At 56.5% G+C, this 69,254-nt stretch overlaps 1 protein-coding gene across 1 annotated transcript; it reads left to right on the top strand.

Annotated features, from left to right (window-relative positions):
• Positions 1–1,634: 1,634 nt before the first annotated feature.
• STARD8 (StAR related lipid transfer domain containing 8) lies at positions 1,635–42,602 on the top strand. The gene is made up of 15 exons (XM_066559383.1): positions 1,635–1,729; positions 3,935–3,968; positions 33,643–33,714; positions 34,943–35,024; positions 36,041–36,104; positions 36,369–37,735; positions 38,359–38,532; positions 39,002–39,161; positions 39,407–39,605; positions 39,715–39,925; positions 40,076–40,190; positions 40,487–40,702; positions 40,917–41,134; positions 41,724–41,900; positions 42,165–42,602. Exons 1-15 carry the CDS (start codon positions 1,685–1,687, stop codon positions 42,280–42,282), a joined length of 3,252 nt encoding a protein of 1,083 aa, XP_066415480.1. The 5' UTR covers positions 1,635–1,684; the 3' UTR covers positions 42,283–42,602.
• Positions 42,603–69,254: the final 26,652 nt, after the last annotated feature.

Genomic DNA, 69,254 nt, shown 5'->3' on the forward strand with positions numbered 1-69,254 from the left:
ATTTGCAAGTCCTTTGCAGCTCTTGAGGCAGTGGTGGGTGAGTTACTGAGGGTGGGCAGCAGCACTGGGCTTTAAATCCCGTGGGGAAAATCCCTGCTAGGAGAGGTGACCCTGGTGGGCAGCGTGCCACAGAGGTGATACTGTCTGCCCAGCCCTGGGATTTTGAGGGAGGAGAAAAGAGATTGGTGTAAAAAGCTTGTGCTGCCTTGGTGTCCCCAGCCCTGCTGGGGACATTAGTGGCCCAGTTACACCAGCAATGCAGGGGACAGGGTGAGGAGCTGCAGCTGGTGCCAAGGCTGGGAGCGGTGCCAGAGCCCGCTGAGGAATGAGTGAGGGGGAGATGGAAGGAGGCAGCTGGAGCTGGCGCCGGGACTGCTGCTGCTTGTGAGCTCCATGGCTGCTGGGGCCATGGCAGGGCTGTGCCAGTGCCACCAGGGCACTGCTGCCAGTCCAGGGCCCTGGTGCTGCTCGGGCCTGCTGGATGCTGGATGCTGGCAGTGCCTCACGCCGTCCTCTCCAGGCAGGTACACCTGACATGGTTATGCCGTGGCCTTCCTGCTTTTTGTGCTTGCCTTGTCTCCCTTATCCTCATGCTTTGGGGCCCCACACCCCGTCCTGGCCTGCCCTGACACGTGGCACTGGACACAGCTGCCACAGGCACCAGCTGCTGGGGGTTGGGTACAGACGTGTCACATCCTGAGCAGAACCATTGTGCTCTGGCTCGTGTTCCTCCTGCAGGTCCTGTCAGAGTGGAGCTGACACCAACCCGAGATGGGCAGCAGGCAGGAACAATCCCACTGGAGAGCCTGATGCCAGTCCAGGGTGGGTGACAGCCACCAAGGGTCCTTGGGAGCAGGGCCAAGCCCAGGCATCACTGTGGACCTGCTTGCTCTTGCTCCCTCTGAACTGCTGACACAAATCACCAGTTTGTGGGGTGTTCTTGTGTGCCTGCAGGAAGAATCCTGGCCCGGAGGGCTGCGAGTAGGGGGCTGGCACAAATGTTTGTGACTTGATCTGTTATTGTGGCACTTGTGATGATGTTTGCAGAAGGCAGATAAGGAGCTGTGAATAGCTGCAGTGAAGGGCTCAGATATATTTGATGGCTGGGAGGGTTCCCCTGTGTTGTTTGCCCCCAGCAGGATGGCCCTGGGTGATGCTGCTCTGCTGTGCCCGTGGCTCAGCAGCACCTGAGCACCCAGGGATGGCACCACGGCTGGGTACACCTTGTGCCTGCAGAGGAGAGCGCCAGGAGCTGCCAGCCAGCTCGGGCAGGACCGGAGAGACAATCTGAACCGTCCAGAGTTTGGGTTTCTAACGTCCTACATGTGCCTTTGACAACCCAAACCCCTCTTCTCCCGCTCTGGAGTGCCGGTCACCCCTCGCCCCTTCCCACTGCCTGGGAATGGGCGCAGCTCGGGTGCGTTCCAGGCAGGAAGGAAAGCCTGGAGCTGTTTAAAACTCGCAATCTTCAGGGAATTTCAATGGCGTCCAAGCCCGTTCCCAACCAACTGAATAACGGTGCAGGGTTTGAATGCTGGCCCGCCTCCGCCGCCGCCGGCCGCTCCTCCCTCGGCGCCGCCCGCACCGGGCTCTGCCGGCTCCGCCGCCGCCGCGCTGCCATGGGGGTGCCGCGGGGGGCTCTCCCCGCGCTCTAGGGGGGGTCTGCCGGGCCCCCCGGCACATCATGCCATTGCTGGACTTCTTCTGGGCTTGCTTCAAAAGAGCCAAGGTAGGGGAGCGCTCTGTCCGTCGCTGACACGCTCCGCTTTGCGAAGCCTCGGCAAGGGGCGCTGGGGACGCTCCCCGGCGGTGTCGGCGTCTGCTCCGGGGGTGTCGTGCCCGCGAGAGGGTTTAATTTTGGCTGGGCCGTGTGTAGGTGCGCTGGTCCCTTTGCCCTGAGCTCTCCCGCTGCCCTTTCCTGGGTCACCGTGTCCCGGCAGCGACAGCCCTGGGCGGGCAGGGGGCTGTGCCCGGCGAGCTGGGCTCTCACTGTGTCTGTCTGTCTGTCTGTGTTTTTGTGTGCGTGTGCCCACCCTCAGCCCCCCGAGGTGGTCAGCCCATGCCAGGAGGGTCCTGCCATGCCTGCCTGTATGGTGTGGCCGGGCTGGGACATCCTTCCCAGCCCAGAGGCTCAGGTCACCCGTGCCGTGGCTGTGGGACCGTGGCCAACCTGGAGGATCAGGGCAGCTCTGAGCAGGATGACAAAGGAGCAACAAGGCCAAGGGCTCCCAGCTTTTCATTTCCTGCAGCAGCAATTCTCATGGGGTGACATCTGAGATTTTTTCTTTAGCGTTTAATTCATCTGTCACCTTAATAACAAACAACTCTCCCTGCCTCTTCCTGATCACTGTTGGTTTATTGTGTCCCAGCCTATGCAGTGTGGTGGGAGGTGAGCTGGAGAGATTGTGGAGTTATAGTTAGTGTGAATTTCAGGAGCTTCAGAATTGGGAAAAGTGTTAAAATCCCTTTTCAGACAGTGCTGTAACACCGGGCTGTGCTGGGTGAGTGGATCTGCTGTGGTGAAATGAATGTGGAATGCATGCTGTCCCCCCGGGCTTTCAGTGTGCAATGCTTAAAATAGTTGAGTCTAAAAATGACATTTGTGAAATTCATTGGTAATATTAGTGGCTGTCTTGTCCCTGCTGTCTCATCCCCGCTGTCTCTAGAGAGCTTAGCTGTCCTCATTAACCCTGTTTGTCCCTGTGTGCTGCCTGTTGGCATTGCCATCCTACTGGTGGTGGCAGGGACAGTGACACCGGGTCCTGCATGGCCACTGGCACAGCTGCAGCTTGGGATGGCTCCAGCCTGGCCTGTACAGATTCTAGTGCCCATGGGTTTCAGTCCCAAGCACCCAGCAGTCCCCTGCCTTCAGCCCGTGTCTTTGGCCCAGCGTGGGGTCTGGTGGCCCAGCTGGCCAGGGCACCACCCTCCTGGTTGCCTTCAGTGGCCTCCTGTAGGGCTGAGCCTTCTGCTTCAGCCTGGACCCGCTCTCCTCCCCATGCCAGCGCTGCTCAGCTGCTCACCACCAACAGGCGAGGAATTCTCACCTTCCTTGCTGAGGAATTTCTTAAACAGAAAGAAACGTGCTGGGCTCTGTCTGTGGGATTAAAGTTTTCCAGGCTAAATTAGGTGGATCTGTGGCTGGTGGAAGATTTCATGGGAAAAGGAAGGTGTGGGAACAGATTGGGCAATGCCAAAGGATCCAGAGGAGCTGGGTGACCCCCGCTGTGGACAGGGGCATGCTGTGAGATCCAGCGATGACTCCAGCTCTGGTGATGGCACCCCTCGGGCAGGCAGGGCTGGGGAAGCACAGCAGCAGGGACGTGGTTAAGCCTGGCTTTCCTGGGCCAGCTCAGCCCTGCTGTCCCGACAGGAAGAGGGGTCCTGGGGTCCGTGGGAAAGCCGGGCTCGTCCCTTGGCGCATTCCTGCGGTGATCCCGCGGGGCAGCAGTACTGGAGGGGCTCAGTCTGCACCCAAACAGGGACTGGGGGCCCTCCCGGGCTCTGGGCTCACCTTGGGACCAGGAATGGGGACCTTCTGCTGCTCCTCCACTCTGCAAAGTGCTGCTGTGTCCCAAGTGCTGCCCTGCTGCTCTGAATCCCGTTTCTTGTGGCTTCCCTCGGGAGCTGGGCTGGTGGGTGCCAGCTGGGCACTCCATCTTTCCCTGGTGCTCAGGGCCCTTGGGAGTGCCAGTGGTGTTTTACAACCAGTGGGGTGATGCCGTTGGGAGAAGCCTTTGCCAGGGCCCCAAGCATCATTGCTTGTTCCAGCTCTGGGCCAGCACTGCTGGTCTCAGGTCACTTCTGGGCACAGGGAGGCTGGAGCAGGGAGCAGGGACCAAGCCCAGATATGAGGGGCAGCATTCCACAAATGTGAGAATTAAAATGATTTAAAAAATTATTTTTGGTTTTTTTTCTTTCTTTCTTTTCACAGAAATTCACGTTGTTAGAAGATAAAAAAGATGCAGGTAAGCTGCAGCAATAATCTTTGGGGCAGGAGTGCCCTTGCTGTTAAACAAGGGCAGGTGAGCAGGGATCATGGGAAGAACAATGTCCACTTGCTGGGTTCTTCTGCCAGCAGTGTGATTTCTCCCCAAAACTGTTATTTTCAAGAGAATATATTTGCAAAGAGACCTTGGTTACTTTTCAGGTCCTCTTGTCTTTGTGGTGAGCAGCTTTGTGCTCAGCAGATAATGCCATGGGGAGCTCCAGAGCCTTGGCACTGCAGTGCCATGGGCAGGAAGGGCACCCCTGGCTCGGACACCCCAGCTTTGTGTGCCTGGGTGTCTCAGCCATGACTGTGGGGCAGTAGGGACTGGCAGTGCAGCTGCAGGCTGATCCTGGGGGTTGTGCACGGCTGCTGCTGCCCTGATCAGACCTCTGCCAAGGTGGGGGCACAGGCTGAGGATGGGGCTGCCCTGCCATGAGGGGTTTGTGGGGGCTGGAGAGGCTGGTGGGGGTCTCTGGGAGCAAGAGGAGGAGGAGGAGGAGGATGTGTGTGCCAGCAGGACGAGGAAGCAGGGATGGGGATGGGGCTGTGGCAGGGGGGCAGAAGAGCCTTTCCTCATCCCACTGTTGGTGCCTTGGGGGTCTTTGTGCAGTGACACCCCCAGAGTCAAACCTGTCCCATCCTATACAGGGTGTCCCATGGCTCTGGTGGCCCTGGAAGTGGAGGTACCTGGAGCTGGGGTGGCTCTGCTGCTTTGGGCACAGGGCTCAGGACATGCCCTGTGGATGGTGGCTCTGGTGTTGGAGGTGGGTGCAGTGGGGCTGCCCACACTGCTGGCTGGAGCCCTGGCACCATGGAAAGGGAACCCACCGTGCAGGGAGCCCATGGGATGTGCCTGGGGATCTCCAGGCTGTTCCCTGCCCGAAGGGTGGTGCACTGAGGGCCTCTTGTTTTCATGCACATAGGGGTGAAGTGAGCTCTGAGTCTGGCTGGTGAGAGCCCAGAGCACAGGAGAGCTCTGGGTAACAAAAGGTGCTTTGTGAGAGAGCCCCAGAGGTATCTTGGGTGGTCTCTGGCCCTTGCACGGGAGAGATTAAGAACATAAAAGTCAAGAGTTAAAGAGCCCTGTGGAAGGGAAGGGGCAGGGAAGGCTCCTATGGATCACACTGTGACTGGGATTTTGGGGCAAAAAATGTTTTTAGGGTTTTTTTCCCCTTGGTTAAGAGTGCCTGTAGAATCCAGGTCTCTCCTGATGAAGGCTCAGTGACACTCACATGACCCCAGCTGACACCTGCCTGTCACATGTCCCTGTCCCAGCTCTGGCTGCTGGAGGGATGCTGGGTGGCCATGGGCTCTGGGGGCAGGAGGAGCGGGAGCCTCATGTCCTGAGCAGGAGCCTCACGTCCTGAGCAGCTGCAGAGTTTCTCACTGTGGGATTTGTCACCTGTGACTTGATGTGATGATGGAGCCATAGCAGCTCCTGGTGTCACTGTGACCTGCAGCAGCACAATGCCTGGGGCAGGCTGGGGTTCTCCCTTTCCCATGGATTACACTGGACCAGCCTGCAGGGGGGTTGTGCCCCTCCACTGGGAAGGGGCCAGGACAGATCCTTCTGTCCTCTTCACTCATTGTCCCCAGAAGATGCTCAAACAAAGGGGTCATTCAGGCTGTGGGCTTGGGGACACCATTCCCTTCCCTTATGATGATTTTCAGTCACTTTGGATGGGTGACACGAGGACTCCCAACACAGTAGCATGAGGCAGGGTGGAGATGGTTCTGCTTTATCCCAGCAGCTCTTGGTGAAATGTCTCTTCCATCAATTCCCAGAGCTTGCCTCTGACTTTCCCCCTGCAGCACTGCTGCTCTCCCAGCACACCTGGCTGACTCCCTGGGCTGTTTTCCAGGCATGGACAGACCCACTCCCAGCCCCCTCTTTGAAGCTGTGGTTGTGCTGCCACAGCCCCTTCCCTGAACATTGGCTGGATGAGGTCATTAGAACACCTGGGTATGCCATGGCAGCTCCTACAGTGATGGTGGAAAACAACTTGGATTTCATCTGCCTTCTTGGAGGTGATGTTTCAGCCGTGGAGCACGTGGGGACTCCTGTGTCCCTGCTCTCCCTCCTGCTGCCCTGCTTTGCATCAAAGCCCTCCCTGGCCCACCCTGCTGTCCCCTCGGATGCATGGGACTCAGAGCTCCTGCACAGCCCCAGACTAAACCACTGGAACAATCCCAGCTGGGTCAGGTTTCCATGGATTTCCTAACCCTCTGTTTCCTCTCCAGCATTCACTTCCCATGTATTGTTCTGGACTGAGCAGAAAGGAAAAGCTTGAAGAAAGGAAAGGCTCACAGCCTGGCCATGCACCTGAAAACTGCATCCTCAGAATAAATTCCTACCAACAGCAGCAGCAGGCCCCTCCAAAAGGGATTGGGAGGTGCTCTGCCCATGTCACAGAGCAGTGGCTCCTCTTGCTGCTCAAGGACAGGGACAGAGCTGGTGGCTCCTGCCAGCACAGCCAGACAGTGGTGTCACAGTGGTGACATTGCAGCATTTCAGGGTGGGCTCCTGTGGCTGGATGTGGTGAACTAATAGGGAAAAGCAGCGCAAGGGACTCGGCTGAACTTTTGCCCCTGCATGAAATAATAAGGTTGTATTTACTCAGCATCTGGATCACCGAAAATAACCTGCTAAATTTAGCTGTTGTTGATGTGTTGTCACAGCTGAGCTGTTCTTCTCTCCTTGCACAAAAATCTCCTGCACTGGCTTGGTGGGTTTGTGGCTGAGCACAAGGCCCCGTCCCTCACCTGACCTGAGCCCATGACTGTGGTTCCCTTGGTTTGGGGACAGAGGCAGAGACTGGGATCTGATTTTGTCATTGTCTGAACGTGTTGGAAGGGGAGGGGCTGGGGCTGGCAGGCCCTGGGGTCTGTGGGTGTGCAGGGGCTGCTGCTCTTGGCACTGGGGCCGTGCTCTGGCTGTGGCACGAGGGGACCCATGGAGTGAGTGGGATGCTGGATGGGGCAGCAGGGACCCATTCTGGGCACTTCTGGGACTCTTTGAGAAACTGCTGCTCTTACATGGTGGAAAAGGCAGTCATGGGGCTGGGTGTGGGTCAGAGCTCTGGGAAGTAGAAAAGCTGAACCGAATGTGATTATTTGTGGTTTTGGTGGGACATGTGATGAGGGGATTCTGTGCTGCTCCTTCCTCTTCCTCTTCCCTGCCCTCCTGGGTTCAGGCTTGGCTGGTGAATCACCAGTTCTCATTCTTGTGTCCCTCTGCCTATAAAATTTGTGTAGCTCTGACCCCCTGATGACTGCTGCAGTGACAGAGACCCCTCCCCCCAGCTCAGCTCCTTCCTTCTGGGCTTTAATTCCAGGGCTGGAAGTTTTCCCATTTCCTGTAGCTAACAAAATACAGATTCCCCCCTCTGGACAGCAGGATCCGCTCACAGGTTGGGGGATTTTCTTTGAAGGCCAGAAAGGAAGAGCCTGGGTTAGAGAGGACGTTTTTCTGTGTTGGTGAGCTTCAAAGCACGTGGGAAGTGCAGGGAATGAGCTGGGAAAAGGCTCCTTTAGCCACCTCATGCCCGGAGTGTCGCCAAGTTTTTCCCATGGCAGCAAGGAGTGACTGAGACTGACTGGAAAGTAACTGCAGGCAGGAAAGTACATTTCTATCTGCATCCTCGGGTGGTTTGCATGAGACTGAAAGGAGTGAGAGGGAAGTTCTGAGTGTGGTCATTTCCCTGAAATTACCATGAGAAAATACACTGAAAACTGGTGGAAAGGTTTGGCTGGGCAATGGTTTTTCTTTGGTCAGAACTTGGACATGCAAACTGCCTTAACATGCACAGGAAGGTAATCCTTGTGCCTAAAGTAGCCCCTCAGTCCTTCTGGGGAAAGCTGGTGCAAAGGGGGCAGGCATGGGGCTGCGGGAGCCTCCTGGGGCTGTGTGATGCTCACGGGAGTTTGTTTTCAAAGCCCGAGAGGTCAGATGGGGAAAAAGCAGTGTGAGGTGTTGGCAGGCCAGTCTGATCACGTTAATTCCTTCCATTCTTAATGAAGAACCCCTGAGCCCTGCCCGGCGCGTCCGCAGGGCTTTGAAACATCCGCCCGCCCCCGGGAGCGGAGGCGGCAGTGGAGCGGGGGTGACTCAGTTTTGGGGGGGTGCAGGTGGAACACGTGGCTCAGCATCAGCTTCACCTCGGCCCCTGGTGATGCCCGAGCCTGGGGGACGGGGCTGAGCGGAATCCCAGGTCCCGGGGATGCTGCGGGACCAACCGGGGCGAGCTCTTTCCTCGGCCGGAGGCGCGGCCGGGGGGGCTCCGCCGGGGCTGCGGGGAACGGGCGGAAGGGGAGCGGGCGTTCCCCGGGAGCGGCCCTGGTGCCGTGCCCGCATCCCTGCGGGTGAGGAGCCGCAGCTCGCCCGTCCCGCCGGAGCAGCGATGGGTCGCCGGGACGGGGCTGGGGTCGCGGCTCCGCGCCGGGGCTCCGGGCGCTCCCTGGGGCTGCGGCTCCGCCGCGCCGCGGCCGCGGCTCCGTGCGGGGGGAGACGGCGCGGGCGGGCAGGTGAGTGCGGGGCCGGGGCTGCGGGGCCGAGACTGGGGCTGCAGGGGCTGCAGGGGCCAGCCCGGTGCGGGGCTGCGATCAGCCCGGGGCTGCAGGGGCCAGCCCGGTGCGGGGGCTGCGATCAGCCCGGGGCTCTAGGGGCCAGCCCGGTGCGGGGCAGCGATCAGCCCGGGGCTGCAGGGGCCAGCCCGTTGCGGGGCAGCGGCGGCAGCGGGGCCGGCCCGTTCGCTGCGCGGCGGGCGAGGGACGGGGCTGGCGCAGGGTGGGCTCCGTGCGGGTCAGTGCGGTGGGCGCAAAGGGCAGATCACAGACAGGGGATGCAGCTCACTGAGGGGCGCGGGCTCTGCTTTCCGTCCAAACCCGAGCGGTTTTGGAGGTGTTCTGGGCTCTGCCCGACTGTCTGTCCTGAGTGATGCCGGTCACAAAGCCGAGGCGGGGACTGTTCTGAGCCGACTGGTAAAGCAAATGATCCTCTCGACGGTCGGTCAGGTGAAAAGAACTTCCACTTTTCATCAAAGAAAGAGCATTATTTTGTATTTGATAACGTTTTAATGATGCTTGTATCAGTCATTTTGTCGAGGCTGTGAAAATGCTTAAGGAGTTCTTGTTCATTTAGAACTCGGGTGCTAAAACTGGTTTGATGTGGCTTGTAAAGATGCCTGTGATAACAGGGTGTGGGTAATGATCTTGAAAGCCATTTATTTTGGGTTCTGTGAAGGAGGAACTGCTGCTGCCTGGTTTCTCCATCGGCTGTGATGCTTAGTGAACAATTCCACCTCACACCTGGAGACTCATTCTTTCTGCTGATAAATGATCCCTTCAGGAATGGCCCAAATCACGCTGGGTGGACAGGGGCTATTCCTCAGGGATGAGAAGATAAACTTAATTTGTTGTAGGCGAGGGGGAAGTGGAGTTCTCTAAAGATCTCCCACTTCCAGACCCCGTGCCAGTGACATTGCCTGGCTCAGAGCTGGCACTTGTGGCAAGTTGTAGCCAGGGGCTGTTTGCCCCATGGATCAGGGGGGACAGGATCTCCTGTAGGGGACAGGAGATCATTTTGGGATCATCCACATGAGAGCAGGGAGCACAGATCCTCTCTGGGGTCTCCTGGAGGGTCTGTGGTTGCTCCCAGGAGCCAGCCCTGCCAGGAAGATTTTCACAAGATTGCTTGGCATCCTGTCTCTTTCCACACATGCTGGTAACCCCGTGCATGCTTCCAAGGATGGACCAGAATGGAAAACCACATTCTTTGACTTGCAAAGCACTACCTTTATCTTTGGGACCACAGCCTACTTGCCTTGCCGTGTGTCCCCCTGCAGCCCCTTGTGCCCCTTGGTGGGCCTGTCTGGAGGCAGGAGCAGCAGCAGTAATCCCCCCACCCCTGCTGTGATGAGAGGAAGCTCTGACTCGGGTGGGTGAAGCAGGAACAGTTGGATAATGGAGCTGGTTGCTCATCACTTGCCAGCATTTTGCCTTCCAGGAGCTGGGGGCTTTCTGCTCTGCTCCAGCAGTGGCCACATAATCCAGATTCCTCGGATAAATTCCTGCTGTTTCTCCCAGATCTGTGGCTGCTGTTTTAATTGCCTGGAGCTCCAAGGCAGACACAGGACCCTTGTTGCACAAACCCAGCTCCATGAATGATGCTGTTGTGTGTGTCTCTGAGCTTCTCTTTTCCTCCCTCTCGCCCTCCTCCTTTGGAAGCCGGGGAATTCAGCACTGCTGAGATCCTGCCTGCTGTGTTCATGCAGCTGGCAGCACAGCTCCAGCTGCCATTTCGGGTGTGCCAGTCGACCTCTTTCCCCTGATTTCCCTCTCATGAAGGACATTGAAGCCATCTTCCTCTTGGCTGGAGCTGGTTTGCTCCCTTCCTGCTGGTGTGAGGCCAGCACTGGAACATCCCTGTGGTCCTGGAAGCTCCAGGTGGATGGGCAAAGGTGGTTTCTGGGCTCTCTGTGCTGCAGATTCATTGTTTTCAGAGGTGTTAGGGATGCCCTGTGGGCCTGGGGCTCCCTGTGGGATTTGCTGGGTACCCTGTGGTTGGAAGGGCTGAAGTGGCAGGACCTGGGTGATGCTTTTAGGGCTGGGGATTGGGAAAAGCCAAAAGATGTTCTGCACTAGGGTGGCTGGACAGAGATAAATGGGGCATCCGAAGGTGGGCAGGGATGCCAGTACAGGCTGGGCCAGCTCTGCCAGGGGGTGGCACCCTTCATGAGAAAATAACACGAGTTTCTCCCGTTCTCCTCTACAGCAGTGGAAAAACAGGAGCCATGGATAATGCATTAGCAGGGCAGGAGTCCCCTGGCAGCTGGGTGTGACACACATGGCCCAGACCCCATCGCCTATGGGTGCCTTTTGGGGCTCTGTTTGTATTTATATGCCTGAAAGAAAACTGTAAGCTTTCTTCCCCCCCCAGTTTTATTTGAGTTGTTGGAAAGAGCAGCAGTGAAAAGGCCGTGATGTGCTGGAGCAGGCTGTGTCCAGGGGGTGCCTGCGTTCCCCTTCTGCAGGGGGTTCTGCAGCTGGAGCAAATGTGCTCTTCCCGTGGATTCTGAGTAGTTTTTTGTCCCTTTCCGCCGTTTCCTTGCTGTGACTCTTCCGGGGCTTTCATGAACCGGGGGCAGCAGAGGGATCCGTGTCCCTCAGGGTGTGAGGGGGTCGCGCTTTGGCACCCCCGGGCCCCGCCTGGCAGCGGCCGCTCCCGCTGCCCCCGCCGCCGCTTTCCAGCTCAGCGTCTCCGCGAGATTTCCTGCTCTTGCCTCCACACCCTCCCTTGTTCCTGCTTCACGCAAGGAACGAGCGGAAAAATGCCTGAAACCTCCGAGCCCGGCGCTTTTCCAGCGGCCGTCACCGTGTGGGGACCACCCGGGTGAAACAACCATCCCGGCTGTGCCGGGGTGCTGGCTTTGGGGGTCAGCCAGCACTCCAAGGCTCTGTGTTTCCAGAACCTCTGCTCGCCCTCGGTCCCTTTTTGTCCCCTCCCCATGAGCCAAGGAGCCGGACTGTGGTGAGGCTGGGACTTGCGGGGGGTCAAGGCTCGCCTGGGTCCTGACACCCGGATCCCCCTGACCCCTCCTCTGCCCGGGGTGCTCACAGCCTAAATGACCTCCCAGCGATCCCCCCCGATCAAGAGCTTGTCCCTGCGCTGGGGCTGACCCCGGGGGGCACCGGCTGCCTGCTGTCACCCCCTGCCACCCCCTGGCCGCCCCTCGGGTCCAGCTGGCGAGGGGCTCTCACGCACAAAGCTGCGGGAGGAGTTTGCAGCCAACAAGGGGCGCATTGAGCAGCCTGTGCTGAGTCCCTTTCCTCCGCGGGGAGAGCAAGGGCAGGGGGGGCTGTGGAGGGACAGAGGTTGGTGGGAGGAGAGTCAGGAGCTTGGGAAGGAAGGAAGGAGATGTGCCTCTCAGACTATGAAAACAATGGGGAAAAATCCTGTTTTTTAACTTGATTCTCCCGTGTTGGGAGCTTGGGCGTCCCTCCAAGCAGTGATTTCCAGAGGAAAGGTGGTTTCTGGCATCCTTGCAATGTACCTGGTCTCCTGCTTTTCTGGTCATCCAACCCCAGATCACTGCCTGTCTGCATCTCACCCTCTGCCTCCTCTGCCTCTCCCTCCATGCTTGGGCTGGTGCTTCCTGGCCCCCAGCCCTTTCACCTCTCATTACTCACAAAAAATTTCATCCTTCAAGTCCATTTTAAGCACTGTTTTTCCCTCTTGCAAATCACCTGTGGCTGTGCCCCTGTGGTGTGACAGGAGTGTGTGGTCCAGAGCCAGGTTGTGAGGGGTGTGTGCCATGAAGAAGGTCCTCCTCACTCTGTGCTGTTGGAATAGTAACTACAGAGCAGTGCAAGGGGTTTTTTGGGGACAGTAATAACTACAGAGCAGTGCAAGGGGATTTTTGGGGACATGAGTCCCTGCGAGCAGCCCCACTGCTCCTCTCAATGCCTCCCTGTGGCTTCCACTCCAGCTGTTCCATCTGCTGGCTCTGACCACAGGGAGAGCTGGGGACAGCCAGGTGTGTCCAGAAATTGTCCTGGGGCTCCTGTTTGTGGGGGGAACAGCCTCAGGGATCCCTGTGTGTCCTCAGCCCTGTGGGGAGGTGGCAGCTGTTGGTGTCCCCATCCTGCAGCCCTACGGGCCAGGCCAGGCCCTGCAGTTGCTGCTGCCAGTCTGGGAGTGGAGGGGGAGGGATGGATGAGCTGGGGGGACACAGGGGCCTGGGGCACTGCGGGACATGGACAGGGCTTGGGGTTCCACTGGGTTCCACGTGTGGCACAGAATCACAGAATGGTTTGGGTGGGAAGGGACCTTAAAGTTTATCTCATTCCCTCTGCCATGGGCAGGGACACCTTCCATTATCCCATTGCTCCAAGTCTCATCCAACCTGGCCTTGGACACTTCCAGGGATGGAGCAGCCACAGCTTCTCTGGGCAACCTGTGCCAGGGCCTCCTCGCCCTCACAGGGAAGAATTTCACCCCAACTAACCCTTCTCTTTTTCAATGAGAAGCCATTCCCCCTTGTTCTGTCCCTCTATCCCTTGTCCCAAGCTCTCCTGGAGCCTCTTTAGGCACTGGAAGGGTCTCTGAGGTCTCCCTGCCTGGCTCCATGGCAGAGGGGTTCCAGGAGGTTTCAGGTTCCATCTCCATGTCCCCCTTCTCCGGCAGCGGCCGATGAGGCACCGGGGAGCCCCCGCCGCTCCGGCCCAGGGCCGGGGCCGAGGCCGCGGGCGCGGGGCGGTCCCGGGGGCGGCGGGCGGATCCCGGGGCGGGCGGTGCAGGGCATGGGGAGGCGGATCCCAGGGATGGGGGCCGGATCCCGGGGATGGGGAGGCGGATCCCGGGCGGTCCCGCGGCACAGCCCCGCACCTGCCGCTCACACCGACAACAGCCGGAGCGCCGGCTGGCACTGCCGGGCCCGGCCACCGGGCCCCCCCTGCGCCCCCCATCTCCTCCAGAGCCCTCTGTCCTCCCCATCCCTCGACAGGTCCCCCGAGAGCGCGGCCGGACGGGGCACAGCCACAAGGTAAATGGGGAACCTGGGGATGGGTGCGGGGGGTCAGTGCAGAGGAGGAGGAGGAGGAGGTGGGTTTTGGGGGAAAGCACCCAGCAATCTGCTGTCTTTGGCTGGGCTGTGCTCCGATTGTTGCACAAGCATGGCAGAATCCCTTCCTGAAATCACTTCCAGCTCTGTGTGTAGTGGAGTGAGTCGACAGAGAGTGACGGAGAGATACAGTGGCCTCAAGTTGTGCCGGGGAGGTTTAGTTGGCTATTAGGGACAATTTTTTTCTCTGAAAGGACTGTCCAGCCGTGACACAGGCTGCCCGAGGCAGTGGTGGTGTCACTGTCCCTGGAGGGGTTTAACAGCTGTGTAGCTGTGGCACTTGAGGATGTGGATTAGTGGTGGCCTTGGCAGTGCTGGGCTCGGTGGTCACAGTGGGTTTTCTAACCCGAATGAGATTCTGTGATTCACCTGTGGCTCCAGCAGCACCGGGATGCCCCAGGTGGGATGGGCGCGCTCTGGCACCGGTGTCCCTGTCTGGACGGACTCGGTGCCTGGAGGAGGTGGCTGTGCTGCAGGCAGGGAGGATGAGGGGTTTGGAGCTGGTGTGCAGCTCCTGACAGCCTCGTGCAGTAACTGGATCCCCCTCTGTCCTCCCGGGCTGAGTCACGGCCGTGTGTGGGGCGAGAATCCGCGGCTGCCTCTGGATCAGCCGGTTTGGGTTCGGCACGTTCGGCTCCAGCTCAGCAATGCTGACCCACACACGGCTGGCAGGGCTCAGGAGGGATGGGGGTTTGGGCCACCCGCCTTTCCCCAGGGCTCCTCCTCACCTCCTCTGCCTGGGATAAGTGCAGGTAGCCTGGTGGCTGGGAAGGCATGGATTTGCCATCTGTCAGGGGACTCCAGATCAGGCCCTCCCACTGCAGCGGGGGAGGCTGGGCTCTGAGTCCTGGTTTTCAGTGCCATGGGCACGTTTGCAGCAGGTTGGTTCCTTTGGAGGATGGGCTCTGAGTCCTGGCTTTCAGTGCCCTGGGCACGTTTGTGGCAGGTTGGCTCCTTTGGAGCCCTTTGTTGTTGTAGGGAGGGGTGGGTTTGCTGTGCCTGTGTCATTTGTCACACTGTGACCCAGCAGTGCTCTGGGGAAGCGTGCTGCCAAGGTGAGAGGCTGCTTCCTCAGGGGCTCTTTGATGTGCCGAGCTCAAACACCAGCTCTTTGTGTGTTTGGATTTGTGGTTTGTGTTCTGAAATGCTCTGTGTGCCGAGGGCAGCAGAGCCTCTTCTACTTAAAGACCTTTGTACAGTCCCTGGATGTTGGAGTGCATATCGTGAATTTTTGGCAGAAATCCACACTCTTTTCCTCTTGCATACGTGAACTGTTATCAATGGCTGTGCCTTTTTCTGTTTGCACTCTCACCAAAGCCCAGCTGAGGAGGTGGCTGTGCAGCCACCCCTTGCTGCTCTTGGCATGTGTGTCTCCCTCTATTCTTGCAGGGGGAAAAAATCAGCTCCCACCCTTATCCTGACAGCATTTTCTGTGTGTGGCAAAACACAAAGTTCCAGCACGGAGCAGGTATCAAAGCTCCTTCTGAGGAGCAGCTCACGTTCCTGCCATGTGCTCGCACTTCCTCCAAGAAACCTTTTTCTGATAAAAGACTGAGTGCATAAATCCAGCCATGCTTCTGTTGAGAATTCCTTGTCTGCATCGCCTCCAGTGCCCAAACCCCAGTGTGTGTTCACAGGACAGGCTGCCAGTGCTTCAGTTTCGTAAGAGAACAAAATGTAGTTGTGCCCAAGGGCACGTCAGTACTTCCCTTACTAATTTCAAAAAGATTTGAAGGTTCTCAAAGTCAATTGAAGTGAGTGGGAGAACGAAAGGTCACCCTTTCCCCGAGGGCATGCTGAGGCTGCTGCATGACTTTGGGCAGAAGGACCAAGTCTGGAAGTTGGCTGGCACTGAAGGGTGCAGGCAGTGCTGAGGGTAAATCACTGCCAGTAGAGAGAAGAATGAAATCTCCTTCCTTTAAGTGATCACCCCGTGTAAAGCCTGAGACAGTTTGCCTGTTGCAGGGGTTTGGGATTTGCCTTTGCCCTCAGTGTGGCTTTGGAAAGGCTTTTGCATTTGGTGTCTGTGGGATTTTAATCCCCAAATTCAGGCAGGGTCTGAAGGGAACGGAATGCCTCTGGAGTAGTTGCTGTGGCCTTGATGCATGGGGAGCTGGGGGGTCCTGTGGTGTGGTGGGACCAGGGGTCAGAGCATTCCCTAACACGGGGATCTCCTTTCCTCCCCCCAGCCCCATAGCAGAGATGTTGCTCCATCCCTTCTGCCCGCTGGATTTGGTGACAAGGATTACCAGAGCCCAGGGATGAAAGCTGAGCTAGTTTTGTGCATGTAAAAAGCTTTAGAAGTGGCATGGGGGCTGTAAAAGCTGAGATGCTGCTGCTCTGCCAGTCTTCCCATCCCACAGCGTGTCCATGCTGGTCCTGCTGCAGCAGCAATGGTACTCCAAGGCAAGAGGAGCCACGGGGAGTTACAGCTCCCCAAACCATGTCACACGTTTGCTGAGCATGGGAATGTCTCCCTGGAACTTGGGGTTTCTTATTTCTCAACTTCCCTTTTTGCACGTGGTGTTCCACCCCTGCAGGGACGTGTGACAGAGGTGTCTGGGAGGGTTTAGCCCTGGAGGAAAGCTGTGCTGGAAAGTGGCTGGAGCCTCCAGGGGCTGGTGGCCAGGGCAGAGGAGCTGCTGTGAACCTTGGAGCAGAGCTCTGGAGGGGACTGGCACATTCCAGCGAGGCCGGGGGTCTCGGCGGGTTAATGATTGAGCTGCTCTGGCCCTTTGGCTCCTGCCATTTGCAGAGGCACCTCAGCAACATGGGAACCTTTCCAGGCTGCTGGGGATTTAAAGAGACAGGGTCTGTCCCTACATTTCCAGTAAGAGGATGCTTTTTTGTGCTCTTCTGCTGATGGCCTCTGGATTTTTGTTACCTGTTTGCCTTGTGATTCACTGCGTGTGTTACCTGCATGTCCTGCAGGAGGAGCATTGTTGGTGTGGAGCTGTGCTGGCCTCACTCTGCCCATTCCAGGCTCATCACCCTCTCCCTGATAATGCAGGTGCGACCCTGATCCCACAGGATGTGGCTTTTCGTGGGTCCCCGTGTGTCCCCTACCTCTGGGTGCTGTGACACCCATGGGTGGCCGTGTCCCCAGCCTGCTGCTGTCCCCTGCAGCTGCTGGGTTAATCATTGACAGGTCCCCGTGCCACGTGGGCACTGGCCTGGCTGTTTGCAGAACCCTTATCAACACAGGGCACTTGTCACCCGTGCCAGTTACGGGCAGAGCAAACGTTAACGGCAGGGCTGGGAACAGCTTCAGCAGCTCAGAGACCTTCCCCAGGGCTCAGCCACTTCCTATCCCACGGCACATGGAATCCCAGCAGGGCTGCAGTGTCCAAGCCTGGGGGTCTACAGGGGAGATAGGCTGGTGGGGTGGTCAGGATGAGCCCTGGAACATTTGGCTTCTGGCGTGGTCCTGGGATGAACATCTGGATTTCTATGGGTGCTGCAGCCAAGGCTTGGTCCCGTTGCTTAAGTGAGAGCAGGAGCTGGTGGCTTCTCCCAGGGTGTCCTGGTGCTGAACCTGAGGGGTCCTGTGTGCCCCAGCCTGGGAGAGCTGGGGGATCTCCTGCCCTGCAGGTGCAGGGGGAAAGGACAAGAAAGCTGGCATTTAAAAGGAAAAGGAAGAAAAACGGAAAAGGAGTGAAGAGGACGAGGCTCTGCTGGCAGTGCTGAAGGCTGGGCTGGAGCAGGGGTGGTTCTGAGGCTGCAGGTGGGGTTTGCTCTGTGGGGTTTCAGAGGGCTGGCTGCTGGCCTCTGCTGCTCCTGCTGAAACTGGAACTGACCCTGGGCAGGAGTGTCACAAGGCTGCACGACAGTGCCCACAGCGGTGACGCACAGGGCACCTGACCTCGTGTCATCAGTGTCATTGGGCAAGAGCAGGATGTCTGGGCAGCCAGGGCTGGTGTTCCAGCTCTGTTTTTCCAGGCAGAGGGTTGCCCCACGGCCTCCAGACACCTTCCTGAGCAAATCCCAGGATGGCTGTTGCATGGAGAGAGCCACTGGCATGAGCCTTCTGGGGACAGACACACTGGGGGCACACATGGTTTGTGGCTGTGTGAATTCTCCTGGTATGAAGTCCTGGGAGCTGTGGTGCTGCTTTCTTGGGAGCAGCAAGGATGTAGGATGCAGTGGTTCTCTCCCATCTAAAGATAATGGACATACACAAAGCGCAAAATCAGGGAGAAGGCAGAGATTGCCTCTCTTCTTCAGGCAGGTGATCTCTCTGCTGCTGAACCCCGAGCCCTGGCTGCTCTCTGGACAGACATTTGCTTCCCAGCCAAGTGGCAGCTGACCCTATGCTTCCCCTTCCCTTTCCCACGCCTGGCCTCACACCTCCACAGCTTTTCCAGCTCTGCTGAGAAATTCCCAACCCCAGCAGGCATGGAGGCGTTCTGCAGCAGCAGCTGAGCTGGATCAAACCACTCTGGGGCTGAGAGCACCAAGTGCCTGCTTATTAAGGGACGTTCAGGGGGCTGGTGACACAGGGAGAGCTTTGGCTGTGCCCTTGGCCTTGCTTTGGTGTCCTCTGCTGTACAGAGGGAATGGAATCACCCTCTCTGTGGCTGTGACCTGTGAGTACACGGGAACACTGCCAGATCCTGGCACTGAGCTTATTTATTGTTTTATTTATTGTGCTGTCCCGTGCTGGAGGGCCCAGGAGAGCGAGCTCTCTGCTCTCCACTCGGGGCTGTTGGCTTTGCTCTGTCCTTGACTGACTGCTGGAGGCAGCTGCTTCTCCACCTCCTGGATTTCCTGTATTTCTTCTCTTTTTGCTTTCTTGTGCCTTGTGTCAGGAGGTTGGTGTGAAGGCAGCGTTTGTGCTTCCTAAGCCTCCACGTGCGTCCCTGCTGGGCTGGAGCAGCTGCAGTGCAGGGCTGGGGGGGCTGCAGGGGCCCGGGTGCCCCATCCCTGCCCTCCACAGCAGGCTCAGGAGCCACATTTCCATCTGCTGGAGATCCCAGCACAGCCCCTCAGGGACCCTCGGAGGGGAGTGACTGACACAGCCCACTCAGGGCCCTTGTGGAAAGGGTCTGGCTGGGGAGGGGGGCACAGGTGCAGCCCCCTGGTGCAGTGCAGGACCTCCAGCAATGCCAACAGCTGGGCAAGTTCTGCCCAGTGCCTCTGGGAATGGAGCCAGAGCTTTTGTGAAGTCAAGAGTGGGTCCCCAGCTATGAGCCCCTTTCATGAATCCCGTGCTTTCCTTGCCAGGCAGAGTTTGTGTTTGGATTCTGGGTTTTGTGGCATTTTTTCCAGGATCTGGCGATGCCACAGATAGGCTCTTCTCACATCACCAATGCAGACTCCAGACACCTTGAGATTCCCTGAGGCACACAGGGAACATTTGCAGCAGGGACTGAAGGGGTTAAAGCTGCTTTGCAATGTGATTTAAAAAAAAAAAAAAAGCCATTTCCTTCTTGTCCAGAGACAGTTTATTTTCTGGGCATTCTTCGGGACGCAGGGAGGTGCCTTTTCTTTAAGGCATTTCCTGTAAGCAAATTTATATTTGGCCTGGGGAGGGTGGGGAGAGGAGGTGGGTGCTGGGGAGGGTCTGCAGCCGAGCCGGGTGACCTCAGCTTTGGCTCCTTGTCCCCAATTGTGGAGGTGGCAGCTGCGGGAGGCGCTGGCTGGGCTGGCTGTCACAGCAGGGTGAGGAGCAGGGTCCTATGGGGTCCCTCGATTCACAGCAGGGTCCTGTGGGGTTTCTCCTGTCACAGCAGGGTGAGAGCAGGGTCCCTCCTGTCACAGCAGGGTCCTGTGGGGTTTCTCCTGTCACAGCAGGGTCCTGCAGGGTCCCTGTGCCCCGGCAGTGCTGCTGTGTGCCACTGTGCTGAGGCTGAGCTGGCACCCACGAGGCTGCTTTCAGGCCATCCCTTCCATGATCTTTAAGATGATGAAGATAAGAGCTGCTGAATCCCTGTTATCCTGTGCTTGGTGTGGCTGTCTTCCCTCCCCCAGGATGGTTTTGATTGCCACTGAAAAAGTCCAAGAAGCCAAGGTGGAAATGCAGCAGATCATCAGCATTCACTGTGCCCCTGGGGTGGGTAGTGCAGATTTAACTCTTTCCCCGAGGATATTTGATCAGATCCTGGGCCAGGGGCTGCAGCCAGACCCTGATGCCCCAGGCTGGGCTCCCCCAGGCTCCAGCTGCCCCCCGATGTTCCCCGTGCCAATTTTCTTCTCCCCCATTTTGTTTTCTTTTTATTACCGTGATTTCCTAACATCGGAAGAGGCGAGTTATGAAACTGGAGTTATCCAAACACGTCTTGTTTGAAGATAGCGTTTCATGCAGCAGATGCAGCTTCCTGCCCTGTAAATGGCTCCCATTGTTTTGCCTTGGCTCCTGGCCCCGCAGCGCTGGGGTGTCGCTCTGCTCCAGCAGCCACAGGAGTGGTGGTCCCAGGGCTGGACTGGGAGCACTGGTGCTCTGTAGGCAGCCTCTGAAAGCACCTGGGGCTGCCCCAGGTTAAGGGCAGGGAGCTGGCAGAGTGCTGGTTTGGTTGGCTGCAAACATCACCTGCAAACTGGGGTTGTTGTGTGCTGGGCCAGGCACAGAGGTGGCACTGATGGATGGTGTGTGCATGGCAGGAGGCAGGGAAGAGGGGGTAAACAAAATAGGTGGTGCTGGTTGGTGTGGTGAGGACACTTCCCAGCACAAAAGAAGCAGCACACATTTTTAATTTAATTTTTTTTTTTTTTAGTGTTTAAATGCAAAGAGAGGGTTCAGAGGTGACCCTCAGGTGCTGCTGAGGCACTGGGAAGAAATTCTTTCCTGTGAGGGTGCGGAGGCCCTGGCACAGGTTGCCCAGAGAAGCTGTGGCTGCCCCAACCATGGAAGTGTCCAAGGCCAGGTTGGATGAGGTTTGGAGTAACCTGGTCTGGTGGAAGGTGTCCCTGCCTATGGCAGGGGTTGGAACTGGATGAGCTGAAAACTCCCTTCCAAACTAAACCATCCTTTAGTCAATGATTCTGTGATCCCTGTGGTTCTCTGTGATTGAAGCATGGTAACAGTCAGATTTGCTGGTCAGCTGCAGTTTTGTGCCCCGTGTTCCCTCTGGGCACTGCCAGCCTGTCCTTGGGTGAGTGTCCTGCAGCTCCAGCCAGCTCTGGCCACTGCAGGATCCCAGGCACAGGGAGGTGCAGCAGGAGCAGGCTGGGACCTGGTGAGTTTTGGGTGGATGTCCTTCCCCACCGGCAGAGCCGCTTTGAGAGGAGCTGGGTGTGCCCAAAGCTCTTCCTCTGACTGAGGAAGCCTGGTGGGGATCACGCTGTCCCCGGAGCTCAGGCACGGCTGCTGTGCTGCAGCCACACTGTGAGGGTGCCTCTCTTCTCCTGCTCTCCACAGCCTTCCCACCTGCTCGAGCAGCAGGGATTGTTTTTGAATTATTTTTTTGTTTCTGTGAACACTGTTAGGGGCTGGGGAACTGCAGCTGTTGGCTCATTAATGAGGTTCTCTGCAGAACCGTGGCAGGAAGCAGTGCTGGACCCTTGGCTGAGCTCGTAGGTTGACGCTTTTCCTTCCTGCCCTTCTCAGCAAAGCAAAGTCACTTTGTGGCTGCCCCCACCTCAGCCCCTGCTCCCTCCCTGCTTTGGGTGTCAGTTTTTGCTTTGAGGGTTGAGCTGGGGTCCCCCAGGCAGGGTTCTGAGTCTTGTGTCTCTGTTTCTTTGGCCACAGCAGTTGGACAAGACAGAGATAGCAAGGTCAGGAGTCTTAATGATTGGTGTTTGATAAGGTTCACTGATATTTTATCAGTGGTCTCTGAGGACAGAAGGAAACTGTGAGTTAAGAACATATGTCTTGGCAGGGCCACATCCCCCTGAGTGCTCAGTGCTGGCTGGGAATGGAACTGAAATCCTCAGAGATCCCATTCTCTCCTTGCTGCCAGCACCCACAGAGATCTTGGCTGTTCCTGGGCTGTTCTCTGGCTGTTCTGGCAGAGCCACTCACCTGCCCAGCTGCTTCACCTGGGATTTACCTGCTCTCATGCTGCTCCTTGAGCAGGGACTGAGCCGTGAAGGGCTCCTGGCAGCATGGAGGATGTTTGTGTAAGACTGGGTTCCATGGATTATTGAGCATTTGTGTTTCTTAGCCAGGCTCCTCAGCCCATCGTGGCACAGAGTGATGCAGTGGTGGCTTTGTCAGTGCTTCCCTGTTTTTCCAGCACTGCCCCCCTTCAGCTCATCTCCAGCTCTGCCGAGCTCCTGGGTGGGGATGGGCACAGGGTGTTCTGCTGTGGAAGGGGGAGGAGATGCCACATCCCACCTCTCTCTCTGGGAATGCTCTGGAGACTGAGGAGAGCAAAGACAGCTCCTACAGCCCTGCTGGTGCTCTCGGGCTGCAGGGGCCTTGTGCCACCCCACAGTGCTGTGGGCAGGTGGGGATGAAGCACTGGGTGAGCAGCCAGCGGGAAGAGCAGCGCGTCCTTGCGAGCGGCGGTCACGGCTCAGTGTCACCTGTCACATGCCAGGCAGGGCACTGGAGCGTGGCTGGCCTTGTGTGCATGGCTGTGGCTCAGTCAGGCAGTGCTGGGTGAGCAGCCACACGTCCAGGCACTGGGATTTTGCACAAATCAAGGCACCAGCTGTCTTGGATGGGGCTGGGGGCAGGTGCTGCTCGACCCCAAAGATGCTCAGATGTGCTGGGGCTTTGGGTCCTTTCTGAAAACCCCCAATTGTGTCAAAAATTAGTCAGAAAATTAGATGGATAAAGGTCTAGAAGGGTTTTGAGCTGATTGATTGACCACAAACATGTCAGCCAGCAGCACTGGGGAAGAGCTTTGCTCAGCTAAAGGCTTCCTCAGAAACACCAGTGGGGCAACTGCTGCACACTGCTGGGACTGGAAAGGAACATTTGCTTGGGGAAAGACAAGCATTTTAGAGTGTTGCTCTGAAAGACACAGCCCTGACTGCTGGGGATGGCTCCCCTGCCATGCACAGCTGCTGTGGTGGGGGTTTGGCTGGGGAGGCTTCTCCCTGTGTGAAAGCACTGGCTATTCCAGAATGACTGTCTTGAGACCAAAGTGTTCTTAATATCACCCCTGGGAAGCTCTGAACAGGCTGGAGCATTTGCCAGCCCTGGCATCAGCCCACCATCAGGAGGGGACCTGTCACCCACGAGCAGCCCCATCCTCACCACGCCCAGCTGTGAGCACCAGCGAGGCCGTTGTGCAGTCAGGCCCAGACAAAAAACCCCAAGTAGGCCTTGCTGTGACAAATCTTTTCCTTACAGAGGGGCTTTCACATGGAAGGGAAGCTGGAACAAACATGCCCGTTCCTGCCAAAGGCGCTGCTCTGCCAGTAACTCGCCTCTGCTTCCTACTGCAAGTGGTTGATGTGTGGAATTGGGGCTTCCTGCTGCCTGTTGACCCCTGGGCTTCTCCTTCTCCTGACCCCAGGAGCTGTTCCTCTGCTCCTGACCCTGCTGTTGGCAGCCACCGCTCCGGCTCCGGTGTGCTCGGCGTCATAACTTCCCGTGAGCCGGAATGGCTGTGCCAGGGTGTGAGCTCCTGTGCCTGGAAATCCCTCAGAAGGCTGGGAAGTGCTTGGTTAATTAACCAAATGGAAGAAGAGTTGTTTGAACCATGTCTGGGAAGTGTTCCTCCTGACTTACAGCAAAGATCTTGGATTTGGGATTGTCTTTTAGCCACGGAGCAGCCCAGATCCCTTTGTGCATCCTGGGATCCTTCCCAATCCATGGCACTCCTCTGTGTCCCACAAGGCTTTGTTTGCCTTGGCTCCTCAGAAATGCTGGTTTTTACACAGAGGGCCCTGTTTTAGTCTATGCCTGGGTGCAGGGTGGGCTTGGCTGTGGGAAGGGACACAGGCAGACCTGTGCTGGATTCCCTGGTGGGAGGCAGATGGATGGGGCCATGTAAGCTGACTCTGCCATTCCCATGATTGGTCTTCCATTGGGATTCAGCATCTTGCCTGTCAGACCAGCGTAAGAGTCTCTAATATTGCTTGAGGCCAGGTTTTTCATCCTGTTTTATAATATTCCCTGACATTCCCCACATTCCTGGCAAGGAGACTTCTGTATTTTTTTGAAATGTTCCTTCGTCTCTTTGGAAAACTGTGACATCCTTTAAGACTTCAAAATGCCATTGTCCTGCTGTCCTGGCACCTCCTGCTAGCACCATAAAGAATGGGCAGCCTTGAGTTTCAACTCCAGCCCCAACATCATCTCCTTCCAGAAAGGGGGACAAAGAAAGAGGTGTAGACCATGTGCTCCTGTTTGATTGAGGGGCCTCCCTAAACCTGATGTCACCGCTGTGTTTCCACCCCTGTCTGCAGGTTTCACTGTCCCCCATGTTTTTGGGATGATATTGGGCCTGTCACCTGAGTTTCCATCGTTGTCACAGCCTGTCAGGACAGCAAGGTCTGGGTCTGCAGGTCTGACCTGCCAGGTGTGAGCTGAGGGTGGGTGGGATGTTTCCCAGTGCTGTATTCCTGGATAGGGATGAGAGACCTGTGGTGTTTCTCACTGGGAATCAGAAGCAAGTGGAGATGATGTTTAGCTCATTCTGGAATGATTTGTGCCAAAGCTCTGGTTTGGGAAGTGCAGGCACAGGGAACGTGGTTTGCATTGCAGAGACTACTCCTGTGTCAGCCACAGCTTGGTGTTTGGACTGTGCTGACCCCTCTGCTTTGGGCTGAGAGGTGAGCAGACTCCTGCTGCATGGAGAAGAAACATTCCCAGGGCAGATGGAGCATACTGGGCTCAGAACAAACTGGAATTTTGTAGGGAATTGGGTTATTTAGTCTGGATATCTCACGTTGCAAAGAACTCAAGAACTGCTGTTCTTGTCCCTGAACCATCTTTTTGAGCTTTTCCCCCCTCTTTAATATCTTGAGGTAGTGGGAAATTTATGATGATGAAATTTATGATGATCCAGCTTTGGCTGTCACTTTTCCCATCCCTGGCACACAGAACCTGCTGGCAGCTCCTGCTGTCCTGCTCCGAGAGGAGCCCCTGCTGCGGCTCACAGCCTGCGCTTTGATGATGATGAGAGTGGTCAGTGTGATCACGACGGGGGGTTTTGGGGTGTCCATCCCTCTCCTCCATCCCGGTGTCCTGCCAGACAGGACAGACTCCCCACCGGCCCCTCTCCCAGCGCCTGCAGCCGGCACCGTGCGGGACGCTTCGCCCTTAACCCTTTATTTCTCGGGTTGCCACGGGAAGCTGCGGCTCACCTGGCGGCCCCGGGGTGCCGAGCTGGGCAGGCCGGGTCCGTGCTGGGCTGGGCAGGGCGGCGGGGCTGGGAGCGGTACCGGATGGAGCCCTCCCGGCGCTCCCACCCCCGCCGTGGCGCTCAGCCCTGCGGGGCCGGGATGTCCTGTTCGCCGGGGACGCTCGGCGCGGCTCGGCGCGGCTCGGCACAGCCCTGCAGCTCTGCCATGGAAGGTCTCTTGCCGCCGCTGGACGGTGCTGGGTGGCCGAGGAGGGCGTGAAGGAGGCTGGGGGGTCATGCTGATATTTTTTTCTGCGTTTAATCCACGGGTTCCAATGAACAAAGCCGGGATTAACAACTCCTGCCATGGTGAGTCTGCTCGTGTCCCGGCTCTGTGTTTGGATTCGGAGGCTCCAGCCAGCAAACGCTCTCGGGGGAGGTGGGAAAGGCTCTAAAATGACCTTTTTTTTCTTGTTAGAGATTTCTTGGAAGCAGCGTTTCCTGTGCAGCAGGGCGCTTTGCTCCGGCTTTCACACAGCGGGGGCGAGCGCAGGGTTCAGAGGTGACGCTTGTGTTGTTGTTAAAATTGTTGGGGAGGGTTTTGTTTTTTTTTTAATCTTTTCTCGAAAACCAGAATTTCCTTCACCTTTTTTGCCGTGCCCGGAGCGGGGATGTGCAGGAGCCCTGTGCCCTGCTGGGACCGGGGATGAGCGGGGCGGTGGCAGTGACAGAGCACGGGCTGGCCCCAGTCACACCACCAGAGCTTCTGCTTCCCTGCTCTGCTCCCCACTGGAGCTGCAGCCCCGGCAATATTTGGGTTTATTTCTGCCAGAGCCAGCCAAGCCGGTGTGATTGCTGCGGGCCAGCTCCTCCTGATCGCCAGTTGTTTCCTGAGCCAAAATCTTTTCTGTGAGCCCAAACCCCCCTGGCCCTGGCAGGCATGGCCAGGGGTGCGATGGTGCTGGTGCCAGCCATGCTCTGGGATGTGGCATCACCTGCTGACACCAATTCACTGATTTAAAAGCACTTTCCAGAAGAAGGAATGAGGAAAGAGCGGAGTTTGGAGCTGTGGGGTGGAGGTAGAAATACCCCAAGTGCTGCCCATGGGTGTGGGGTGCAGCAGAAGGGGCTCCTGATGGGAGAGACCTGTGAGCTGGTGGCACTCCTTCCCCTGGGCACACAGACCTGTGAGCTGGTGACAGTCCTTCCCCTGGGCACACAGACCTGTGAGCTGGTGGCACTCCTTCCCCTGGGCACACAGACCTGTGAGCTGGTGGCACTCCTTCCCCTGGGCACACAGACCTGTGAGCTGGTGGCACTCCTTCCCCTGGGCACACAGACCTGTGAGCTGGTGGCAGTCCTTCCCCTGGGCACACAGACCTGTGAGCTGGTGGCACTCCTTCCCCTGGGCACACAGACCTGTGAGCTGGTGACAGTCCTTCCCCTGGGCACACAGACCTGTGAGCTGGTGGCAGTCCTCCCCCTGGCACACAGACCTGTGAGCTGGTGACAGTCGTTCCCCTGGGTACACAGATCTGTGAGCTGGTGACAGTCCTTCCCCTGGGCACACAGACCTGTGTTCCCCTGAGAAATGTCCCTTGGCTGCATTTTTGGAGTTTGAGTTATGCCTTGATGTGCCTGGAGGGATCCCTGCATGGACAGGGGTTCTGAGCCTGCACCCCGTGGGCTGAGGGGGACCTTGTGCTCGGCTGCACATCCAGGACTCCTTGGGGTTAAACTCCTGAATTTTGCAGATCTTTCTGGTGTGGGATGGGATTTCAGGAGCACATGCAGGCACCTGTACTTCCCCTGGGCAGCAGGGATCAGTTGATAAACCAAAGCTGGGTCTGGTGGGGAAGGAGGAAGGATCATGTGCTGAGCTGGGAAATACTTGATTTGGGGTTATTTTTGTATTGCAAAAGAGGAGAAGAGAGCCCTAAAGTAACCATTCATGCCTCTGCTGGGAATTCACTGCCTGTTCCTTCTTGCAAGGGCTTGTGCCCATGCCAGGGCTGTGGCAGTGGCCATGGCTGGGTGTGACAGCCATGGTTTGGGCTCCCTGTCCCTGGGGACAGGTAGGGCTCCCACCAAAGCTGCTGGAGCCTGAGCATTCTTCAGCCAGCAACAGGGTGGGTTTGTGATTCTGTACAACATGGAAAAAGCTGCAGCAAGACCACAAGGGAATTCTGCTCCGTGGGTTCCTCTGGTAACACACGTGTTTATGCTAAATAAATGCATAAAAGTAGGAGGGCATTCCCTCGTGTATTAAGGAAATAACTGTTCTTCAGTGCCTGGATTTAGCAGCAGGAGCTGGAGGTTGTTCCTCGGCGTGGGAAGCAGGAGAGCAGCTGCAGCAGGTCACATCCATGGGAGATACCAATGCTCCAATGGGTGATTGGAGCTGAGAGCTCCCTGCAGAGCCAGAGCTGCTGCTGGTTCTGTTTTATTTAGCAGAACTGTTGGTGTTTTCCTTTGGCTTGGCCTTCCTTGGCCTTTGGTGGTGGCTGGTGTTGGGTCTTGAGCAGTACTCCGGACGCTGACCTCAGTCCATGCTGGGTTTAACGCTCTTCCAGGTGGGGAAAACTGAAAAACTGGAAAACTTTTGCTGTTGTCCATGTAAAGAAAAGTGAGATGTGATAGCTCCTCATCGGGAGGTGCAGCCTGGCTGGTACCTGTGCTGGGTGATGGATGCCAAAGCTCTGGCACCACTGGCTGCCCTCGGAGTGACGGCGTCCGTTTGTCCAAAGAAAGTGCGTGTGAGATCCATGGGATGGCCAACAGGAAAACGGTGCAATTTTAGAAAGGGTGGACTACAGGATGGGCAAGACAGATTGATTTTCTTCAGCATCCGAGTGGCTGTTCTCATCTGGCTCCTTGTGGGTGCCTCATGGCTGTTCTAGGCCAGGTTGGACAGGGCTTGGAGCAACCTGGGGTTGTAGAAGGTGTCCCTGCCCATGGCAGAGGGCCAGAACGAGATAATCTCCAAGGTCCCTTCCAACCCAAACTATTCTGGGATTCTCTTCTGGATTTTTCTTTCTGGCTTCAGCAAACACCAAAGAGAAGGAAGAAACTTCACCCCAAGCCTGGATCCAACAGAGGTGACTGGTGGCTGTGCTGGCACTGATAGACCTTCTGCACAGGGTGGGCTGGAGCCAGAGATTCTCTCTGCTCTGAGCTTGCTTTGCCTTTTCAGAGATGGAACCCCAGGTTCCCTCCATGCTGGGCTTGCCCTCAGACATGGTGGGCTGCTGCTGTGTGCTCCCAGCAAGTGGGACAGTCCTGCCCTCTCTGTTGTTCCTCTGGAGTCAGAGCAGCTGCAGAAATGCAGGTGGGAGAGGCAAGGATGGATCAGGGTCCTCACCTTCCGGGCCCTTTGTTTCTGTTCCTCTCTTTTTCCATCCCTTGCTCCCCCCAGCCATCTGCTCTGCAGCTGCAGCCTGAGCAGTGGGACGTGCAGCCCTGAGCTACTGCAGAGCTCCTGCTCCCGAGTGCTCTGGAGCTGCTGGGAGGAGGTGTTCTGTAGGCTCAAGGGGCTACAAGACTCTGAGAAGCTGCCTGGAGGAGCAGGAATCTGTAATGTGCTGTAGGACACTCCCGTAGCCATCACAGCAGTGCCAGGGGACACTGACTTGGTCTCTGCCACCCCACCGTGTCCTGCTGCCAGCGTCCATCGGATGGCATATCCCAGAGCACTCAGTCCTTCTGGTGCATCCCATGTTCAGCCCTGCCCTGTGGAGTCTGTGAAGATGTTTTGGTGTGAAGAAGGGACTTGGCTTAGTGGTGTCCTTGGCAGTGCTGGACTCAATGATCTGAAAGCTTTCCCAGTTTAAACCATTCCATGACTCCATAATCCTAGCGTCATTTCTTGTGGCTGGTATCTCTGCTTCAGCGCTTCATTCTCATCCTTACTGAAGACAGCACTGGCTGCAAACCTGAATTTAGGTTGTTCTGGGTGTTGTTTGAGGAAGCAGAGGTGTTCTCTGAGCAGGTTGGGCCCCTCTCCCAGGTGCCTCCTTTCGTGTGGACGGGTGCTGCAGCGTCACCTCGGTTTCCTGGTGCCCGCACTCCTGCGTGGTGCAGCACAAAGCTCTGCACGCTGTGGGCGTGAAGGGCTGCTGGGGTTTTAGAACAGAACAAACCAGACCTGAGGCTGCTGTTGGGTTCGTTTGAGGGGAGGAAATGAGAGCTACCACATTCAGCTGATAAGGGTGGTTACGCACAGCCCCGGAGCCCAGCGGAGGGATGAGTGGGCACAGATAAGGTGGGGGGGAGCTCTGGGGGGCTCTGATGGTGCTGCTGGGGCACGCTGTGCCCACCCTGCAGGGATTATGATCCAGATCTGATCCAGACACCCAACAGCCACAACCTCCCTGCCCTGTGGTGGTCAGAGGGGTTCCTGTGTGTGTTGTACCAGCCAGTACTTGCAGACACCATCCAGCAATTCCCCTGCAACCTCTAGGATCATTTTTACCCCTGGATGTCCCTCGTGTTTGTGTTCCCAGCATCTGTCTGGGACAGGAGTAGGGTGGCAGAGGGCTCTGCTGCCAGGTGCCATCCCCAGGGAGCAATGCCCTTGGAGCAGACATTTCAGGGCTGGAGGTGAAGGAGGCATTTGAGCAATTCCCGATTGGTGACATAGCAAGGAGCAGTTCCCAAAGCTTGTGGGACCCATTTACTGTGTGAAGGTTAATTATGGAAACGCGCCGTGTCTGGGAGGACATCCAAGAGCATTCCTCATTCCTGTCCATGTGCCCTGTCCATGTCTGTGCTGGCAGCTCCAGAATCTCTGCCCTCTGCTGAGTGGAGCTGGCAGCTGGAAGCAGGAGGTGCCCGTCGCTGTGTGGAGCTCTGTGTGCCCCCTGCCCCAAGAGCCCAGCTGGGTGGGCAGTGAGTTCCAGCTGTGCCCAGTGCTGCGAGGGCACCCTGGGGGCTTCCTCCAAACCACCCTGGGAGGGTCTGGGATTGGCCCTTGGCTGCTGTGGGAGAGATGCCCTGCTCAGGAAGGCAGCTCTGATTTCTGCAGGCAGAGTCAGTCCCTCTTGTCCCTTTGGCATGAGTAGGATACACCTTTCCCATGGGACACCTGCTTCAGCTCCTCATGTTCTCAAGCAGTGAAGGCACATCCCCCTGGTTCAGGAGAGGAGTTGGGACTTTCTGTCATTCCTGTAAAAAGCAGGCAAGAAACTTCTGCTTATAGCTGGGAAGGAAAGTCCCTGTCGTAGGCAGTTTTACTTTCAGGCAGGATGGAAAGAAATCACACCAACATGAAAGGAAAAAGAGCAATTTTCTCCCCTTGGTGCTGGGGCTGAAGCTTCCCCCGCAGTGCCAGGCAGCTGCTTCCAGCTTTCCATGAGGTAACATGTGAGCAATTTTGTGGTGGGGTTTTCTCCTCACACGCTAATTGGCTGTGTGGGACGTTTTATGGGGATTTGGAACCTTGCTGTGGGAAGCTGAGAGCCTGGCCTGGGACTTCTTGTCAGTTTTGATTGTTAAAGTGAAAGTGCAGAGCTGGGGTTCTGGGAAGTGGCTTTCCTGCCTGTAATTCTGCTGGCCTCCAGTGTTCCAGGTTGCTTATTTTAGAGCTTTTATAGAATGTCCTGGGCTTTTCCCTTTTTTCCCTGGTTCACGCCTGTTCCAGAGTGGGTGGATGGAGCACCAAAAGCACTTGAGAGAGAAATATCAGGCTCCAGACACCCACAGCCAGAAGCCATTCCTGCTGGAGTCACCAGTGGTCACCCCAGGGAAATGCCACAGTGGAGTCACTGTAAGAAGGAGATTGGGGAACTTCGTCTTTTTTTCTCCACTTCAGTGTTGGTTTTCATCCTTTTCTTCTGGAACAATGGGAACATCTTCTCTTCCTTCATTTTTGATTTCCACCCCTTCCTGGGGGTGTTGGGAGGTCAGGCTGGGGGGGCTGGACCCACTCAGGGCATTTCTGATGGACCATGGTGGCCCTGGGGTTACAGTCTCTGCCCCTTGCTGGGTGCATGGGAGAGCTACTGTGGAAACCTTTTCCTTGGGAAACACCATCCAGCCTCAGCAGCTGCTGGACAAGGGCAGAGGCTTTTCTGGGGGAGGATTCTTGGGTGGCTCACAGGATTGTGCACCGCTGGGAGCTTTTTCCACTGAAGGTGTTGGTGCTGGTTTCCCCCATGGGGTTGTCCAGGCATTTCCTGAGGGTTCATCTCCCATGGAGAGCTTCCTCTGGAGCATGAAACATAATGGGGCTGCTAGTCTGCCTTCCCTGCCTGCAGTCAGGAAGCTGGTGGGATTTATCCCCTTCTTTGTCAGGGATGCATGGACTCTGCCTGTACCCTCTGCCTGCTCCTCCTGCTATACAACTGGAGTGGGATGATTTCTGCACCATTTAAACCACAGATCTCAAAGAGATTGAGTTGCTATAAGCTCCTGGAAATTGTTTTCTGACCAATGGAGGCAAGGAGACCTTCTTTGTGCCCTGCTGAGGGTGGGTGTAGTGTTTGATGAGCCTGCATTAGACATCAGGGAATCTTGGCATCTGGGGATGTTGGGGACCCATCTCTGCCACTGCTGCCTGGGGCTCAGGCTGAGCAGGGTGGAGGCTGGAGGGTCTCTGGGCAGCAATCCCTGGGCTCAGGGTGGATTCCCAGTGGAGGCTGCAGCCAGGGATGTGTGCTGGGCTCAGGTCCCATCACCCTGCCCAACAGTGAGGCTCCTGAGAGGTGACAGGGAGGGCTGGGAACCCGGCTGGAATGGGTGACCCTGTGCCCAGCGTCCCACGGCAGGAGTGTTTGCCTGCCCGGCCTTTCCTGCACTTCCCTGGGAAAGCACGTCCATGGGAAGGGCGGGAGGAGGAGGAAGCTGGCTGCTGGCTCCCTCTGGGACAGGACACTTGGAAACCTTTTCTGTGACAGCACTTTGTACATCAGCAGGGCTCAGCCTGGGCTGGTCAAACATCCCCCTGCTCTAGGGGGCTTCTCCCTGTTGGAAGGGCTCTGGGGGGATGCAGGACTTGCCAGAGCAGGCAGAGCCTGGGAGCTGGCTGCTGGAGAGGAGAGGAGAGGAGGGGTGGAGGAGGTTTAGGGCCCTGGCCCCCCACCAACCCTGCGTGGGGAGGCGGCGGAGGGAAGGAAATGTCGCGCTCTGACTCCGCATTTCCACCCTGTGATGGGAGGCTGAGCCCAGTCCTGCACAGAGAGAGCATCCTGCTGCAGCCCTGGGCTCGGGCTGGGGTCACTCTGGGTGTCCCCAGGCTCTGGTGTGGCCCTGGCCATGCTCTGGTACCAGCTGAGCCCTGCTGCAGGCAGGAGTAAGCTCAGCCACGGCCCTGCTCCCGCTGCCCTCCGCCAGACCCATCCCTGGGGCAGCATCCATGGCACAGGTGGGACATTGCTGGTTTTGCTCGTGGCTTGGGGCACATGGAGCTGCAGTTGCTGGCTGGGATTGGCCCCGTGGAATTCCCATTGGGAGCAGAGTCGGGCAGGAGTGGGAACTGGCAGGTCCCTTGGCAGGGGCTGTGGGAAGTGGCTGTCCCTGGGTCCTGCCCACTCCAGGAGTGTGGGAGGGATCTGCTTCCAGAGCTGGCATGGCCAGAGAGCATTCCCAGGGACCACCAGTCTTGGTGTCCTCCTGCTGGACAGAGGCAGCCATGGGGTGCTCTCCTCGTGGGGTGTTGGGTTCTTTGGGAGGGATGTGGTGCTCCACATGGACCAGCTGACCCAGGATAGCTCCAGGGTTGAGTTCTCCACTGGGATTGCTGGGTCAGAGCCCTGTTGGGGGCAGGAGGGGTCAGCCCTGGGTTTTGGCAGGACTCAGGTCATGGTTAATGACAGCTGTGTGGTTTGGACCCGGATCCAGATGCTCATTCCAAAACTTCTTCCCAAAACTTGCCAAGTATTTGAGTCCAGGGCTTTGGCTTAGTCCTGTCCTGAACTGAGCTGCTTATTTGGAGTTTTTTTTTTTTTTTTGCTTCTGTAAGTTTGGAATTGGGAATGCAAACTGTAGCCAGAGCTTTGGGCTGAGGCAGTGAGTGGATGGGGATGGAATCAGGGTATTCCAGTGCTGGGTGGGTCTGGCCTCAGCCCACTGTGTGCTTCCAGCAGGGACAGATCAGACCCTGAGGCTGCCAAGGCATTTTCTACCCCTGAGGTCAGATGTTGTCACCCTCAGCAGCAGAAATGTCATCGGGCCAATGGGTGCTGACACTTGGCAATGCCTTGCTGTGGCTGCAGGAACTCTGGGCTGTTTTCCCTCAGTTTCTCTAAGCTGGAGGAATTTCCCAGGAAATACTGCTGGCTGCTGAATGGGCTCATCTGGGCGAGGGCTGATCCCTGTGTGAGGGGTGGGAGCCAGCTGGGCGAGGGGTGAGAACCCCACCAGGGATTTGGTGCTGACTGGGATGAACACCAGCTTGAAAGGAGAGGTGGGGAAGGCTGGGTGGTGGGAAGAAGGTGGGGAGGAAGAGCTCCTTTGGCAGCTTTGCTCAGGGATGTTTGCAGAAGTGATCAGCACTGAGCTTTGACAAGCTCTGAACTGATGATTACAAAGATCTTCCTCTCCTGCCTGGCCAAGAACTGTGTTTGGTTTGGAGGGCTCAGAAACAAAACGTTTCATCAGAAGGTTAAAACTGCATCTTGTGGCCCTGTCATTCAGGTGGCATCACTGTCACCTCCTGCTCTTTGCCCAGTGCTGGCAGAGAGCTGCAGCTGAGCTCTGTCTGCCCAGCACCCCTGGCTCTGCAGCCATGCATCTCCTCTGCTCTGTGCACATGGAACACGGGCTTGGGGGTCAGGGCTCTGGGGGTGTGGGCTGTGTTCTCAGGGCGTTGCTGCTGCTGGCAGGATGCTCAGGCTGGTTCTTTGCTTTCTTACAGAAATTGAAGCCAAGAAAGCGTGTGACTGGCTGCGGGCAGCAGGGTTCCCGCAGTATGCCCAGCTCTACGAAGGTGAGAGCTGCCTCCTGCCCTGACCCTGCTCTGTACCTGCCCAGAGCCTCCATCCCATCCAGATTCCAAGGGGGGCTGCAGGGACAGCGCCCACAGCTCCAGGGAGAGGAGGGGACAGAAGGGATTGCTCACTGATTATATGATTGTTACACTTCGAGCCCTTGGCCACGGCCTGGAGAACCAGCCAGTTAACTTCCCTGCATTCCTGAACTTTTCCCCTTCAGGCAGGGCTCTGAGGAATCCTGGGGCGGCTGCTTTGGCCAAGGGCAGCCAAGCTTTGGAGAGCCATCAGCTCTCAAGTGATTCAGGGAGTGTTTGCCGTGGGTGGGAGCATAGGGGCAGCTAGTGTAGGTAATGTGGAGAGCGAGCATGTTCTCCCTCCTTCCATCCCTCCCCACTCCCACAAGCCCTGCCCTGCTCCAGCCTGTCCTTCTGAGTGCTCAGCCTGGAGCAGACCATGTTCCTACTCCCAGCTCCTGTGCCAGGCGCCCGGGGCGGTGGCAGGGTGGCTGTGGTGGTGGCTCACACAGCTCAGCTGTGTGTGTTTGGAAGCCCCGGGGGGATGCTGGTCCGGGCGCTGCGAGCAGCGGCGGCCCCGTCCTGCCGGACAATAGCGGGAAGCGCGGCTCGGGCGGCCGCAGCCGGGGCCATTGTTCGGCCGGGCACTTCCCCCGCCCCCTGCAGCACATCCCCGGTGACGGCTTCATGAGCAGCCCGTTTGCTGCCAGGGCCTATTTTGGTGGGCAGGCCACACGTGTTCCTGCCGGGATGCCCAGCCCCAGGTGCTGGCCCCAGACAGTGCTCACAGCTGGGCAGTGAGGAGCGGTGCTGGTGCTGCAGTCTTTGAATCAACCAACCCTTCTCCAGCCTCTGGCCACAGAACTTCCCACATCCTCCAAGTGTTTCCCTCTGTTTCCCTTCCCGTGGTGATCACACTCCATGGCTTCATGGACAGATGGATTGAGACCCTTGGGGCTGAAGGTCCAGGTCCCACGTGAACGATCCCAGCAGAGCTGAGCAGGGAACTGATTGGAGACCCTTGGGCACCTTATCACCCTCACCTAACATACCTGGGAAGAGTCGTGCCCAGGGACCCTGGGCATGCCCCACCTCCAGGTCATCTCCAGCCACTTCGGCCTCTCCTCCTCTTCCCATGCCCACTGCTGCTCTTTGTCCCTGACGGAGCAGCTGGCTTGGGATCTGCCACTGATGTCACTTCCTTCCCCAGAGTCGTCATTCCCTCTTGACATCAGTGCTGTGAAGAAGGACCACAGCTTCCTGGACCAGGATTCCCTCAAATCCCTGTGCAGGTAACCCTCTCTTGGCCCCCCTCACACGGAATCAGCAGGGGGATGTGGCACAGACAAGGACAGCGGCCCAGGCGGATGGGGTGGTGGGCTCAGGGGGTGCCTGATGTGGTGGTGGGCTTAGTAGGGTGCCTGCCTTGATCTTGGCTGGGCCTGCTCCAGCACTGTCACTCCCTCTGCAGTGAGAACTCAGTTGTTCAGATCAGGGAACATTGCTGGTGTTGGGTGGTTCCAGGGAAACAGGAGGTTTTTATGCTCCATGTGATGCTGGTTGTCCCAGTTCCAGGCAATGCAGCCCAGCCCAGTTTCCACCTGGGCACGGCGCTGCTGCAGCTGCAGGTTTGGGAGCTGTGCAGGGCTGGAGTGCAGGGAGCAGCCTGGGGGGGACTCAGAGCGAGCCAGAGCTGGCACCCACAGCAGGGCACTGACCCATGGTCAGCCTGGATGGGCCGTGTGTCACTCGGTACTGTGACTCAGCCCTGCCTTGCCTCTCGGACAGGTCATCACAGCCATGACCCTGTGCTGGCTCCATGCTGTCCCTCCCACCCAGAACAGAGAGGAGGCAGAAACAGGGTCTGTTTCCTATTTGTTTCCCAGCAGAGAGGCTGCTGTGCTGGGCAAGAGGGGATCCCCGTGCCATTTCCTGGGTGCAGTGAGGCAGGAGGTGATGGGAGGTCTCTGCCTGTCCCTCCCTCTCTCAGCTTTCAGGTCCTTTAGTCATTCCCTGTCTGGGGCACAGGAGCTTCTGAGGTGATTTTGCTTTAGTAGCCTGGAGCAGACCACCCCTGCCCACTTGCCACAGCAGCTGGCATGGGCATTGCCTGGCCTGGGCTACCATCTGCTGGCATTGTCCCCTTGTTAGTCAGGTGTCCCTCTGACTGTGGACTCAAAGCAGCAGGTGACAGGCACAGCCAAGGCTCTAAGGCAGGAAAGTCAAAAGAAGCCAAAGCCATCCCTGTGACAGCAGCAGGGCTGGGGCAAGGGCTGGGGCCAGGGTAAAGCCACTCCGTTTCTTGCAGGAGGCTGATGACCCTGAACACCTGTGCCTCCATGAAGCTGGATGTTCACTTTCAGCGTAAACAGGTAAGTCCTGCATGCTCAAGGCTGGTGAGGGGCTGAGGGGTGCAGGGGATCATGTGCTCGATGTGGGGCAGTGTCCTGGTGAGCTCTGGGACTGCCCTGGGCACAGAGTGGCTTCTGGAGGCCAAAGGAGTCCTGGTTTAGGGGGTGACCATGCTGCTCTCCTCCCCACCTGGGGCCATGCTGGTGCCCCTCTGAGATGGGGGGATGTGCTGACCCCCAGTGGCTCCAACCGATCGATCATCCTCTTTTCTCAACTGCCCACAGAATGAAGACTCTGAAGAGGAAGTCGACTTTGCCATCAGCACCCGGTGGTCCTACCAGAGGGACAGCAAAAGGTGGTCACGGGTGGGGTCCGCCGATGTCGTGTCCCAGGGCTCGGAGGCCCTGAGCTGCACCATGCACCCGGTGTCCAGCCGGGAGAGCGTCCTCACAGACCTCAGCACCAACCCCGAGGCCACGTCCCTGCACAGCACGGGCAGTGTGGGCAGCGTGGGTGGCACGGGTGGCACGCTGGGCACTGCAGCTGTGCCATCCCAGCCCCTGTCCCCCCTCCGTGCCGCTGCCACCGCCTCCAGCTGCAGCCAGAGCGAGGGCTCTGCCCCGGAGCAGCCCCCGGGCCAGGGAGAGGCCTCTAAGGAGAAGCTGAAGAAGCGACGGTCTCGAAGCTTCCTGAAGAGGATCGAGTCCCTGCGGAGGAAGGACAAGGAGAAGCCCAGCCCAGACAGGAGGGTGGCTCCGCACAGCAGCGCCACTCTCCCGCCAGGATGGGGCTCTCTGAAGGATGATGGGGACCTTGCAGCCACCAGGACCAACTCCTCTAAAAGAGGGACACCTGCCCCTTTCCACAGCAAAAGACACTTCTTCTCGGTATCATACAGGACTAACCGCCTGCGCGGCCCCGGGGGCACCAAGGGCAGCTCTGACCCCAAACGCGGTGGAGTTTATTTGGAGGATTACGACACAGACACAGCCCCTGCCGCCGGCGGTGCTTGGGCTGCTGCCGAGTGCCAGCGCCGGGCTCGCCATGGCGATTGCCTGGTCTATATCCCCTGTGACCACAAGCCCGGCACCTTCCCCAAATCCCTGTCCATCGAGAGCTTGTGTCCCCTGGCCGGCAGCTCCCTGCCGCACTGGAGCGCCGGGAGCGCGGCCGTGGGGCTGGGCGGGGGCGGCAGCAGCAGCAGCGTGGAGGGCTCGTCCTCCCCGAGGGGCTTCGCCCGCCGGCGCCGCGGCTCCTGCAGCTCCCTGGGCAGCCGCGTCAGCGTCTACGACAACGTGCCGGACTTCGGCAGCAGCGAGGATTTCTGCAAGGACGGGGAGGTCAGCTTCAAGAACCTCGACGACATCCTGCATGATGTCGGGGTGCTGCAGAAGAAGGTGGAGCTCTGGTGTAAAGCCGTCTCCCCTGGCCTCGATGGAGAGGAAGAGGGCGACGAAGAGGAGGATGAGGAGGAGTCGGACTCGGGAGGGGAACCCTCCAACCTGCATTTCGAAGAACAGTCCATGTCGGATGTCGGCACCTCTGCCAGTGACTTTGATAGCACTGGGAACTCCCTCAACGAGGCTGAAGAGATCGAGACACGGGAGCGCCGGGATTCGGGGGTAGGAGCATCCCTCACGAGACCCTGCAGGTACCACAGAATCCCGAGGTGGTTTGGGTGGGAAGGGACCATAGAGACCATCTCGTTCTGCCCCTCCACAATGGGCAGGGACACTTTCCACTAGACCGTATTGCTCCAAACCCTGTCCAGCCTGGCCGTGAACACTCCCAGGGTCGGGGCTGCTGCAGCAGGGAGGGGTGCACAGCCCATGGGTCTGGGGAGCAGCGGCCGATCCCGTCCTCGGGGGCTGGATGATCGCCGGAAGGCAGGAGCGGGAGGCGAGGGGAGCGCAGCCGGAGCCGCACGGTGCGGGGAGCGCAGCGCGGGGCGCGGGTGCGCTCTGGTGGCCGCAGGACACCGCTGCCACCGCTGCCAGCACTTCAGCACTGCCACCGCTGCCGGCCCTGTCTGCCTGCACAGACCCGCGATTAAAAGGTTTTTCATTAATTAATAACGAGTGTAAACGCAGCGGGTACGTGCCTCCTCTGTGCCAGTATTCTCTGGGGCTCTCCCCAGCAGAGCTACGGCTGCTGCCGAGCTCTCTGGCTTTCCTCACCCAGTTTGGCTGTGCTGGAGGGTGGTGTGGCAGTAACCATGAAGGAGTGGAGAGCAGTGGGGGTTTCCTCAGCTGGGAATGTCCCTTGTGTCCCCAGAAAGCTGCGTTGGCACAGCTTCCAGAACTCGCACCGGCCCAGCCTGAACTCAGCCTCGCTGGAGATCAACCGCCAGTCATCGGCCCAGCTCAACCTGCTCCAGAAGTGCTCCCTGCTCCGGCTCACGGCCATCATGGAGAAGTACTCTGTGCCCCACAAACAGGCCTGGACGTGGTGAGCTGGGGCAAGGGGGACCAGGATGGGGCCCATGGGCTGCAGCTCATGCCGTGTCCCCAGCCTGGGGCAGCTTCAGGGTCTGGAGGGGGAAAAGCTAAACCAAGGGCTGTCTGCTCTGGCAAGTGTGAGCCAGAGCTGAGCCCCAGGCTCCTGGCATCGCCCTGGCTTCCAGAGGGGCTCCTGGCATCATCTGCTAATGTGGGGGCTGCAGGTATTCATGGGGCATTAAAAGTGCTGCAGCAACATAAGAGAGTAGGACAGTGGTTTCTTTACATAGCCAAGTATCAAAATTATTTTAGCTTAATAAAAGGTGCTGCCATTCCTGATGGGAAGCAGCCTTGCTTGTATTCCAAATACTGCAGAAATGTGTTTATGTGTGTGTGTTCCCAGGATCCTGCTCCCTCTGTGAGGGGAGGTGCTGAGGGCAGCGATCATTGCACTGATGTCTCTCTGTCCCACTCTGCAGGACTGTCCCCAAGTTCATGAAGCGGAGTAAAGTCCCTGACTACAGGGACAAGATGGTTTTTGGTGTGCCACCCATCGTCAACGTGCAGCGGACGGGGCAGCCCCTGCCCCAGAGCATCCAGCAGGCCATGCGCTACTTGCGCAGCCAGTGCCTGGACCAGGTGAGGCTGTGGCTGCTGGGATTTGGGGGAAAAAACAGCTTTAGGGGTCCTTTGTTCACCTCTTGTGGTGTGTGCTGAAGCGGGAGGGTGGGATTGGCCATGGGAACCCAGCAACATCCCCGTGGCCATCCCTCACTCAGCGTCTCCTGTGAGTTCAGGATGATCCCTTTGGGGAGGGAGCCTTTGCCTGTCCCACAGGTGCCCACCCAGGCCAGTGCCCGCTGATCCCCGCTCTGCTCTGGCAGGTTGGCATTTTCCGCAAGTCCGGGGTGAAGTCCCGGATCCAGGCGCTCCGGCACATGAACGAGACCAGCCCTGACCACGTGGACTACTCGGGGCAGTCAGCGTACGACGTGGCCGACCTGCTGAAGCAATACTTCCGCGACCTGCCCGAGCCCATCTTCACCAGCAAGCTGACCGACACCTTCCTGCAGATCTACCAGTGTAAGGGCCAGGCTGGGGGCACCTCGGGGAGGAGGGGTCCCTCTGTTTGGATGCAGGGGATGGGTGGTGGCCGTGGGGACGCCCCGCTGACGCCGCCCCGTGCCCGCAGTCGTGTCCAAGGAGCAGCGGCTGCAGGCGGTGCAGGCCGCCATCATCCTCATGCCGGACGAGAACAGGGAGGTGCTGCAGACCCTGCTCTACTTCCTGAGCGACATCGCCTCGGCTGAGGAGAACCAGATGACAGCTGGGAACCTGGCTGTGTGCCTGGCCCCCTCCATCTTCCACCTCAATGTGTCCAAGAAGGAAAGCACATCGCCCAGGTAAGGGCTGGCTGAGCCCCAGCTGCCCAGTGCTCCTTCCCTGCCTGCCGTGGGAGGGGGAATGGTGAGACACGGGGGGGCTGTTGGCTCTGCTCTGTGACACAAATGAGGGGGTGCCCACTGGTGCCAGCACTACCTGATCCCCCACAGGGCCATACACAAGAGGGGCACCATGGGGAAGCCGGACCAGAAGGATCTCAATGAGAACATGGCTGCCACGCAGGGGCTCTCCCACATGATCAGTGACTGCAAGAAGCTCTTCCAGGTGGGTGGCAATGGGGTCCCAGCCCAGCACTGCCCGTGGAAGATGTGACCTTGCTGGCAGGTGCTTGTCCTAGAGCAAGCTGAGGGCATCCTTCCCACAGTGGGACAGCAGCCACCAGCCATTCGCCCTGAAGCCAAGCCCAGCTATGTCCTGGGCAGGAGGTGATGCAGGCTGTATGTCCATCCTCCCCACTCCCTGGGGAATGAGTTATGGTTCTCTGTGTGTCCAGAACCACTCACAAAGTCCCCACAAGATCTCTCTGTCTCACTGAATATCCGTGTGCTTTCGACTTGCAGGTCTCCCATGACATCTTGCTGCAGCTGAGCAGCTCCTATATGGCTGCAGATGCTTATCCCCACCCCCTGGCTGACTTGGTGTGCCAGGGGGAGAGCAAGGATTTACACTCCTACTTTGAGCAGAGTGTCCAGAACCTGCTCAAAGAGTCGTCAGAGAAATTCAAAGGATGGCTGAGCACGCCGGGGCCCCTGAACACGGAGCTGTCTTGCAAAAAGGTAAATTTTTGTGGAGGGGCTTGAGAACATATACAGGGAAATGTGTATGGGTTGACCTCTCCAGCAGCCACAGCAGGTCCCACCCCATCCCTCACTAGCCAGCAGATGGGACTGTGGTGCTCTATGGCAGTGGGAGCCATCAGTGAAGCTGCTCAGGGGTTAGCACTGGGGGTCCTGTGGGACAGTCTGTGTGACCCTCCCCTCATCCCCTCAGGTTGGGGACGGGAACCCTCTGCGCCTGTGGAAGGTCTCCACGGATGTCGAGGCCCCTCCTGCCACGGTGCTGCACCGGCTGCTGCGGGAGCGTCACCTGTGGGACGAGGACCTGCTGCAGAGCAGGGTGGTGGAGGCTCTGGACAAGGACATGGAGGTGTACCACTACGTGACAGACAGCATGGCCCCGCACCCGCGCAGGGACTGCATGGTGCTCCGGTGAGGGGGGCTTGGGCTCCCTGGGGGACATCCCCTCTCTTGTACTGCACCAAACAGTTTATTTAGTTGTTGTTTGCACTGAGTGGTCCTTATATTGCACTGAATAGTTGATGTTACATCACATGGTTTGTTCTTCCCCCATCACATGGTCTTTCTCTCGCCCACCCCAGTACCTCCTGGTGGTCTCTTCCTGGGTTACCCCTCCCCTCGCCACTCCTGACTGGTATCCCACTGGTTGTGGTCCTCCTCTGCCCCTCATTTTCCCCGGGTATAAAAGTCTCCCACCGTCAGGCCACGCCCTCTTTCTCACCTGGGAAGTCACCAGAGCCTGAGGTGTCTCCTAGCAAGTCAACAAACAGAGGACATCCATCCCCACGTGGAAAAGAGCGCTTTCAATCTTTTCATTCTGTCTATGTAAGACCGTGTGGGCTGGGGTCAATAGCTAGCCAGAGTGGTCCCAAACAGCCCATTCAGACATGGTCCTACACTCCTCTGCTCCAGCCCCATCTCCTCCTCCTTTCCTGGGCTCTGTGGGGTCCCCACTGTGTGATCCTGCGGCGGGCAGGCAGTGACGGCTGCTGTGTCGCAGGCGCTGGCGCACGGACCTGCCGCGGGGAGCCTGCCTGCTCAGCTCCCTCTCGGTGGAGCACGACAAGGTGCCAGTGGAGGGAGGTGTCAAGGCCATCGTGCTGACGTCCCAGTACCTCATCGAGCCCGGCGCCATGGGCCGCTCCCGGGTCACCCACATCTGCAGGGCTGACCTCAGGTAACGGGACTCTCCGGGGAGGGTGTGGAGCAGGAGCAGCAGGATGTGCTGCTCCATGGTACTGCCAGGGCCTCTTCTGCCCACTCACCCCCTCCTGCCTCTTCTCTTCTCTTCTCTTCTCTTCTCTTCTCTTCTCTTCTCTTCTCTTCTCTTCTCTTCTCTTCTCTTCTCTTCTCTTCTCTTCTCTTCTCTTCTCTTCTCTTCTCTTCTCTTCTCTTCTCTTCTCTTCTCTTCTCTTCTCTTCTCTTCTCTTCTCTTCTCCAGGGGTCGATCTCCTGAGTGGTATAACAGGGTCTTTGGCCACCTCTGTGCCATGGAGCTGGTGAGGATCCGAGACTCTTTCCCAGCCCTGAGTCCCGTCGGCCCCGAGACAAAGATTTGAGGCACCAGGAAGATGCTCTGTCCTTTCAGACGTGGACTTGCCATTGGATCCAGACTGGGGCTCTCAGCGGGAAGCACGGTGTGGTGCAGTGCCTGTGAAGGGAGACAGAGGCACATATTTATAAACATCCTTTCACCCCGGGCTGGGCAGTCCCGTGCCACGGCCGAGGGGCTGCGGGGCAGGGTGGCCACGGAGGAAAAGCCGTGGTGTCCCACAGGAGAAGTGGGGGAGCAGAGGGAAGGAGTGGCCATGGGGTGACCCCTGAATGCAGCCTGTGGCAGGAGCTGGGGCCCCCACACAAGCCAGGAGCAACAGCAGGGCTGAAGGAGCGTGGAGTGAGGCGGGAGGAGCGAGCGGGGAAAGCGGGGCCGTGTCCGCAGGTCGCAGTGCAGGGGTGGGAAGTGGAGGGTGGGCAGTGAGGGGGGGACTGTGTGTGTGGTGTCACCCAGTGGGGACAGCCAGGGAGTCACTGTGTGGTACTGGAAGAGGCTGCTGTTCTAGGAGGAGGGAGCTGCCTATAGATACATGGGTGCCAGCCCCTGTCGAGGGGCAGATGGAACCTGTTGCAGCATTGGTGCTGAATGCATGGAAGAAGCAGCCCTGTACTCCCGTGCCTTGCTCTTCCTTGGCTAAAAGCCCTCTCTCTGCACTGGGTGTCACTGAGAGGAGGGGTGGATAGACCATGTTCCAAGCCAAGGCCATCCTCAACCAGCTGACCTGTTATTTGCATGGGGCAGGACACTGCTGGAGCCCTGGAGCAGCTGTGCCTGGCTGGGAAGGGGCAATGCCTTGGTGGGGAGAGACTCCCCAGACCAGCTCCCCCTTTGTGCTGCCCTCAGTGTTGAGGGCCATACCTGGAGAGGGAGGAGGGATGGCAGGAGGGGTAGCAGAGAGATTCACTACCCATGCCCATGCCCACCTACTCCCTGCACAGACATCAGTTCCCCTTTCCACCCCTTCCTTCCCTTCATGAAGGAACTGTTCACTGGAGCTGTCAGCACCCAGGAGATGACCTGGTTTCTCCATTCAGGCAGGGACCCAAATTCCCAGACTTCGTTCCAACTGGAAGGCAACACGACCCATGAGCTGGGGACTCCCAGTGGCAGTTTGGCCATAACTGCCTGTCTTTTGGCAAAAAGAATAGCACAAGTCAGCCTCTAGTCTGTGTTTTTATATATATGTATTTTATATATATATATATATATAAATACAACTAACATGTGGGGGAGTGAATTTTCTCCTGATATTTTTTAAAGTGTTTCTTTTTTTTAATCTATAAATACTTGTACAGGTGGAATATTAATATATAACTCTGGTGTCAGAGCTCAGCCTCAGGTGATGCTCACTTACAGCTGGTATTTTGTATTTAAGGGACTTTTGTTTTGTATTATATGAAAGTGCAGCAGTTGTTTGACTTGGATTGGGGCTGCTCTTCCCATCCATGCAATTAATAAAGTACTAACAAGGTCTGCTGGCTGATGAGGAAACCTCCATGTTCAGGGCTTCTCCAGCACTGGAGCAGCCCAGTGCTGAGCAATGTGTGGCCTTGGGGCAGCCCCTGCATGGGTGAAGAGACTCAAACCCGGCATTTTCTACATCCAGCTGTGCTCCAGGGCCTTGCCAGGGTTTGGGGCTCTCCTGGCATTGCCAGCTGCAGCAGGGAGAGCCCTCGAGGAGGAAGATGAGCATCCAGCAGCAGTGCTGCTGATGAAGAAGAATCACATTGTGCTGTTGAATTCCCTGGAGCAGACACCTCTGGCTGCTGTTCTGGAGTAGTGATGGGGATGGGGTGGAACATGCTGGAGTAGATGAAGATGATGGTGATGAAGGCTGCAAGATTAAAGCCTGAAGAGGAAGGAATCCCTCTCTGAGCTTGGGATTGGCAGCAGCAGGACTGCTCTGGCTTTTAGCACTGATGGGCAGGAGTATTGGGGCAGCCCTGGCTCATCCCAGATCCACCCATGGCCAGGGCTCCAGCACTGGGATGGAGAGGGTTCCCTCCCCACCCTGGGATGGAGGCCAAGCTGGCATCTCCTCTTCCAGGGTCCCAGCAGGATGGCAGCACTCCACAGAGCCACCCAGGCACCCACTGCTGGAGGGGTGAGCTCTCAGGGACCCCCACTCCCACAGGGACCCCTGTCCTGCCTCCCATCGTCCCCATCCCCGGGTCCCAAGTCCCCAGCACATTGAATGAAGAGGTTCCCCACCCTCTGCACGATGCTGTGCTGGGTGCAAACACTGAATAACACCCCAAAGCTCTCCAAAGCTGGCTGGAGCCATCCCAAGGCTTTTGGGCTTACCCCAGTCACGCTCCCAAGTCCAACTCCCCTCACCACCATCAGCTGATCAGTCCAAAACTGCTTTCCTCCAACGCCTGCTTTGCAGACACTAACATGTAAAATCAATTTCTTCCTGAAATCCTCCAAGTTTCATTAACAGAGATTTATGTTTTCTCCCTGCACATTATTACAGATTAATCTTTTCAAACCTTATAAAAGCCAATTCCTACAACTTAACAAACCCCTGCATTGGGAAATGATTGCAGAGCAGCAATGCCAGGCTCAGTTTGGCTTAATTAGAGATAAAAGGAGAGGAAATCATTCCTTATTAGCCAGTCAGGTAGAAGCTGTACTGTATTTAGAGTGCAAACAGCCCAATTACAGGGAGGAACAGGCACAGTTGTCTTTCATTACAGGTACTTGAAAATATGCATCTGGGGAAAATTAATAATGATTCTGAGAAGCTGCAGCCATCCCAGCTGGCTGTGTGGGCCATCCCCAGCACAGGAGTGGTGCTTGTCCAGCCTGACCATCTGCCCATCCCTGGGATCTTTGGGCTGTTACCTCAGCCCTGGCAGAAGGGTTTAAAGGCTCAACCACAGCTCTCAGTGCTCAGGTAGCACCTGGTGCTGGAGTCTACCTGCCTCACCCCCCACCTACCCAGCACCTACCTTCCCCCCCACCCCCACCTACCCTTCTCAAATTCACCTCACTCCGTGCCAGGACAGGGCCCCCGTGCTCTGCAGCTTCTCTGTCTCCATGAGCAGAATGTTCCCCTTGCCCTAAATCAGCCCCAGCCAGGAGACACCCTCTTGTCCCAGGGGATTTAAGCACTATCTTCAAGCATCTTCATCTTCCAGTGGGCTGGAATAACTTTCTCAGGGGATAGGAGTGAGGTGGTTTCTCTTCCTGCACTCAGATTGGGCTTTTTAACCCCAGGCAGCAGCTCAGCACCACAGCCACTCACTCCCACCACCCCCCATGTGGGGATGAAAATGGGAAAGAAAAGGGAAACTGTGGGTTGAGATAAGAACAGCTTAGCAATTAATATAAAAAATTATAATGTTAATGAAGAGAGAGAAATAAAACCAGGAGAAACAAGTGATGCCCAGTCCAGTCACCCTCCCCCTGCTGTCACAGCATCTTTACACTCTGGCTGTGTTTCTCAACATGAGTTTTGTTAGTGGTCCAAGAATTTCCCACCCTTTGGCAGCAGTCCTGGTCCAGCTCCTGGGACTGCATCTCCTCCCAAGCCTGGGGTGATGTAGGGCAGTTGGACACCTCCCACCACGGGTTCAGCCTCTGGGTCGTGCAGCCCAGCAAATATTACAAAGCTGACCCTGAGGGGCTTGGGGGAGGCTTGTGCAACCTCATGGCACAGATTTATATCCTGGGATTGCAAAGGTGTGACCTCCATGGCAGAGCTCTGCAGTCATGTCCCAGGCAGTGCAGCACAGCCATGCAGGCCCCTTCCCACCAGGATAACTTTGTGTTTGAGCAAACCAAGCCAGCTTTTCCTCTTGCTTTGTTTGCCACTGGGATGAGCCCTCAGTTCTCACTCAGCCCTGGCTTCCCTGGAGCTTTTTCCCATCTCTGGATGAAGACCACACCACTTTCCTCGCCTGGCAGTCACACAAACAGGCACTCTGATTTCAGCATTCCTGCAGAACAGACATTGTCTGGTCATGGACAAGATGGGAAATCAGGCATCCTCCCTGCCTGACTCCACTGACAGAGATTTGGGACAAAACCATTCATCTTTACATAAAAAAAAAGGCCTCTGAACCTGTGCAGTGCTCCTGGCCCTGCCAGCACTGCAGTGGCACCCTGACAGACACAGCTCCTGTTGGGATCACACACTGAGCCTGGAGAAGGGCCTGCCATGAGTCCTGTGGGATGGTGAGTGGGATGGTCCCAGCAGGAATCCCGAGGGATCAGCCCACTTCAGAACACAGATTATCCATCTGCAGCTCCCAGCCCAAGGCACCTCACTGGGCTCTGCATTCCTTTTCTGTCCTCAGAAGATCCTTCAGGCAGAAAAGAGATGGAAGTGGGCAAATGGGAGATAACACTGCTTTAACTGGGACTTTGAAAGTTTAAAAAGCAACACAGGCAGAGTCATGCTGGAAACAGATTGCACAAATCTGACTAGATCCTGAAGGTAAGTGAGGTCAGACAGTCCTGGTGGCAAGGGGAAGACCCAGGTGCTGAAGGAAGCAGGAGACCAAGTCTTAGAAGCAGGGGTGGTTTAGTGACACAGCTACAAAACAGGATGAAAGGATATTTGGGCAAGGTGCTCAGAGGATGCTCCAGCTGTCCTTTTAGTGACAGTCACTGTGCCAGTCCCATGGTTTTTAGCTGGAATGAGGACACCCTGCAGATCCCTTGTTGTGGTTGCAGAGGTCAGGAGGGGATCCCATCCTCCCCCAGCTGGTCCATCCTCAGTGCTGCTGCAGCCAGAGCTGGGGCAGCATCGAGGCACTCCCAGGGCACATCCATGGTAACAGAAGTGATCCTGCTCCCAAGTGCTGATCGTTCTCATGACATCCTGTTTCTGCTGGGGGCTATGAGAGGCTTTCTAGGGCAGGAGCACATCACATCAGCTGCTGCAGTTGTGTGCTGTGGGACAGCTGGCAGGTGAGTGGCTTCTGCTACCCTGCCCTGCTCTCACTGTTCCCTCAGTGCCTCTAGAAAAGGCAGTTCCACCCTGGGTGTTTTCCCTGCCTCTGCAGCCCTGCCAGGAGCTGGTGGCATTTCATGTTTCTTCCCAAATTATGCAGGATTTTTACTGTCTCTCATCAAACTCCTGTCACCTGCTGTGAGTTTATCACATTTGTTATTTTATCAAGATAACAAAAACCTCCCCAACCAAACAACCCCACCCCAACACATCACAATCTCTGATTCCAACTGAGATATCTCCATAAAGATATCTCCCTTCCTGGAAAACCTGCTTTTCCCAGAAACTTCCCCAGCATCCCAGCCCCAACTCCAGATGCAGAAGCACCGTTTGCAATAATAATCAAACCTTTAGCAAACATCATTAGTAACAGCTTGGCAATGAGCAGAAATAATTACAGGTAATTGCTCTATGGACAGCCAAGCAGGGAACACCATTTTCTCCATGTTAAACAGGGAAACACAAGTAGGGAAAGAGAAGCACCAAAGGGCAAAAGTTGTTGTGTAAGACCACAAAATGTGGAGAGACACCTGCTCTGACCCTACACCGCCTCCTGCTTGGCTGGCCTTGTGCAGGGGCCTGAACCCACAGCTCCAGGAGCATTCCCGAGGCTGGGATCTGGAGGCACAGCTGGATATTTGCCTTGTCACCGTGCCCCTGGTGTCCTGCACCGCGGTGTTCCCCTGTCCCTTGGCTGGGACTCGGTCATCCCCACCCAGCTGCCGTGGAACACCCCGGGAGAGTCACAACAAACTGGTGGCAGTTTAGGGCACCGCGGGGAGCGGATTATGCAAATGAGGACATCCGCTTTAATGGCATTCCAAGATTTTTAGTCAAATTTAATTACCTTCCTTCTTCCCCCCCTCTCTGTGCCTGTCCCCGATCAAATTAAAACAAACAACCCCCAGCAGAGTGTTTGTGACAGGAGTCGTGTTGGAGACTAATTAAAACCTGACGATTGTCACCGCGACGAGGCTGGCAGGCGGCACGGGGACAGGGACAGGGACAGGGCAGGTGGCACTGGATGCTCCCCACGGCAGCTCATTATCCGCTCCCGTGTCACGGCTCCTGCCCGTGCCACGGCTGGCAGGGAGGGACCTGCAGCAGGAACGCGGGGTCTCAATTACTTCTGTGATAATTTAATGGACTAATTAATAAACCCATGTGGCACCTTCTCCAGGGTGAGGTCTGTGCGGGAGCTGCCGTCTGCCACGGAGCTGGGGAGGGGACAGCTGGGCTGAGTGCCCTGTCACACGGCTGTGCCCTTCAGAGGGACGGTCCTGGGCACACGGGGGCTCAGGCTGGTGCTGGCAGCTCCCTCCACCCCAGCCCAGCGTGGGTTCTGTGTTCCTGCCCTGATCCCCCTTGCCGGCAAAGCTCCAGGTTTCACCTTGGTGTGGAGACACCCCCGCTGTGCTCTCCTGAGGATTTTGCCTTTTCCCCTGTGTTTTCCAGCGCCCGTGTGTGCTCAATCCCACGGAGACTGAGTCGGCTGCTCCAGTTCCCTGTTCCCCTGGGCACACAGGTCCAGCCGGGCTGGGAAGGAAGGAAGGAAGGAAGGAAGGAAGGAAGGAAGGATGGATGGATGGATGGATGGATGGATGGATGGATGGATGGATGGATGGATGGATGGATGGATGGATATTTGCAGGCACTACTTGGCCGAGCAGTGGGAGGGAACAATCTCCCTGTGATGAACCAGCTGTGACCCAACCCCTCACAGCCTCTTGTTATGGCATCGATGAAGTCACTAAATGATCCCTTGTTCACATTCCCGTAAATCAATAGGTCCTGGCGCTGTAACACACTGGCTGGTTCCAGTATTTTAGTTGGGATAGTCCTCAAGGGGAGCTGGGCTCGTTAATTAAATCCATCTAATCAATCTGGCCTGGAAGGGCAGCAGTTATTTATTCATCAGAGGCTGCACCGTGCAGCCCAGGCGATCTGAAAGGCAGTAAATAAACATGGAAATGAAAAGCTGAGGCAGCAGAGTTTGCCTGGGCCTGGGAGACTTCAGAGTCGGGTCAGATAAAATGGGATCACATGTTTAATTTAACAAAATCCAATAAAAAGTGCACCTGGATTGAACGAAATCCCTGGGCTGGAGGAGCCGCCAGGGCTGACGCAGGAGGAGCCCCCAGGGGCTGGGGTGTGCTCAGGTTCTGCCCTCCCTGGAGAGCCCATCCTGTCCCCACATCCAGGGACACCTCGGGCTGAGGGCAGCACCAGGCTCAGCAGCTTCCCGTGGCTTGTCCTGCTCAGCTGCCTGCGCTGCTGAGGAACTCACAGCACAGTGGGGCTCACGTGTTCCTGGAAGTTAATTACAAAGAGAGCCTTCCTTCCAGGAACTGGGGATGAGGAAAATTTGAGCTGATGGATGAGAAAGCAAAGGAGGGCGATATGTCACTTTTCAGCTCATGGTTTGCAGAATTGTTCCCTGCTCTAGTGTGAAATGCTGAGGGAGCTGAGCTGCCACAGAGGATGAGCTCCCTCCTGTCTCTCCCAAGCCTGGTTTTGGCATTGTTGGAAAACAGAGTTGTTTCAATATTGTTGTGAATGCAAAGATCTGCAAATCAGTGCTGATTAAAATATCACTGCTCCAAGTGGGGCATGGCTGAACCCTTGGTCTGTTAGGTTTGCTGTCTCTTGCAGCTTGAAGAGCTGAAATATCCCTTCTTCTGGCTTGGTTTTCATGCACAAGAACCTGGATTAATCTCCATGGTGTTGGGATTGCACAAGAGCATTTCCAGAGCAAAGGCAGAGGGTTCCTGAGGAGTGAGGGCAGGAACCCTCTGTCCAGCGGCCTCTGGGAGTTTCACCAGCCCTGGAATGAGGCCCCTGCTGCAGGCAGTGCCTGAGGGATTCATGGATGGATGGCACAGCTAAATACTGGGGTGGGAGTGGGAATGTGGGTCAGGGATCCATATGGAGGACAGGAGGAAGATGAGGCCTTATTGTATTTGCAGGGAATGCCCCAACAAAGGGAGAAATGATGAGGAAGACTCCATCTTATCAGAAGGCTAATGAATTACTTTATTATACTATATTATTCTATGCTATATTACATTATATTACATCTAAACTGAATCTGCCAAGCACTCCACTGTACTCCACTGCACAGAATCTCATGACTGTCAGTCCCCAGTCCTGACACACACACACCTGGATCTGATTGGTCAGTGAATCAAAACACTCACACCAGAATCCAACTATCAATTCCCTTCAGGTAAACAATCTTCCACGATGCATCCCACTTGTTAACAACACAGGAGCAGGAAATGAGATAAGAATTGTTTTTTTCTTTCTTTGAGGTTCCGAGAATGTGAAACCCAGAAATACTCTTGGGAAGAATTGTGCCTTGCTTTTCTCTGTGAAGAGAAATGTGGTGACAAGGCATCACCGTGCCTGTGCAGAGACCTTCTTGCACCTCTGTAGGGGCTAAGGAAGAGACATCTGGAGTGACTGGATGGGCAAGATGAGGAAAACTTGCCAGAACACAAGCATGGGAAGAAGGAGCGGGGAAAGAGTGTGGCAGAGACACTGCAGAGCAGACACCAGTTCCAGCTGGACCATGGTTGGGGTTTGAGGCTGTGCCCCCATGCACAGGAATGTTCAGAGCTGGGGTTTGCTCCCAGCTGCTTTCCACACCCTTGGGTGACTCTCAGAGGGAGGTGGCTCCCCTGAGACACTGAGGGCAGAGGTAGGAGGAGGCCTTGGCAGTCCCGTGGGTGGTCTAAGCCAGAGTCTGCAGGGGAAAAAGGTGATTCAGGTATGGGTGGATGCTGAGCCTGTCACGGCAGAGGGAGGGGCTCAGGATTAGACTGTAAATCATAATTAATGAATATGCAAAGCTAGGAAGAAGGGTTTGTCCCACTCTTTTCAATGTGAGAACCCTGATTTGGATGTCACCTCACCACAGAGCCATTTTCCCAAAGCCCCAGACACCTGTGACCTGGAAAACTTCTGCAAAGAGATGCTCTGCTCACATTTTGTGAGTGCACGGCCACCAAGGATCAGGAACACTTTGGGAACAGCTGCTGTGGAGGGGGACAACTCGAGAGAGCAGGAGGGTGCCCTCAGCCTTCTCCTCCTCCTCCTCCTGCTCCCTAGGATGCATTGGGCTGGCAGAGCCTGCAGCCCTCCCTCCCTCCCTCCCGGTTCATCCAGCCCAGCAGCACCATCCACAGCCCTGGCCATGGGCAGGGTGGGGACAGGTCCCTGCAGGGCCAGGGCAGAGCTCTGGCATCCCCGAGGGGGCCTTTGCTGGGGGGACAGAGGGCAGACCTTCCTGAGCCCCCCAGCCTTCGCCAGCTACTGCATCCCCTGGGCTGGGTTGGTTCCTGTGGTACCTGGGGCTTTCCCCTTCTGCTTTCCTGGGAGCTTGCAATGACAGGAACACAAACTGTAAAGTGGTTTCAGTCTGAAGAAAGAAGCAGGGTTTGCATCCAGGTTTGGTCCAATCCAGTGTTTTTCCAAGCTGGTTTCTCCCCCTGTGTCCCAGCCTCCTGGTGATTCCCCACGACCTCATTACTTCTGAGTTAACACAATGCACTTGGCAGCTGGAAGATGGTTTATTAATCCTGGACTCATTCCCAAGAAGATGTGTCCTATCTAGAGACAAAATGCTTTTATCATGTGTCCCAAGATTCTGGCCAACCCCTTTGGTCTCCAAGCTTGCCTGGGGTGAGGACGAGAGCAAGAGGAGCAATAAATAGAAACTTTCAGACAGTTTTTCCTCTGAGAATCAGAAAGCCCAGACACACCTGCCCAGAGGGTGGCCTGGGCAGGGGATGGGGAAGAGACAGTTCATCAGTGTCCCTGTAACAGCACAGGAGCTGTGCCCTGCTACTGGGAACAGAGCACATTTCCCAACGCTGCGTGTTCCTGAAATCCCTGAATGGAAAATCCATAGGCCTGGAAATGAGCGCATTTGTTCTCTCTCTGTCTCCATTGTTAGCTGGAGGAACAGCTAACAGAGTGTGTCTTCTCTGGGGGCTTCAGCAGGAAGACAGATGGTGAGAGTGACTCCAGCTGTCAGTCCCTGGAGATGTGTGGAGGAATCAGTGTTTGACATCTGATTTAGCTCTGTTCCCTCCTCAAGTCACCACCGTCCCTGGCTCTGAAAGACGTGTGTGCTTCTGAGATGGTTCAATTAAACCTCACCCAACCAAGGGGCACGTGCTCAGCTCCTCAGAACTGTCAGCTGGCAGCTCGTCAGCAGGATCTGGGTTCCCTCCCTGGAATCTGGGTGTCTGCCTCCTTCCCCTTGCAAGGCAGAGTCACACTGGCCTGGGGGAGGATTGGCAGCCAACCAAGCAGGCAGAAACGGGTATGAACAGCTTCTGGAATGAGGGAGCCTTTGGGGAGCATCTCCTTGCCAGGGCTGGCTCCAGAGTGGGGACAAACCAAAGGGAGCCCTGCTTAGGGGGCAGGCTGTGTTACCTGTGCAGGGAACACCTGAGAAGCAGAAACACTGGAGAGAAGGAGGAGGAAGAGGCAGACATTCCATGAGAATCTCAATCTGTATGGAAAGGGAGTATGGTCCAGGGCTGTAACACGTCCCAGTTGAGGTGGGAAGGGCTCAGCAGAGCATGAGTCACTGCAGGGGAGGGGAGAGCAGCTTTTTGATAAGAGGTGAAGCAACTCCCTGTGGCTGGTTAATCTTCATTCACTGACTCTGCCAGTGGAGCCTTGCACAAGGCTTGGTGACCCCAGCATTCGTCCTTGGCTGCTGGACAGGCCTTGTGTCCCTCCTGGGCAGTGGCAGTGAGGTGGTTCTGGTGCCTACAGAGGGTGTGGGGCAGGGAGACATGAGAGCTGCCTGTAGGGTCAATCCAGATGGGGCTGCCCCTGGAGACTCCAGGAGGTTCCATTTCCAGGACAGATTGGACCCATCCCATCCCCACTGGCACGAGAACCTTAAGGGACAACTTCCACTGTCCCAGGCTGCTCCAAGCCCTGTCCAACCTGGCCTGGGACACTTCCAGGGATCCAGGGGCAGCCACAGCTTCTCTGGGCAATCTGTGCCAGGGCCTCCCCACCCTCTGAATACTCTCAGTCTTCTCTCTTGAGTACATCTCCCCGTGTTTGAGCATTTCCCTCCCATCCTTCCCATCCTTCCCGGTGACCCTTGTCTGTCTCATGCTGCTGCGGGTCTGTCCGTGTGTCTGGGTACGGCTCCCTGGTGGGTGCGTGTCCCTCTATCAGTGTGGGTGGGGGTCTGTCCGTGGGTGCGGGTCCGTGGTCTGTCCGTGGGTGCGGGTCTGTCCGTGGTCTGTCCCTGTGTCTGTCTGTGGGTGCGGGTCCGTCCCTGGGTCTGTCCGTGTGTCTGTCCTTGTGTCTGTCCGTGGGTGCGGGTCCGTCCCTGGGTCTGTCCGTGTGTCTGTCCCTGTGTCTGTCCGTGGGTGCGGGTCCGTCCCTGGGTCTGTCCGTGTGTCTGTCCTTGTGTCTGTCCGTGGGTGCGGGTCTGTCCGTGTGTCTGTCCCTGTGTCTGTCCGTGGGTGCGGGTCCGTTCCTGTGTCTGTCCGTGTGTCTGTCGCTGTGTCTGTCTGTGGGTGCAGGTCCGTCCCTGGGTCTGTCCGTGTGTCTGTCCTTGTGTCTGTCCGTGGGTGCGGGTCCGTCCCTGGGTCTGTCCGTGTGTCTGTCCCTGTGTCTGTCCGTGGGTGCGGGTCCGTCCCTGGGTCTGTCCGTGTGTCTGTCCTTGTGTCTGTCCGTGGGTGCGGGTCTGTCCGTGTGTCTGTCCCTGTGTCTGTCCGTGGGTGCGGGTCCGTTCCTGTGTCTGTCCGTGTGTCTGTCGCTGTGTCTGTCTGTGGGTGCGGGTCCGTCCCTGTGTCTGTCCGTGTGTCTGTCCTTGTGTCTGTCCGTGGGTGCGGGTCCGTCCCTGGGTCTGTCCGTGTGTCTGTCCCTGTGTCTGTCCGTGGGTGCGGGTCCGTGCCCGGAGCCGCCGCGCGGGGGCAGGCGGAGACCGCGGGAGGAGCGTGGGGCCGGCCGGGCTGTCGCTGCTACGGGAACATCTCCTGGATGGAAGCGAAGCCTGGAGCACGGGGAACCCCGCGGGCTGCGCTGCCCTCAGTGGGGTCCGCAAGCTCTCCTGGGAGCGGTGGGACAAGGAGCTGTGAATCCGAACCGATGCAGGGCTAAAGGGAACAAATCCACCGGGAATGGGCTCCACACTGCAGGGGCGAAGGGGTGAACCTGCAGGGTGACAGGGCAGGGACAGGCAGAGGGTGGCCCCGAGAGGTGTGAGAGCACGAGTGAGTGCAGAGAGGGACCTGCACTGGGAGCAAGGCCCCAGAGTGCTCCCGGACTCTGTCTGAGCTGGGGGTTCTGTTTTTGTCCGTCCTGGAGGCAGAGCCGTAGGGGTGGATGTCCACACCTGCAGATCCCACAGGCAAACACCTCCAGAGTCACTCCCGGGGGTGCTGCCTGGGGCCAGCACCTGCTCCTGCCAAGAGCATCCTCTTCTGGGGCTGTTTTCTCCCACCTTGGGTTTGTTGCCAAGAGCATCCTCTTCTGGGGCTGTTTTCTCCCATCTTGGGTTTGTTTCCAGCCCCCCTCCCTCCCTCCCAGAGCTGTGTCCCACTGGAGACACCTGTGTGACACTGGGATCCTCGTGCCAGGGTGTGGGGCTGGCACAGGCCCCACCTGCCACCACCATCCCTGCCTGGGCTGCCGTGGTTGCCGGGGCAATGGATGTGATGTGATAAACAGAGGGAAATGGGGATGACGCCAGCAGGGAAAGGGCAGAATGGATTTTATTTCACGTTTATTGAAGCACAAATTGCCATAAGAACCAACTTCCTCGGGAGCAAACAAGGGAAGCTGAGACCCTCTGGGCTGCATGGTCTCTCTGGGCTCTGAAACAGCCAACATCCCTGACCTGCTGCTTGAGCTGAGCTGTGGGTTTTCCAAGGAATTGCCTGTTTACATTTGGATCTCAGAGTGTTTGGGAAGGATCTGCTGCAATCATGAGGCTGGGATGGCCACAGCAGGGGCTCTGCATGGAGCTGCTCCCTTCTGCAGGCTGGGGAAGGAGATGGTGACCCTGAGGGCACAGGAGAGCTCTGCTGCCTCTGACCATGCTGGGAGAGGGCTCTAGCAGAGGTTATGACTGGTCTAACAGCAGATAAGGAATAAAAAAATTCCAGATTTTGCATCTACATTTGTGCAAGCTCTGGAGATTGATGTATTTCCATCTCTTTTTCCCACCTTCCTGGGCTGCAAAATGTAGATTGGAGAGACAAGGAAGATGCTGAGGGGCTGAAGCGTGTCCAGGGAAGGGAATAAAAGTAGGGAAGGGTTGGGAGCACCAGGAGTGGCTGAGGGGGCTGGGAGGGGCTCAGAGAAAAGGAGGCTCAGGGGGGACCTTCTTGCTCTGCACAATTCCCTGACAGGAGGGTGCAGCCAGGTCAGGATCAGGCTCTGCTCCCAGAGAACAGGGACAGGATAAGAGGAAATGGCCTCAAGCTATGCCAGGGGAGGCTCAGTTGGATATTAGGGATAATTTCTTACCCAGAAGGGTGGTGAGGCCCTGAGAGAGGCTCCCCAGGGCAGTGGCAGAGTCTCCATCCCTGGAGAGATTTAACAGATGTCCTCTGGAAGAGTTACAGCAAAGGAGTTTAGGGGAGATCAAGTACCTTGGAGATGAATTTCCATCTGTAGGTAACAGTACCCCCCTGGGCTGGTGCTCTCTGTGCATCCGTGTGTGTCCCCAGCACAGCCCCCAGCGCGCAGATGGCAGCAGGGATGAGCCAGCAGTGGTAACCTTATCCTTGCTGCAGATGGAATTGCATTTACTGATATTCAGACCCAGGAGGGCCCATGTACAACTCTCTGGACTGATCTGCAGGGAGGGGAGGGCTGCTCTGAGTGGGAAGACCAGCAGGAAAATGAGCCAAGGAATGCTGATCTGTACAAAGCCTTCCCAGGTACCCCACTCCATGCAGCTCCTGCTGTCCTGCTTCCAGCCCATCCCACTGTGGGTGAAATGGAGAAGCCCTTGAGGAATTTTAAAGTGTCTACAGGAAATACCTGAAACTCTGTGCAGCAGGAAATGGAAGTGGAGGAGGTTGAGTGGCCATGAGGGCCGGGACACTGGCCCAGAGCATCCTCAGTCTGCTGTGGCTGAGGATGTGGAGGGAAAGGGATTATCCACAGCTGGTGAAACAAAGGAAAAAGGTTTCCTTTAAGAGAAGGGGAAAGATTCTCTGCAGTCACTCACAGAATCCCTGGCTGGATACTCCCCTGAGGAGAGGGGCAATGTGCTGCTGGTGCCAATGGGGATCATTTATGGGTGAAGTTTTTGGTGATTTATATTTCCAGTGAGCTGGATGAGAGCAGAAGTCCATGTAGAAATGGAGGTACAGGCCAGGAGACTTGGCTGGGCATCTCTTCCCCATGCCCCACTTTGCAAGGCTCTATTCCCAGCTCAGCTGCTCTCCCCCTGATCCCTGTTCCTGCCATCCCAATGGATGGATGTGCTTGGAAATGGCTCCAGCCTGCCCAGAGCATGTCCCACAGGCACCACCAGAATCCTGTCTCTGGAGATGTTCAGCTCTTCTGGCCACCAGACTGGCTCAAGACCCTCTGGGGAGAACAGACAGGGGTGCCTTGGGAGGAGGAGGAGGAGGAGGAAGAGGAAGGGGAGGAGGAGGAGGGCAGCAGGGTGAAGACACACATCTGCTGCTGGGAGCCTGTTGGGAACTGAGCACCCCCTCACCCTCTGGTCTCCTCATCAGTGACGAACACGTGCACCAAGGGCCACCGCAATGAAATATATATTTATAACAATCATCATTATTATTCTTTCATCAATTTTCTCTCCTGTGGATGGAGCCTGGCAGAGACTTCAGAGCAGGCAGAACTGCTAAAGCAGAAAGTAATGGTGCCCCCAGGACGAATAAATGGAGCACTTCAAACCAGCAGATGCTGCGGAAAGCCCCAGCGCAGGAAATATCTGCGGAATGAATCGGGAGCTTTATGGAGCTGGGGCTGAAGGAAAGGGCTGTAGGAGAGTTCACCAGCCCAGGAGGGGAAGGAAATAGGGAGGACCAGGAGCTGGCACCTCAGGGAGTGGGGCTGGCACCTCAGGGTGTGGGATGGAATCCCTTGATTGTGTAGGGTCTGACGTCAGCCCTGATAGGAAAGACAAGCAGTTCCCTGCTCATGGGTGCCCCAAATGTGCATGAACCAGGAGCTCAGTGAAAGCCCAGGAAAAGCTGAGGGGTCCCAGATGGGCACAGGCTCAGCCGTGAGGAAGGAGGGAGAGGGCTCTGACAGGTACAGGAGCTGAGGAGCAATAACTGCAGCAGCATCCTCGGGACAATGGGAGGCCCCTGCTCCTGCCCCTCCTTACACTTTGCAGCTCCACTGATCCCCACCCTCCCAGCTCTGGTTTGGGGAGCCCTGGGCAGAGCCTCATGGGATGGGACCCAAAGGACAGATGGCATCACTGACCGTGCACAGCCACCACTGCTGCCCAGAGCCAGGAAAAAAATCAATAAATTAAGAAAAACAAAGTTCCTGTCCTGAAAAGCCTTCAGACTCCGGCAATCCAGCAACAGCTGGGACAAAGGCATTCCTGCATGTGCTGCTGAGGTTTGGCACGTGTCTCCTAGTTCCAGGTTGTTTTTTTTTTTTATAGTACATCATAAAATAATGTTCTATATTCTATATATTTTTATGGGTGGCAGGAGAGCAGTAGAAGGCAGGGATGGCAGGAGGCTGGCCAGGAGGAGGGAGGCTGGGGGAAAGAGTCTCCAGAGGAGCACCAAGGTGGGCAAGTGCCCTGGAAGCAGGATCTGGGCTGGGGGAGACGTAGCAGCACCTGGAGGAGGGATGGGTCTGGCTCAGCATGGCCAGAGCAGAGCAGGGGCAGGGAGGGGTGGCTAGAGAGGGGGGCATGACCCTGGTCAGCTTTGCCCTGTGGGATGTGAGAGGAAATCCTGCACCATGGGCTGGGATGAGGCTGTCCCCTCCTGCAGCAAGAGCTGAGGCATCCGAGGGCTTTCTCATCCACATACTGGGTACTGTGTTATTCACAGCCAGAAAAGCACAGAGGGATGGGGAAAAAAAGCTCTGACAAATTGCCCTCCACCCAGCTCTCAGATCCCTCTGAGATGGCCACGGGTGGGAGTGCTGCTGCACAGCTCTGGGAGGGAGGATGCACAGCATGGAGGAGATGGCACCATGGCACGGAGGAGATGGCACCATGGCATGGAGGAGATGGCACCATGGCACGGAGGAGATGGCACCATGGCATCAGGGTGATGGCACCGCAGACAAACCCTTGGCTTCAACCTGAGGGCACAGGAGACTGACCTTTCCCAGACAGCCACCCCTTGGTGGCTGAGGGAACATGAACCAGTGGCACCAAGACCTGAAAATGGGTTTTCAGGAAGTGAAATGTTTCTGGGAGTGGAAGAGCAAAGGGCTTTGGTGAGAGAATTCAGTGTCCCCAGGCCATTTAAGCAGTGGCCGTGTCCTGGGCCTGTCCCCACAGCCCCACACTGTGGCATTCATGCTGTGGGACAGGCAGGGCCCGGTGTGGAGCCAGCGCCCAGCTGGCACCCAGCCTTTGGCTGCACCATGGGCCTCATTAGATGCTTAATTTGTAAGATGTTCACTAACTTTACGGGCTCTTTCCTGGCCCAGAGTGGAAACCTGCCTGTGGATCCCTGTGGTGTCTGCAGGCCGTGCTGCCGGAGTGTGGCGTGCTGGGGCCTGCGCCGCCACTGTGGGTGGCAGGGCTGTGGCCCAGAGCTCACCCGGGTCTGTGCCAGGGGTGTTCCTGCAGCCCTTCCCGGGCCATCCCCCTGATCCATGCCAGGGGTGTTCCTGCAGCCCTTCCTGGGCCATCCCCCTGATCCATGCCAGGGGTGTTCCTGCAGCCCTTCCTGGGCCATCCCCCTGATCCATGCCAGGGGTGTTCCTGCAGCCCTTCCCGGGCCATTCCCCTCCCTCCCCATCTGTGCCAGGCGTGTTCCTGCAGCCCTTCCCGGGCCATCCCCCCTGATCCGTGCCAGGCGTGTTCCTGCAGCCCTTCCCGGGCCATCCCCCTCCCTGTCCATGCCAGGGGTGTTCCTGCAACCCTTCCTGGGCCATTCCCCTCCCTCCCCATCTGTGCCAGGCGTGTTCCTGCAGCCCTTCCCGGGCCATCCCCCCTGATCCGTGCCAGGCGTGTTCCTGCAGCCCTTCCTGGGCCATCCCCCTCCCTGTCCATGCCAGCGGTGTTCCTGCAACCCTTCCTGGGCCATTCCCCTCCCTCCCCATCTGTGCCAGGCGTGTTCCTGCAGCCCTTCCTGGGCCATCTCCATGGCAGCCCAGGTGATTCTTTCTCTTTGCTCCCTGCCCCTGGGGCAGCTCCAAGCCTTTGATTCCAGAGGCTTGTCAGGACACTTCAGCTGCTCCAGAAGATGCATGTAAACACAGCGAGTAAAAAACACGGTTCCAGGGGCTGTGCTCAGGCTAAAAATGGCACTGAGGTAGCCCAGAGAGACAGGGGGGGTGCCACAATAACTGTTCTATTTTTTTAAGCCCCCAGGTGGTCACAGACCCATGTGGGAGGACGTGGAGGTCTGGGGATGACACCCCCAAAAGACAGCAGGGAGGAGAATATGTTGCTGTAGGGTCCAGGGAAGATTCTCTGACTGTTCAGGGAGGAAGGAAGGAAGGAGCAATTTTCAGATAAAGTGACTGGACTGCCCTGACAACCACATTGTTTATTAGTGGAAAGTTGGAGGATTTCAGAGAGAAAGTGTTATGAAGGTCATTTATTCTGTTCAGCTCTGCAGAGCAGCCAGGGCCCCACCATTCCTTGCCAGAGATGGAGCAACTCGTGGATGTTCTCCCAGTAAAATACAGCTGGGCAAGGAAGGTCACTTCTTTCCTCCTTCCTTTACTGTTTCACACCTTTCTCTCACCCCATCAGAGCTGCCTTTTGCTGTGTCACACATTGACAGGTGCTAAAGTTGAGGCACAAGCAGGGGAGCTTGGTAGGGAGGGGAAAGTGGTTTTGGTAATGAAGCTGAGCAGAATCCAATGTGGAACCTGCACCTGCCCCTTCTCTGCACAGCATCAGCTGCAGGGACTGCCACAGGGATGCTCTGGTGAGTGGTCCCTTGGTGCTCTTGCAGCAGAGGGTCCCACTGACAGTGCTCAGCAAAGCTCTCATTAATGCACTCCTTGCTCTGCATTGGGGGTGAGCAGATCTTCAGAGCCTGCTCTGGCTCCTCCTCACCCTCAGTCCTCCCCTCCAGCTCCATCTCCCTTCCTGGGGCTGTATTTGTCTTTGCAGCTTTGAGGAGGAGTAGGAATGGGAGCAGGACTGGTGGCTGGAGCAGGACTGGTGGCTATAGCAGGACTGGTGGCTGGAGCAGGACCTGTGGCTGGAGCAGGACTGGTGGCTCGCGCTGTGCCAGGCACACGAGCTCTCTCCAAGCCAGCTGGAGGGGAAAGAGCTCTTCCTCAAAGCACTCAGGGTATCCCTCTCTGTTCCCCAAAGAGGCAGGCTGTGGCCAGCAGTTAATATCCCTCTGGCACAGTGCCCTGCCCAGGCAGGGTGGCAGGCTCTTCTTTTAATAACTTATTTATCTTTCCTTATTGCAGGAATGATGACAGTTTTCATTATTAAGCTGCTAGGTAACAGTGTAGCCTTTGGTGGGAGCTGACTCATCATCCCCTCTTTGCTGACATTTGGATTCAGTTCCCCAGGAGAGCTGTGACAGGAGCAGGATGAGCAGTGCCTGTCACTGCTGCAGCTCTGGGGCTGGCAGGGTGGGCACAGGCACTGGGCAAACACACTGGGCACATGTCCTGTGAGGCTTGGGCTCCCCAGTGATGCTCCCTGTCCCCCAGTGCTGTCCCCCTCTCTGCTGTCCTGTTATCCCTGTGTTCTGGAGAGGCTCCTGCCCTGAGGAGCTGGTGTGTCCCTTGCCATGGTGCCACAGCAGGGACACTGGGGACATCGAGCACAGGGTGATGGGAAGCACAGGCAGTGCCACGACCCCAGCTCAGCCCCAGCACCCATGCATGCAGGGGTGGCAGGACAAGGAGAGAGCTCTCCAGCTCCTGCCTTGCCCTGAAAGCAGTGTCCTCCACCCCAGCCCGAGGATTTGGAAACCACCAGCCCACGGAGGTTGTGTGTGGGCACCATGGAGCTGGAGGGAAGCCGTGGAACAGCCAGAGAGGCTCTCCCTGCCCTGCTCAGCCTGGTGCTCCTCTGGCCAGGGGGATCTCCCTGGGGGTGGTGGCACTTGGCATTGTGGCCATGCCAATGGAACGAGGGCAGAGCAGAAGGGACATCTGGGACCCAGCCATGTGCCTGTTCCAGGGATGCAGCACTGCCACCATCACTGGGCTGTGCTGGCGGCAGCAGCAGTGATATATGAAATCAATTAAACATGACCCATTTTAAATTAGATATACAAACACGCCTAAAGTTAAATGAGGGCTCTTTATAAAGAAAGAATGCAGTGTGGTACCATGTTAAATGAGAAACTCATGTACTTCCCAAGTGGGAGCTTCCCAGATTTACACGTGGAGCTGCCTTTGCAAAGCTGCTGGGCAGAGGCAGGTTCCCACAGCAGGGATGTCTGGCTGTGGGGACAGGGAGCCACAGTGCCATGGCCACTGGTGGGGCTGGCAGCTGGGAGGGGGCCTCATCCTGCACCTCCAGAAGCTTTGAAGCCACTGGATGGTCCCCAGTGTGTGCCCAGCTCCCGTGCTGGGAGCTCCTGCTGCCCCCTCCTCACCTCCCCCCAGCTGGACCCTGCTGCTGAGCTCGTCCATCCCTTCAGATGCACACCTTGAATGCACACCTTGCTGCCCTTCCAGAGGGGAAGAAACCAGGAAAAAAGTGAACCAGTTTCTAATTATGCCTTGTTTGCTTTCATTTAGAGCTAATTCAGCCCACACAAAAGTTACTCACCCTATTAAAAGAAATACATATTTTAAAAAAACCCACAGATGCCTGATTCAGTTTAGACTGTAGAAATTAAGTTGTGGCTATTTCCACCTTTCCCCCTCTGATTACAAACTATTTGCATCTCAAAACAAACCATCTTTAATTGGGACCAGAAGTTGCAGGGCTTCTCTCTCTGGCCTGGGTAGTGAAGCAAGTGGCACAGCCTTGAACAATTCCAGGGAACTTCCACAGCTTCTCTGGGCCCCCTGTGCCAAGGCCTCACCACACAGGGAAGAATTCCCACCTGACCTTTCTCCTTGTGTGTTGGGGTGGAAGGAAGTCATTACATGTCCTGTCCCTCCATCCGTTGTCCAAAGTCCCTCTCCAGCTCTCTTGAAGCCCCTGTAGGCACTGGAAGGGGCTCTGAGGTCTCCCTGGAGCCTTCTCTTCTCCAGGTGAACACCCCCAGCTCTCCCAGCCTGAACTCTTTGCTGGAGCTCTGCCTGTGCTGGGGACACTGTGGATGTCCCCTTGGCCATGCTGCCAGAGCCTGTGTGGGACATGGACAGGTGTGACTGCTTCCTCCTCTCCCCTGTGTTTTGGCATCCTGTGGGCATTTTGACAGAATGGTTGTGAATGAAAATGATTTTTCCAGGACTTTTCACCCATCCCAGCTCCCTGCTGTGCCTGTGGCTGGTGCAAACCCTGGGTACCCAGTGCCCCAAGGCAGTACCAGCATCTGGTTCCTGGGGGATATCAGCCAACGTTCCCCTGGAATAGCATTCCAGAGATGTTTACAAGATACATACAGAAAATAAATACACAAAAAGAGAATTTACTAAAAATAATAAATCTGAGAAGCCATGGAACTCCTTGCCTGCCCTGCTGGTATTGCACAGTACCCGGGGGGCTGCCCATGGACTGGGATGGGGCAGCCCTGCAGAGGTTTGGGAGAAGAATGGGGCTGCTTGCTTTCCCATCCTCATGTGTGACGTTTGGAGCAGGGCATGGAGCTGGGAACAGCCATTCTCCCCGGGGTCAGGCTGCTGCAGGTCCCACCCTGCCCGGATCCCCCTCCCCAGCTCCCTGTGCCCCCCAGGATGCTGCGCTCAGAGCGGAGCGTGAGGCAGCTCGGAAGTGCTGTGCCAGAGGAGGAAAAAGCAGCCTATTAATTAACAGCAAATGTACAGTTAATGGGGCTTTTTCCCTTCCTAAACAATTCATCAAAATGATTTCATCGAAATTTAGCTGATGGGGCGCGAAACGCAGCTGCTCTGTCCTGCTCTGCGCTTTTTCTGTCCTGGCAGGAGCAGAACGCTGAGAGTGCAGCCGCGGGTTTGGGATTCACGGCGCTGCAAGATGGGGGCTCTGGGACTGAGTCAGTGCCTCTGCCACTGCCAGAACTCAGGAGATAAAGGGGCTGTAAGTGAAGGAGTTCCACTGCACCAAGCTGACAGAGTGCTCACCCCTCTCTTTACACTTTACTGCCTCAAGTTCATTTCAATGTGGAGCAGAAATTCCTGTTGGGCCGGTCTGGGGACTGCAATAGAGCCAGGCAAGGGAGAAAGGCCAGGCTGGCTCTTGGGGATGCTGTCCTGGATATGTCCTGCTGTTAGCCAGTTCACCTGGACAACAGACTGGGCCCAGGAATGGCCTAGCTTCACAAAGTACTTCAAAAAACAATAAGGTTGTTAAATTTTTAGTGTTTTTTTTAAAGATTGCTCTTATATAGGAAGAGGGAAACCAGCTGTTTACAGCTTTAAAGGCTTGGGTTTTCCCTTAGAAGTCACAGTGCTTTTGGAATTTAAAGGTATAGAGAAAACCTAGAAAACTGCAATATTTTGAAGCGCTGCCTCCACCTGGACTGAAGGCCAGCACTGTGCTCCAAGCAGCACAGCACCCAGAGTGCGATGAGATGGAATGGGATGGAACAGAATGAAACAGAATAGAGTAGAATAAAATAGAATAGAATAAAAATTAGAATAGAATAAGGATAATAATAATAAAAATGAAAATAGAATAAGAATTAGAATAATAATAATGATAATAATAATAATAATAATAATAATAATAATAATAATAAATAAGAGACTAAGACTATGACTAAGACTAAGATAGAATATTATATTTTCAGCTGGAAGGGACTGACAAAATAACTGTTTCAACCACCTGATACTTTCAGAAATCACCAGAAGCTGAAGCACTTTAAGGACAGTGTCCAAATGCCTCTGACACCCTGACAGGCTTGGGACACTGACCCCCTCCCAGGGAAGCCTGTTCCGGACATGTGGGGTGGGAGCTGCAGCGATGGACAAACAGGATCCAGCTGCCAGAGGAGCAAATCCTGGAGCCTCACAACTTTCCCATCCAGCCATGAAACAATCTGCTGATTTTATTGAAACCAGATCACCAGCTCCATCTTGCAGCCGCTGCTGCCGCGGGTTCGGCACGTCCAGCAGCCCCTGGGACCTGTGAGGGGAGCGGCGAGGGGGACACAGGAGAAGCCCTGGCCACCTTCCCACCAGCCTTGCCCACACTCACAAGGTGGACACATGTTTTTAGGAAGGTGGATCAGGCACTGCCTGCATCTGGAGGGGCTCCTTGGAGCCCTCATGGTTCTCATGCAGTCCCAGCCCAGGTTCATCCTAAAGTTTACAACCGAAACTGTTCCACGGTGAGTTCATAAGTAAAACCATCCAAACCTGGGATCCCTTATCTTTGTGTGGTGGCATAGGGAAATCTGGCACTGAAGCATCCCTGGACTGAGAGAGTGCAAGGACAACACTGGGTTTCTCCTGGAAATGCTGCAAAGCCTGGAGATTCCATGCTGGTGGAAATCAGCCCTGGTGAGCCAAGCAGAGACAAGAGAGGTTCACACAGGGGCTCAATGATGTCAGCAGCTGGCAAGTGCTGCCACACACTTGGTGCTAGGGCTGGAAAGTCTGAACAAAGATTTGTTCTTGGTTCACAAACCTGGATTTGGGACTGAGCCTAGAGGAGGGTTCTGGATGTCCAGGGGGCTTTGATGGGGTCCCCAAGGGAGCTCATCTGCCCCCAGGGATGGAGGGAGGAGAGCAACAGGATAAAACCCTCCAGCCATGGCAGACTGCCCTTTAATGTAGCAGGAGGAGCTACAGATTGGGGGGATTGCAGTGGGACCCTCTGAGTCACTGCTGAGGCATGGTGGGGGTCCCACACCATTCCTGAGGGTCCCGGTGTGGATGCCATGGAGGGGCTGATGGAAGGGCTTTGTTTGCCTCTGCAGTTCCTGGGCAGGAAAAGCATCAGCATTCGTGTTGCTAAGGAACTCCAGCAAGGTCCAACCTACCCCAAACCACCAGCACTTGGAAATCAGAGGCACCATCTCACCTGGCACTGTCCCTCTGCCCCTGATGGGACAGTGACAGGACTGGGGGGTAAGGGAGGAGGGCTGGTGCAGGACCCCAGCTTGTTCCCTGCCTTCCCTCCCTGGGAAATCATCCCTGCTCTCCAGGCAGGGAGACAGTGTGTGCAGCTACCCAGATGTGGTTAGAGATACCCCAAATGTGCTTAGAGACACCCCAGGTGTGCTCACAGACCCCAGATTTGCTCATGAGCACCCAGGTTTTCTCTCTTGGGTTCATTTATCTCTGACCAGCAGCATCAGGGCAGAGGGAGGGCCCCCCTCCCATGGGACACAGGGATCACCTTTGTCTGTGCAAGGAATTCACCCAGGCGTGCTGCAATAACACTGCCTGGGATGACTTAATCCTGGCAGCCTCTTCCCATGCAGGAAAATATCCTGAATGTTTTAACAAGGCAGAGAGTTATCCAGCTCCTCACCTCCCCTCTCGGCTCAGAGAAACCATTCCCAAATTTCCACAGGGATGGAAGTCAGTCATATAGTCAAGTCAATAACTGGGGATGATGGGCTCCTCTCTGGGACCACTTGGCTGCAGTCTGTTAAAGAGATATTTTGGGCACTTTTTTCCTCTGAAGCCTGAGGTTTTTTTGAAACAGAGCAAATTAACAAACCCCAGAGCTGGCTGATTTCAGCTGAGTGTTTTGATGAATAATGTGCCATAATGGGCCCAAACAAGCTGGGGAGTTTATCTCATCCCACTGCACATCCCATTCTGTGTCGCATCCGCTCGCTCCCAGCCCTCCTGCCCCGGCACTGATTGGAGAGTCTGTTCTCCTCCATCATCTGCTCTGGCTGCTCCAAAATTGAATATTTTGAGGATTCTAGAGAGAGGGGGGGTTTGTCTGCCAGAAAGCCCTTCTGCCAAGAGGTGTCTGCAGGAAGCTGAGCACAGTCAACTTGCAAAGTTGGGAAATTTGCTCAAAATGCAAATCCTGTCCCTCTGGCTTGGATCCCAGCACAGCACAGGTCATGGAGGTGAGGAGCAAACATGGCCCCAGGTATTCACAGCTTCCCAAACCAAGCACCTGAGCTGGTTTGGGAACAGATCCATCATTTCCATTTCCGTACATATTTATTACACTCAGCTCTCCTGGGTAAAAAACAAGTGCAAATTGAGCCATTGATTGATTGATCATTGTGTGCATTTACCAATTGGTTTCTATTTATCTGTCTGAAAAATACCCACAAGCCTTAAAAGCCAGATTCTTGCTGATGTCTAGAAAAGAGAATTACAAAAAAAGATGGGGGAAACCTGCAAGTCAGTTTGTGGTTCCCACTCCTGAGCCAGGATGCTGAGAGCTCCTGAGGCATCATCCTGAAGATGCCCTGGGTAGGATCACAGGACCACAGAATCATTTTGGTTGGAAAATACCTCCAAGATCATTGAGCTGGTGGTGCCATGTGTTCCAATTTATAAATTAATTAGATCTCAAATGCACTTGTGGCTGTTGTGGGCTCCCTGGCTGGTGGGATCTACTGGCTGGAGATGATGCAGTTCTGACCCTCAGCAGCACAGGGAGTGGCTGGACATGGGAACAGGCTCCCCAGGGAAGTGGTCATGGCCCCAAGAGTTCACAGAGCATTTGGACAGTGCTCTCAGGCACATGGAAGGATTTTGGGGCTGTTGTGTGCAGGGCCAGGAATTGGACTTGGTGATCCTTGTGGATCCTGAGTGATTTGCCCACAGGTGGGTCCAGGGGGTCACTCACAGCTCAAGCAGCGGCTGAAGGGTGAGGAGCTCTTCATCTCCATCCAGTTCTGAGCCACAGCTGTTCCTTTCTCTAATCCATGGACAGGACATCAGGAGCAGCAGCATTCCTGAGGGAGTGCGAGGGGTTTATGTTGGGCAAATCCTGTTCTGCAGCACTGGGATGTTTAACCTTGGCCAGGAGGAATTGTTGTGCTATTGTACTGCACAAAATTAATTCTTCTAACCCCAAGAGACCTGACCAATGGTGGGCAGCTCCCAGCAAATTCCCAGATTTATACTGTCCCTCTCTTGTCCCAAATAATTGCATCCATCAGGGACTGGTATCTTCCCCCAGGGCAGAGACCTGCACCCTTGCCCTGGTGGTGCTCAGGTGGGCAGCTGTGCCAGATGAGCAGGCAGCTGGTCCTGGTGTGCAGGAGCTGCCAGGGATGTGGTGCTTGCTGTGCTGGAGCCTTGCTCCCCTCTCCTGCCTCATTCACCACATTTCCTGTTGTGGGACAAATCTGCTTTTTGTGTAAATCTGTCAGCAGCAAGAAGTCAGTGAGTTTCCCTAAGTGAGTTTTTCGTGTATTTTTAATAAAGGTCACTCTGTGTTTACTGGCAAAGACGATCGATATCGGCTCATAATTCATGAAGGATCCCACTGGTCTGTAACGACCTGCGGTCAGAGCACACCGAGAGCCTTGTCCACAGCCTCTCCCAGCCCCAGAGGCTCCAGCTGCCTTCTGCCCTGCCCTGCTGCCTTCTGCCCCTGCCCAGCTGCCTTCTGCCCCCGCCCAGCTCCCTTCTGCCCCTGCCCATCCTGAGGGTCACTCCCCTTGGAGCCATTTTCTCCTTGTGTCCTGAGTGGGGCTGGCAGGAGCCCCCAGCCCAAGCTGTCCTGCTGGGCACTGCTGCTCACACTTTCCCTGCTGCAGCCTGAGGGAGAAGCACCCATTTCCATCCATCCCCTGGGTCCCAGGCTGCTCCCAGAGCTGAGGGGTGAGCTCTGATGGGGCATGGCCAGCAATGAGATTCCTGAGGTGCCCATGGGTGGACATGCTGAGCCCCTGGCAGTGGCTGTCTCTCTCTCTGAGTCCATGGCATCCCCCCTGTGCCCAGAGCCAGCTGTGGCAGTGGCTGCAGGGAAGCTTGGGCTGGCTGTGATGAGGGAGAGCAGGAGGAGAGAGGGAACAGGAGACTAATGCCTTAACAAATTTGATTTCAGAGCAAACGAGCTGGCTGCTGTTGTGCAGCACTGGTAACCTGGTTTTGTGTTGCTGGCTGCACTGGGAAGCCTGGCTATTTTTAGGCTATTTTTAGGCTCTTAATGCCAGTGGAAGAAAAGAAAAAGAAGGGAAAAAAAAAAAAGAAAAAAAAGAAGTATAAGCCCTGCGGTAAATAACTGGGTCTGGGTGGAATTGGGATGAACTCTGAAGGTACATCTGGAGCTGCTCTTCCCAGCGAGCCCCATCTGAGGTCCAAGCAGGGGTGTGGAGGCACACCAGGCCTCAGGGTGGTGCCTCTTCCAGGGGGGGACTGGGACATGCCTTGGGCTGGATGGGGACACTGGAGAGATAGGAGGGCTCAGCAGAGACTCAGGCTCAGGGATGGCCCAGAGGCCTGTCCTGCTGCAGGGTCACCACATCCTGCCCATCCTCTGCTGCACTCCCAGTCCTGATCCTCATATTCTGCGGGTGGAGGCATCCATCCTCCCTGCTCTGCCTGCAGCTCCCTGCCCACTCCCCAGTCACTGTTAATGCCTTCAGCTGGGGTCTGCTCCAAGCAGCTACTGAGTTCATTGCCCTGAACTTTGGAATCAAAAAGGGAGAGGAATTTTAGATAAATGTTCCATCAAGTTTTTGTTTGCACGGGATGGTGCAGGGATCCCACTGCATCCTGGGGATGTCAGAGCTCTAAGGACTGGTGGGAGCTCAGACCATGGAGTGAGCAGGAGCTGGTTGGAGTTCCTGTCTGTGGGAAGGAGCTCGGCTGGTGAACCCAAACATCAGTTTGGA

The sequence above is a fragment of the Molothrus aeneus genome, chromosome 14 (assembly GCF_037042795.1).
Source record: "Molothrus aeneus isolate 106 chromosome 14, BPBGC_Maene_1.0, whole genome shotgun sequence".
NCBI lineage: Eukaryota > Metazoa > Chordata > Aves > Passeriformes > Icteridae > Molothrus > Molothrus aeneus.

Coding starts and splice junctions, on each gene's coding strand:
- STARD8 (XM_066559383.1), top strand. CDS start 1,685: ATGCCATTGCTGGACTTCTTCTGGGCTTGCTTCAAAAGAGCCAAG. Junction 38,533..39,001: donor CACAAACAGGCCTGGACGTG/GTGAGCTGGGGC, acceptor CCCACTCTGCAG/GACTGTCCCCAAGTTCATGA. Junction 41,135..41,723: donor AGGGACTGCATGGTGCTCCG/GTGAGGGGGGCT, acceptor GCTGTGTCGCAG/GCGCTGGCGCACGGACCTGC.